This window comes from Nicotiana sylvestris, chromosome 12, assembly GCF_000393655.2.
Source record: "Nicotiana sylvestris chromosome 12, ASM39365v2, whole genome shotgun sequence".
Taxonomy (NCBI): domain Eukaryota; kingdom Viridiplantae; phylum Streptophyta; class Magnoliopsida; order Solanales; family Solanaceae; genus Nicotiana; species Nicotiana sylvestris.
The window spans coordinates 15340708-15412796 of record NC_091068.1 but is presented as its reverse complement, the minus strand read 5'-3'; the positions used below and the strand labels follow the sequence as shown (position 1 = coordinate 15412796).

Genomic DNA, 72089 nt, shown 5'->3' with positions numbered 1-72089 from the left:
CCCAGGGCCGGGTTTGAGTAATTTCGGGATTTTTGATGTAAATTGGATATTTTCGAGTGGGCTTTGTCCCCTTAGCATATTTTAATGGTTATGTACTGATTAAGACTAGATTTGGAGCATCCGGAGGTCGACTCTTAAGGGCAAAGGCATTGAGGGCTAGACTTTGGACCGGATCGAGGTAAGTAATGATTGTAAATACTGTTCTGAGGGTTTGAAACCCCGAATTTCACATCGTTGTGCTACTTTGAGGTGACGCACACGCTAGATGACAGGCGTGGAGTTGTACACCGTTGGGGATTGTGACTTGGTCCATCCCGTACGACTGTTAAGTCGCGTATTTGATTTGAAATCTTATGATATTCCATATTTTAGAGATCTATATTATATTTTGGGCTGTATGCCATGGTTGGGGCTTTATGCCGACCTCTTGGGACCCTTAGGGGCATTTTTACTATTTTTTTTCTCACTCTATTTGTTTTGAAAACATATCCTTAGTCATGTTTTACCTGTTTATTGTTTAAATCTGGTTTTATCACTTTACTTCTTAAAATATGAAACTGTTTGGGCTGAGTTCCCTATGGTACTGATGGTCCGAGTGATTGTGAGGTTGATGACTGAGATAGACCGAGGGTCTGATTGTGAGGTTAATGACTGAGATAGACCGATGGTCTCATTGTGAGGTTAATAACTGTGAGAGGCCGAGGTCCTGATTATGAGGATTATATATTTATGGATCGGGCTGCATGCCGCAGCAATATACATACATATATATATATATATATATATATATATATATATATATGGATCGGGCTGCACGCCGCAGCGATATGTGGATCGAGCTGCACACCGCAGCGATATAGCGCTTGGGCTATAGGAGCCCCTTCGGAGTATGCACACACCCAGTGAGCACAGTCGACTATATATATAGATCGGGCTGCACGCCGCAGCGATATGTGGATCAGGCTGCACGCCGCAACGGTTACTATATGGTACCTATTGAGTGTGAGTGCTGAGTGTGAGCGCTGATTGGTAAGAGTTGAGTCACGAGTGACTGAGAGGCTTACCCGAGGGGCTATATATATACATGTACACGAGTGATGCTTGCCTGAGGGGCCTCGTTATGAACTTAGTGTTTTTCACTCCTCCTTAAAGTGAGTTTCTATCGAATATGTTGATTTAACTATTGCTTTCACTCATCATTATACCGAGCCTCTATTGAAAATGTTGAACAAATGCTTTAAATAACTTTCATTTAAACTGAAGTTTTTAAGTTATGAAATGGTTATGAATTTCTGTTTTGCCGAGGGGCTGTATACGAACTATGCTTTGTCCAGGGGCCGATTATGATTTTCATCACTTTCACTATGTATATATTTCATTAAAACTATATTGAAAAGGTTAGAAAGATATTCTTTAAAGGATTTTACTGAAGTTGGGAGTTTAACGAAATGATTTGAATGATATCCTGATTTGGGAACCTGTTGTAATCACTGTGGTGGTATGACATGGCTGACGTATTTTCTTACTGCTCAGTCTTCATTTACTCTTATTACTTACTGGGTTGGAGTACTCACATTACTTCCTACACCTCGTGTGTAGATTCAAGTATTTCGAAATCCGGTAGCGGGTGTTGATTGCTCAGAGGCAGAGTCATCAGAGTTAGCAAGGTGGTTGCACGACGTTCACAACACTGTTTTCCTTCCTCTCATTTTCATTACTGTATTTAGTATATTTTTTGACTTTTGTTGTATTCAGACCTTGGTAGATGCTCATGACTAGTGACACCCCGATGTCAAGCTTGTGTAATTATTCCGCACTTTTCTTTTAAGTTTCATTATGAGATTATTGGTTTATAAATGGTATAAAAATAACTTTTTATTGGAAAATGGTTGATTCTGGAGTTGTGTCGGCTGGCCTAGTTCCATGATAGGCGTCATCACGACCGGGTCGATTTTTGGATTGTGACAGCCCTAGTCTAGCTATAAGATTTCAAGAGTTAAATGTTTATCCTTAGCTTGTATATAGTTAGATTTGGTGTTACGTAGTTCTGAGGACACTAAGTTTGGGGCTGCATGTCCAAGACCTAAGTGGATAGTTGATAGGGTTTTTACTATACTTGTAAATATTTTCCCTGGTAATAATAAAATTAATTACCTAAAAAATGATTGCTACAATATTTTAATTAGGACTCTTTAGAGATACTGCGGGGAAAATATGTATGTGATTTGGCATTAAAATTTCAACAGTTACCTTTTTCTTCCTTCTGTTAAAGAGTTTAATTTATATATATTGGTAATCTAAAGAATTTACGCTATCAAATAATCCCTACAATTCACAGTCGGTAGGAATTAACTTGACACTATTATCAGATTTACACGAATAAATATCAGAAATTTTATCTATCAAATTGGTAGGAATTAGGCATACATGACCTTCTTCTAGAAAAACTATCACAATTTCATATTGGTATGAATACTAAAAGTTATTCAACAAGAATTATCCTTAATAGCCGCACAATTATATACTATGTGTATAATTGTAAGCAGTGAATCAGACCGTCTATTTGTGTAAAATCTTAAAAATCAATTAATGATTTTTTTAATTAATCTCAATTTATTTCTAGAAAAATAATCCCATGCAAAATAACATTGATACCAACATTTGCTTGCAGAAAAAAAGTTGCCATCATTATCTTTTGATACCGTGATCCCAAATAAATTAACTTTTTCATGTGTACTTAGAAAAATAATGCTATCGATTATCATGTGTTCGCAGACCAAAAAAATAGAAAAATAGTAGTAATAGTTTTTATCCAATTTTTCCCATCAAAATTACAAATGTGAAGAAAAATGTGAATACACAAACTTAAGCAGGCGAACAGTTTAGCCGCCACTAAAGTCAAGTACCTTGAAAGGAAACAGATGGAATATTGTACAGTAAAATTGGTACTAAATCATTGTTGAAGAATTGACGAGAGAAAAAAAACATAAGTAATAATGGTAAAACAAATCAAGCTTTGCTTGATTATTTTCCAATTTAGACTGGAGGTAAAGTGTAATTGACTTGGAGTAGTAGTGGAACAGAATTTGCTAGAGTGCCCATGAGAGTAGACGGATTGACGAGAGGGAGTCAAAAAGAAGAACTATGGTTTGTAGATTAGCAAACTGAAAGTGCGCAAATGACGTCTTAGACTAATCATGACCATATCGGAATAAGAGAGAAAAATAAAGAGCTAGTTAGCGGTAATACAAATTTACGGGGAAAATTTAAAAATAATCAGATTTACAAGTGGTCATTCAAAAATAGCCATAATTTCAAAAGTAATCGAAATTTAGCCACTTTTCATGTAAAAATAAATCTGAACGAAAACACTGTTCAAAATCCGGAAAAATACTCCAGCATAATATACTGAAATTCCAGTATAATATACTGGCCTAGCATAATATACTGGAGTTTGGAGCACCTGTGCTCCAGTCTCCAGTATATTATACTGGAGCCAGCAAAGTATACCGGTCCAGCATAATATGCTGCAAGTTCATACACAGGTGCATCGAACTTCAGTATATTATGCTGGATCGGTCTCTGTTGCAGCAAAATAGTGGCTATTTTTCAATGACTTGGCAAACGCTGACTATTTTTGAACAAATTTACATGGCATGCACGTTTTTTTGGCTCGGTGATAGTGTAGCCCCAGAGACAAATCTATAATTGTAATTTGTTGGACCAAAAAGTGGACAATACGTGTAATATGCTTAAGCTGTAACATCTTCCATAAAAAAATATTAAGGGAATTTTTTTCCATATATGATATAATCTATCTATATCTATATTATATTAAAAACATGAAAGTCGCGAAATGTCATTCGCCATTTTTACCCTCTATAAATATACTTTACAATGGATAAAATTATAAATACAAATAAATTACTATTTAAAGATAAAAAGATATAGCCGTAGAACAAAATGAATTAATAATTAAGAAGAAGAGTAGAAGTAGGAACCTTCTTCCTTAGTTAGTATCCCTAATAATCTAACAAAGATTGTAAAGTCAAAAAATTCGTAGGTAAAAAAGGAAAAACAATAAGACAGCAATTAGGAGACCAATTAATTTCGTAGGTTAAATATGGAAAAAAGAATAAGATAACAAGTAGGAGACCCATTATTATTATTATTATAAAGAGATCGAGTTGTTTGTAGTTAAAAAATGAAAAAGAGTTTTTGAGATAAACTTCCTAACTTTTAGATTGTTTTGATAGTTTTGTGACAATAAACGTCTTCAAAATTTTTGTAGTGCCAATTTTTTTTGTGATTTTCTACGTAACTATCAAGTCAAGTCCTAATTATCAATTGAATAATGTTCTTGTAGTATTTTATAAGCTATAATATAAACGTATTTGTATACTACATGAGAAATATTCGTGTTTAGCATATCTATTATTTTTGTAAATATGTAATTTGTCATTTTGAGAAAAAATTACATAAATTTCATGAGATAATTTTTTTAATACAAATTATAGATATAACAAGTACAATTAATAAGAAGTAATTTATGAGACAAATTTCATGAGGCAATCTATTTTACGAAAAAGTAATCAAATTTCATATAGAAAAGATATAACAAAGTACAATTAATAGTGTGTTTGGCTATAAATTATATAGAAGGTGAAATTGGCCTCATAATATGAGGCTCATATAGTAATCAAATTTTGTCTGCACTTTAATGCTATATAATGACTTTTCCATCTGAATACAAGACTTATTCTCATTGATAGGCACCCTCGTCTCTCCAACGTAGAGCTTGTTTGGCCAAATTCTCAAAATTTATTTATTTTTTCTTTAGTTGTTTTACAATTTTATAGTACTTATTACTGGTTAAAAAATAAAATAATTTTCATTTTGCTTGCAAGAAAAAAAAAAGATCTGTTGTCAGTTAAAAGATATTGTGTATGTGTTCTAGAATAAACTTAAAAATATATACTTTTCAAAAGTTTTTAGAAAAAACTATTAAATTTTCAAGAATTTATGTGTGCTTGATAAGAGTAAAAGAAAGTACGACAACTTATAAAATTGTAGTGATGAAATTATAAATATTAAGTTGAAATTATTGATGTGAGGACTTACTATTATTGTTTCTTCATTTAATAAGTTGCTAAATAGGATCAACAATCATCATTTTCAAGAACTCACACTTTTTTCTTCAACTTATTTTATAACTCAAATGTAATTGTTAATAAATATTTAGCTAATTTTTAAAAAATATGTATTTATTGAGACGGATACACGCACATATTAAAAGCACGAAGTCTCTATTGAAATGTCGTTCACCTTTTTATGTATTAAAATATATTTCAAATTGGATAAAAGTGTAACTATAATTTAATTATGTAACTAATATTTAGGAATGTCAATCAACTAAAATATCAATTAATAAATTTTTCTTATTTGAAATATTAAAAATTCCTAATATTTAGGAATTGAAATCACCTAAAGACTTTATATAGTTAAAATTTATCCTAATTAAATAGACTATCCAAGAGTAGACGTTAGCTTTATGCATATAATTAAATTAACTTTTTACGCTTCATTAATATAATTCTTATTGGATAATATTATAACTGCATTTAAACCAATGACGAACCTGAATCAACAAAAAATAAATTACTTCTTTTAATACTGAGAACAAATAATTAAGTCTTTGAATTAAATAATTAGCAAAATAATTCAATTTAATAATATTTTTAAATTCATATATGTAAAATGATTTTTAAGCTGACAAATCTCTTAGGATACATAATTTGCTTTGATAAGAAAAGCATTAATGATGAAACAAATCAGAAAATATAGCAAAATTGACTACAGTATAGTACGTATTAAGGCCCAACCTGGTAAAACTTTAAACTTGAAGCAATACGAAAGAAATAGTGCAATACAAATATATTATAAAAATGTTATTATTATTATTATTATTATTATTATTATTATTATTATTATTATTATTATTATTATTATTATTATTATTATTATTCTGCTATGTATAATAAATGATAATATATATATATATATATATATATATATATATATATATATATTTTACATTATAGTTTATTAAGTTAATATTAGTCATTTACATTGTTCCTTATCAATAATGCCAATCTCTTCATTCATAAACAGAGAAATTTAAATTACTCAATTTTTTTATATGTTAAATCTTTGTTAATACAAGTATTTTTTATTTTTATTTATTTTCAGTTAAGGACTTTTACAAGGAAGAGTTCCTTTTTTTTTTTCAGGAACTTATGTATTTTTTCATTAATTTTTATTTTATAAGTCAAACACATTATTTTATATATCTATGTGATTTTTTAGAATAGTGTATTTATTAAGATAGAATACTCGCGCAAAACGCATACTCTAAAATTAGTATTTTAAAAGGGTGCAAGTAACAGTCACGTTTTTTTTTCATGCTTCGTGATTCATGAAAGATACAAAAATTGCTTTGAATTCAGCAGTCAAAGCCTCTTTGAAAGGAATGAATATTGTCGATTTCTCTTTTTTCCATACGAATATAGCATTGCGTTAAATTGTCGTCTTGATAGTGCATTAATGTACAAATAACTAATGCATTAATGTACAAATAATTCAATGCAAATACAATTAGTGTCAAGACTTCTACAATTGTATATATATATATACTAGTAAATAAACCGGAATAATATTTTTTATAAATATTGAGATGTAAGAAATACAAATATATATATATATATATATATATATATATATATATATATATATATATATATATATCACGAAATATTAATTCTCCTAAAAAATGAAGAAAGAATCAGAAAGGAGCATGCCTACTTGCTTGGACATTCTTAATCCATACATTTAAAGAGAAATGTAACTTTTTCTTTCTTAAAAAGAGGATACATTGCAGAATTCTTGGCGTATTTGTTTTCAAGCATCCAACAAGATTTCATTAACAATACAAAATTTTAACGTACCTTTTAGTACTACAAAAATTCAACACAACTTTAAGTTTTTGTATTTTTTTAAAATCACAAACATATATCCGCTTCATTTACCAGAGACAGCCATTGAAAAGTAAATTTTAGCCGACTTTGGAAATACATTCAATAGTAATTTCTAATCTTCAAGCATGAATCAACTAATGTGGCTAATTCATTAATACACAATAAAATAGTAAATAAAGAAACTATTTTTCAAGAAGGTTCTTTTTTCTTATTTTTATAAATGTGTTCTACGTGGTCTTGTTGTTTTGCGCAAATTTTTTACTCCATTAGGTAGTTAAATTTTGCTTCGCCAAATACTCTTTATGTGAACTTTTAAATTAGAAGAAATTCGAAAGAAAATAACAAATGAAGAAACGCATGGCACCAGCAAGTTGCTACTCCTGCCGCTATTTTCCTTATCTTCATAGGTATATATATTTATTTTCATCAGCGATGTCCTTCAATTTCTCCCTCTCCCTACCCGTTACTTCATAAAATCGGAAACTTTTACCCCTTCTTAATGTTTAACACTATTAATCTCTTTACTCTTAATCTTCTATAAATTTCATATAATCAGATCTTTTAATATAGATCCTCACAATCCCAAAACTCCACCATTATCCACCATAAATTTTAAGAGACCACCAAATGAAAAATAAAGAGTTGAAAATAACAATCAAAAGGGTACATATTCTAAAAAAAGAGAACTTGCAGAGCTGACTAATTCTTGATAGCTAGCTATTATACTAAATTTTAACGCTTCGGTAAATGCTCTTTTGGTGGTGTCACTGGTTGCACAAGTATAGCATAACAATCTCTGATCTTTGTCACATTTTTGTTCACTCTAAATTTCTCCCTACTAATGATTTAGGTACAAATCGATATCTGCAAATATATAAGGAATATATATGTTGATCTGTTTGTAGCTATAAGAGTTAGAAGTCGAAGAACCATTAAAATATATGTTGATTCCATGATTTTCTTCAATATCTCAAGTAAGCAAATGTTAATGTAACCATATTAAGAAGCTACGCCTAATTTGGTTATCTTTGTTGTGATGCCGTCATTTGATATTTGTCGTACCTGCACATTCACTCATTAGTCGATAATCTAAAAGTGGTGAACAATTACTTATTAGCAGACTGATGTACGTTCCAGCACGTTTGCGACAAAGATAAAAGAGAAAAAATGCAGAAAAACTCCAAAAAAAATTCAAGAAGCCAAGCTTAATTTGGTACCGTTAATTGTGAGTGCACGTTTCAAAGAATCCGACCAAACCTCCACGTTGAAATGCACAACTAATGTGCAACAGTGCATGCTAATTTCTTTGAGTCTATAATAAACCAATTTGTGAGTGCATGCTGATTGTTGTAGCTAATGAATTTATATAGACATGTATGATGAATACAAAAGGTATCATAAAGTAACACATTAAATAATATTTGGAAGTTATGAACATAATTAATAGAGGATTTATAGGGGAGGGGAAAAGTTTGAAAGAGACAATAATTAGCTATTGAGATATGTAATAAAGAAAGGTTGTATGTATTCTTATATAGATTTTTGGGCTATTAAAAATAAGATAAATGCAAAAATGAGGGGAAAAACTCAAAAAAATAAGAAAAAAGATAAGTGAGTTTCTTGGCCAAAGAGAGGTACCACCTCACACTTTTATTTCCCACAATTATATATATATATATATATATATATATATATATATATATATATATATATATATATATACGCATATACAAATATCGTGTTTCATTAAGGAAATCATGACAATAAATCGTGTATCATATTCATATCATAACACAGGGTTTATATTCAAAATGAAATAGGGTAATTTACTATCTATAGATTGTTCGAAAATTTGAAGAGAATATCCGATTATAAAAAAGAGGAATTTTCAGAAACCCACTTTTGTTTAGTGGCTATTAATTTAACTTTCTATAGCTACCATATACATAATTACTTCTTGTAGCTACTACTTAGTTGTTATGGTAGTGTATTCGCTTTATTCGCGCTGTTGTATTCATGAATACAACAGCAAAAGCCGCCTAAAAATCAGGGCAGTCCAGCTGTACATGCATATATTCACATGTATTCGCGCTGCTGTATTCATGAATATAATAGTAAAAAGCGCCTAAAATCAGGTCAGTCCAGCTGTACGCGCATGTATTCACATGTATTCGCGTCATGTATTCATGAATACAGCAGCAAAAAGCGCCTAAAATTAGGGCAGTCTAGTTGTATGCGCATGTATTCACATATATTCGCGTTGTTGTATTCATGAATAAATCAGTAAAAAGCACCTAAAATCACGACAGTCCAGCTGTATGCGCTTGTATTCACATTTATTCGCGCCATGTATTCATGAATACAATAACGACAATTACCTTAAAAATAGGTATGTTCAGCTATCTCAGAGAGATGAAAAACATAAATAGCGTATTTCATGTCTCGATGGTAGTATATACCATAAATACTTATTTTGCTATAAAATATAAAATGTAGTTATAGAAAATAATATTTTAAAATGATTTTGATTTATAATAAATAAGGTGTATATCTTTGCTATAGGAGGTAAAATTTTCTATAAAAACTCCTAGGGAGTCAAGGAAATTGGAGTAGGTTCAAAATTTGCGAGGTTGAAATAAAAACATCATTGTGTCATTTCTAATTCCTTTATGCTTTTACATTTATAATTGTTTTTTTGAATATTCATCTCCATCTTCAAAATAATAAATATTGTGGACGCGAGTGTTTTTAAAAGGCAAAATACATAGTTTACTCATCCACCTTGCACTCAAATCTCTGTTACATACATGTTGACCGCGAGTATAACTTTACACACCAAATCTTTCAAATGTTTGTCAATTACACACTACTTTTGACCAGCCCCATTAATATTCAATGTTGTGTATACACGCGCTTATTTAAATTAAAAAACAAACGATTCTTTAATTAAAATGGACAACCCGACCCTATCTTTAATCCCGACCCAAAAAAGATCCGACCCTGTCGATTAAAAACAACTCCGCGACCAGATTAACAAACATAATTCCATTGTCACCAAAATGTTCTTCAACCCTAACCTTTGAAGCGAATCCGACAAGAACACATCTGCTCTTTGTTGTTGTTACTTTCGTCATTTTCAGGTTAGTATTCTCATTTTGGGTTGTTCAACCGTTTTGATTTAGATGGGTGAGTTGAAATAGTTAGGGTTTATTTGGGTATTTCGTCAGGAGTATTTTTAGGGTTTAAGACATCTTTATGGGGAATCTCTTATCATTGTCTACTGAAATCGTTGGCTTTTGAGCTTGTGTTGTCTTTTTCTTTCTGTATTCTGTTATATCTTTCTTTATTGTCCATTTTGATTTCTTTATTCTTTGTTTGCATGTGAAATTGAAACCTGTTGTCTGCTTCTTTCAGGGACAATGCCTTTTAAAATTGTTACTTTAAAGTGGTATCATGGGGATTAGTTAATTATTGGTCTTTTTAGTAGATATGTGGGGGGCAGTCAAACCTTGACTTTAGACGTGGATGTAGATAGGATTTTCTTCTTTGAGCTTATGGATTACACTAGGGAGATGAGCCTAACTTACGTGGTTGAGCTGTATATATGCCCGATGGATAGGATTGACAAGCTGGTAAATGTATTAATTGATAAGGATATTTTAGACATTTGCAATCACTTAGAGGATGGGGAGACACTAGAAATATATGTGGCTCATGCTGTCTCTTTATCAGTACATGACCCTGTTGAAAAGGGGGGAAAATGTGAGTTGTAGTAAGGCTTCTAGAAAAAGGTCTATAGCGGTCTAAGAGGTAGATGAAAATTCTGATGACAAATACTGGACTTCAGACAGTTCTGCTGCTTCTGATGGAAATGCTTCTGATGATGGAAGTGCTTCTAATGATGCTGCTTCTAACTCTTCTACTTATGATGATACTGCTTCCAACTCTTCTACTTCTGATGATGCTACTTTTGATGCTACTGGGAATGAAGGAGAAGTAGACATAGACTGGACTTCTGATAGTTCAGATGATGTTGACTTAAATATTCCTGATGATAATGACTTCCAATCTGATATCCATGAGGAGTTGGGTGAAGGTAGAGAGAAGGTGAAGAGAAGCAGGAGAAAAAAAAGTTAAAAGCCTAAAGGGATGGGTGATATAAACATAGATAAAACAAGTGTAGACATTGGGTTTGATGAGCTGTGTACAGGTAGTAAGCAAAATAGGTATGAAGGTCTAGTTAGGACCGATGAGCCATACTTTGGTTCTTTAGATGTTGAAAGCTTTGCATCAGATGTGGAAGGTGAAGATGATGAAGAACATAAGAGGAAAATGGAGGAAAAAAAGAAAAAGAAGAGATTGATCTTTGATCCTACTGCCAAGAAAATAACTTGGGAGTTAGGATTGATATTTGAAAATGTTGATAAGTTTAGAGAAGCAGTCACCAAATATGCAATTCAAAAAAGGTGCAGATTGAGAAGTACATAAATGAGCCACATAGGGTGAGGGTTAAATGTATGGTACCTAAATGTGGATGGCTTCTAACAGCTAGTGAAGATGGAAAATCCAATAATTTTAAGGTGAAAAGATATAATCCAGTGCACAAGTATTATACAATCAACAAGAACAAGTTGTGTAATTCAAGATATCTTGCAAAAGGATACAAGAGCAGAATTATATCACAATCAGGTATGAAGGTTTGGGAGTTGTAAAAATTGATAAAGCAAGAACTGGACCTCTAGGTAGGGAGATCAACTGCCCATAGGGCTAGAGCTAAGATATTGAAAAAAATCATTGGTGATGTGCATTAAGAGTTCAAAAGACTCTATGACTATATAGATATGATTTTGCAGAACACTCCTAGGAGTACATGTGTGATTAAAGCAGAAGATCAAGGTGATGGAAAACTGGTATTTTCTAAAATCTATGTTTGTTTACATGCCATGAAAAGGGGCTGGCTGGAAGGATGCAGAAGAATTATTGACCTTGATGGATGTTTCTTGAAAGGAGTTTGCAAGGGACAACTTCTTGTAGTTGTCTCCAAAGATGGAAACAACCAGATATTTCCAATTGCATGGGCAGTTGTAGAGGTGGAGAACACATTCAACTGGACTTGGTTTCTGAAAAGTTTGAGTGAAGATTTGGGGTTGGAAGATGGAAGAGACCTTACAATGATGTCTGATATGCAGAAAGAAACTATTTTCCTTCAGTTTTTGTTCTCCTTCATTAACTATTGTTCTGTTCTGCCTCAGTAACTATTGTTCTGTTCTGCTTTAGTAAATATTGTTCTATTTTTATGAATGCTGCAGGGTTTAATTAATGTTGTAAGAGACTTGTTGCCTGAGTGTGAACATAGGATGTGTGCTAGGCACATCCTTGCAAATTGGTCAAAAGAATGGAGAGGATTGGAGATGAGAAATACTTTCTGGAGATGTACAAGGGCTTCTAGTATTGCAGAATTGAATGACCAACTTGATATACTAGACAAGCTTGGGGATGGCATATGTGAAAGTTTACTCCACTATAGAAAATAAACCTGGTGCAGAGCTTATTTCAATTGTGATAGGAAGTTTGATATAATTGACAACAATATGTGTGAGACTTTCAATTACTGGATTTTGGCTAAAAGACACAAGACAATCATCACAATGTTAGAGAAAATTAGAATTAAGCTGATGATTAGGATAGGTAAGATGAGAGAGTTCTGTGAGACATGGATATGTGATATCTCTCCAATAGCAATGAAGGTTTATCAGGATAATGTAGCTAAGTCTATGAAGTGTACTCCAAGATGGAATGGTGAAACATGCTATGAGATTGAAGATCCTAAATACAAGCATATGGTATCCTTAATGAATATGACATGTAGTTGCAGAGCTTGGCAGTTAAAAGGTATCCCCTGTTGTCATGCAATTGCTAGCGTGCATTTCAAGGACATGGAACCTATTCACCACATTGCACATTGATATCGTAAGTCCACTTACTTGAAGGCTTATTCAACCTTTATCCAGCCTGTGCCAAGTATGAAATAATGGTCATCTTCAGGCCACCCCTATTGAACCTCCCCCTATTAGAAAAATGCCTGGCAGACCAAAAAAAAGGAAAAGAGAGGAAATTGAACATCCAAAATCTGGGAAGCTTTCAAGGAGAGGTATGAAGATGACTTGTTCCCTTTGTGATGTATGTGGACACAACAAGAGGGGATGCCCCAGTAAAACGTCTGTTGCTGGAAATGATGCTGCTGGGAATGCTACTGTTGGAAATGCTGTTGCTAGAAATGCTGCTGCTGGAAATGCTACTGCTGGAAATGGTATAGGAAGAGGAGGAAGAAGAGGGACTAGTACTACTACAACATCTAGTTCACAATCAGCAAGAGGTAAAGGTGTTTCTGCAACATGTAGATGGGTTGGAAGAGGTAGAGGCAGTGGAATTGGGTTGTTTCAAGCAAGGAATGGGTTCACTTCGTTTACTATAAGTAAACTAACTTAAAGTATAATTAGTGTATCTCCCTTCTATTTAATGTAATGTTGCAACTAAGTATATTGTACTTTGGCAGAGTGGAGGACAAAATCCAAGGGTAATTAGCACCGTAACTAAGACTAAGAGATCTACAGCTTCAACAAAGGAATGTGCTTACCAACCAAGAAGTGTCGGCTTGAGTGGATGGGCAAAAAAGCCATAAGCACAAGACAACTTCAAAGAAATGCAGCATTGCAACACAATCTTAGTCAAGCTAGTTCATCATCTCAACCAACGAAGAAGCAGAAAAAGAAATGAAGACTTTAGTTGTTGCTTAAGCTTTATATTTTGTTAAGTATTGCTATGGATAACAATGTGTTATGTTCTGTAAAGTGTTGCTATGGACAACCAAGTAAAGTGCTATGTTTTGTTAAGTGTTGCTATGGACAACAATGTAGTATGTTTTGTAACGTATTTTTTATGGACAACCAAGTAAAGTGCTATGTTTTGTAAAGTGTTGCTATGGTCAACCAAGTGCTATATTTTGTAAAGTGTTGCCAATCAGTTTTGGTGTCTAAAAATGAACACCTATTTTGTGGAATGAAGTATATTTAGGTCTTCTTTTTATACTGCTTTCCTTTGGTTATACAAAAGTTGCATTAGCCATGTTTGGTTGTTGTAAGCTAAATAAGAACATAACATAAGACAAGACTAACAAACTTCAATGACCTAAATAGGAACATAACACAAGAGCTTGAATACATCTCTAATAAAATAGGGGGTAACCCTCATAGACAACAACTTCAACGAGCCAAATACATGAAGACCCAATACATGAGAATGTCATTACACTATATAGCAGTGCTGAGAGCTACCAAATACAATGGCCTTAATGAAGATTAATCCTAAAATCAGAAAAAAAATTCTCCTCCAGTTCCTTTGTTTTCTGGATTCCTGCAAATGCCCTTCAAACTGATTCTTCTTCTTAAGCAGACCCAAAATCGCCGGCTTCAAGTGTTCATGAGTCGGGGGGTCAAACCATGCGAAATACTTACAACCAGTTTTCTTATATTTCTGCAAATCCATAAACAATTTGAGATGAAGCTTATAAAATCTTGAAATAACGATTATAACAATCTAAGGTTACCTCGTAATTTTTACAGTCGTAGAATCGACGACCAGGATTGTCTGTGCTCAATGAAATTACTAGTACAACTGCATCTCCACATCGACAAAATGGACCCGAATTCTCCATTCAATATGAACCCTAATACGAGAATTGACAGAAGAATAATAATGTATTGCACTTTAATTGAACAAATATAACCACCTTCAAAATATTAGATGTGGAAGGTGAAGATGAGGGTTGGATTTTTCTTAAATTGGTTCCTTTTAATATGAAGAAGATGAAAATGGTTGCTTTTAATAAGAAGGAGATGAAGAATTGGGCGTTAGGGTTAAGAAAATGGGCCCAATTCCAGTAATTAGCCGTTGTAATTTGTCAGGTAAGGCAGAAAATAATTTTTCACGCACCGCATTAGTCGCGTTTCACATGTCCCAGAGGCTGGTCAAAAGTAATGTGTAATTGACACACATTTGAAAGGTTTGGTGTGTAAAGTTATACCCGTGGTCAACAGGTGTGTAACATAAATTTGAGTGAAAGGTAGATGGGTAAACTATGTATTTTGCCTTTTTAAAAAGATTTCCTACAATTAACACTGGAAAAGATATTAATAAAAATCTTAATGAGTTTATGATCTATCATAAGACATGTTTTATTTGACTTAAAGTCAATTTTTCCAAAAGATCATTTGAATACTTTAAATGGAATAAGTTGCAATTCACATCCCATCACCCTACCCCCACCCCTCGGAGGTTAATTAATGGTTATGGTTATGTAGTGATAATTGATAGAGTTGTAATAAAAAGTGATTCATACAAAAATATTTTAGTGAATAACAACAACAACAACCCAGCAAAATCCCATCAATGGGATCTGGGGAGGGTAGTGTGTACGCAGACCTTACCCTTACCCCGAAGGGGTAGAGAGGCTGTTTTCGAAAGACCCTCGGCTCAAGAAAGCAAAAAGACAAAAAGCAGACAATGTTAGTATCAACAAAGAAATCATATGAAAACAGGAACAACATAAACTTTAGAAGAAAGATGCAAAGCAAAAGCGATAGCTAATAAATAGTTCCTACGCTGAAAAGTGAAAATGTAAGACACAACATTGCCACTAACTATCCTAGACAAAAATCCTACCAGACTGGTACCTAACCTACTACCCTAATACTCGATCTCCACATCTCCCTATCCAGTGTCATGCCCTCGGAAATCTGAAGCCTCACCATATCCTGCCTGATCACCTCTCTCCAATACTTTTTAGGTCGCCCTCTACCTCTTCTCGTGCCCTCCACAACCAACTGCTCACATCTTCTAACTGGCGCATCTGGGCTTCTCCTCTGAACATGCCCGAACCATCTGAGTCTCACTTCCCGCATCTTGTCATCAATGGGAACCACATGCACCTTCTCCCGAATATCATCATTCCTAATCTTATCCTGTCACGACCCGAATTTTACACCCTCGAGAATCGTGATGGCACCTACTAGTGAAAGCTAGGCAAGCCAACCAATTAAACTATCTACCTTATTTCCATTTTTAATCCGATAACGGTTAAGAGCCAACATTAAATAACAACAGAAATGAATAAGCGGAGGACTGCATTGTAAAGATATAATAATACTGCTAATACCAATCCATAACAAATCTACCCAAGATTGGTGTCACAACTTCACAAACTATCTAGGAGTACTACAAATAAAGATCTGAAAGAAATAAATACAACACTGTCTCTGGAAATACATGAAAGAAATAGGAATAGTTGATAGAAGGAGACGCCAAGGCCTGCGGACGCCTGCAGGACTACCTCGGATCACCTGATGAACAAGAAACATCAATCTCACTGCGATCGGAAGTCTACCGCACTGGGATCTGTACACAAAAATATACAGAAGTGTAGTATCAGCACAACCGACCCCATATGATGGTAAATGCCTAGCCTAACCTCGGCGAAGTAGTGACGAGGCCAGGATCAAACTATCAAATAAACCTGTGCAAGATAGCGTACAAAAATAATAGGAAGCAGATAATAATGATGGAAACAATGATCAACCAGGGATATAAATAACAGGCGACAAGAACACAATAAATGTTTCTCAACAAATAATAAATAAAAGTGCAATCAATTAAACAAGTCCTTCAAATATAAATCTTTCGCCTATAAATCCTTCAAGTAATAATCTTTAAGATAAAATATTTTTCAATAAATAAATTTCGGATATATTTCCTTCAAATGAATATCTTTCAAATAAGCATCTTTCGAATATAATTCTTTCGAGTAATGGTCACCTTGTGACACCTCATTTCATAATCATAAATAATATATGTCTCAGCCCACTTTCATATTTTCACGGCACCTCATACCCATATTTATATCACAACTGCACAGACAACTAACGTGCCATTAAAAAAACCATAATATTTTCCCCGGCACCTCGTGCCTATATCATAAGCTGTCATTAATAAAAATCATCATATTTTTTCCCGGCACCTTGTGCCCACATGTTTCTGTCTCACATTTCGCAACAACATTCTCATGTTACTCAATTCATAGGGTCCATAACCCAATACAATTAAGAATGTTCCAAGAGACTCATTTACTTAATATACAGTAGAGTACAACTTCCACCCAATTAGGAAATCAACAAGAAATGATGAAGTTATTTTTTTGAAATCATTTGAAAAAAGAAAATACCCCTTTTAATTAAAGTACAATTATTGAAAATTTAAGTATTGAAAGCTTTATATAAATGCGACGAGGTATTGAAAACAATATGGCTTACAACACAAGGGATCACAACACAGTAAAAGGATCTAAACAGTTAATACACTTGAAATGTTAATAACAAATAAACACAACAAACAGAAAGTTCACAACATTACCTTTCGTGCTTTTACTCTCATCCTCACCATGCACGGCATCACCCTTCGTGCTTTACACTCTTCCTCACCCAAGCAACATTCACAAAGCAACTCGGGCAAGGAAGTCAATAATATCAGGTATTAACAGGAAACCAATAAAGGAATATAAGGAAAGCCATAATTCAATTATCAACAAGAATCAGGAAAATCAAGGACAAGTGCACGACATCACCCTTCGCGCTTTTACTCTCGTCCTCACCATAAGAATTAATATAAACTGCACAGCATCACCCTTCGTGGTTTTACTCTCATCCTCACCATAAAATCAATATAAACTGCACTGAATTGTACATCGTGCGGCACGACATCACCCTTCGTGCTTTATCATTTTTTCATCACCACATGAATAATGTAAATGTGTACGACATCACCCTTCGTGCTTTATCACTCTTCCTCACCCAAGCAACAATCACAAAGCAATTTAGGTAAGGGAAAAATCAAGAATATCACAATAAAACCCCGGCAAGGGAAACAATATCATGAATAATAATGTTCCAGCAAGGGAGAGAATATCAAAGCAACATCATCCTGGCAAGGGAGATAATATCATCAACCTCTTTCTTTTTCACATTTACTTCACAACTCGATTCACAATTTGAGCCAATGCTCTATAATGTTCAACAATTCAATTCTTAACTTGAGTCAATGCTCTATATTGTTCAACAATTCTATTCTTAACTAGAGCCAACACTCTACCATGTTCAATTAACAATTCAATTCTCAACTTGAGTCAATGCTCTATAATGTTCAACAATTCTATTTTTAACTAGAACCAATGCTCTACAATGTTCAATAATAAAATCCTGGCAAGGGAACAATAGTACAACAATCAAATCCCAGCAAGGGAAACAACATCAAAACAATAATATCCCGGCAAGGGAAACAATATCAAAACAATAATACTTCCACAAGTCATATTCCTCAATAGAAATGATCATAAAGAGCATATACACTATGAAACGGAGCCAGATTAATCAAAGTATAAGACTCGCGGGCATGCTTGACACCAACGTATAGATACTCTTCACCATACCTATACGTCGTACTCAACAAATAGCACATAACAGATAGGACACAACTCCTAATCCATCAAGCTAAGGTTAGACCAAACACTTATCTCGCTTTGCAACCAATTCAAAATTACAACAAGCCTTTGCCTCGCAAATTCGTGCCCGAAATTCTCAAATCTAGTCATAAACAATCCGATTCAGTCAATAAAAATTATAGGAATTAATTCCATATGAAATTCTACATTTTCCATTAAAAATTCGAAACTGCACTAAAAATTCACCTGTGGGGCCCATGTCTCAGAACCCGAAAAAAATTACGGAATATGAAACCTCATCCAACCACGAGTTCAACCATACCAATTTTACTAAAATCCGACATCAACTCGACCCTCAAATCTTCAAATTAAACCAAGAGGGTTTTCAAGATTTTTCCAACTAAAATCACCAATTAAATGCCAAAACTAATAATAGATTCGGGTAATCTAACCAAAATTAAGATAAGAACACTTACCCCATTGTTTTCTCTGAAAATCTCTCGAAAATCGCCTTTCCCCGAGCTTCAATTTGGTAAAAAATTTCAGAACTCAACATTTTGTCCAGATTTTCCGTGGTTACTGTTCACGCGTTTACTGTTCATGGGTACTGTATACAGGTGATACTGTTTCTATATATTGTACACGTGTACTGTACACGGATACTGTTCATTTTTACTGTACATGGTACTATACATGGATACTGTTCACGCAGGTGCGGTTACTGTTCACACTTGCGAAAAAGGCAGAAACTACCCAAGAAATTTTAGCAGCCTTTTATATCCGTTAACCTTTCGAAAGCCACCCGAGGCACTCGGGACCTCAACAAAAATGCATCAACCAGTCCTAAAACATCATACGAACTTAGTCGAAACCTCAAATCACATCAAATAACGCTAAAACCGTGAATCACACCCCAATTCAAGCATAATGAAACTAAAAACGTCCAACTTCTATATTCGATGCAAAAACCTATCAAATCAAGTCCGATTGATTTCAAATTTTGCACACAAGTCATAAATGACATAACGAAACTATGAAAATTTTCAGAACTAGATTCCGACCCCGATATCAAAAAGTCAACTCTCCGGTCAAACCTAAGAAATCTTTAGCCTTAGATTTCTAGATTCCGTTAAATGGCGATAATTTGATCTAGGGACCTCCAAATTCGTTTTTGGGCATATGACCAAGTCCCAATTCATGATACGGAACTACCGGAATGGTCAAAACTTTTATCCGGGTTCGTTTGCTCAAAATGTTGACTGAAGTCAACTCAATTGAGTTTTAAAGCTCTAGTTCACAATTTAATCCATTTTTCACATAAAAATCTTCCGGAAAATTATATGGATTGCGCACGCAAGTTGAGGAATTATTAATACCGCTTTTCAACATCTTAAAAATACTAAGATGATTATTTAATTTAAAGATGACATTTTGGGTCATCACATTCTCCACCTCTAAAACAAACGTTCGTCCTCGAACGTACTAAGAATTATTCTCAAGTTACCAAATTGATGATTTTACTTTTACACAATTATTCGCGGTTGATCCCACATTATCGCATTCGGCATAAGTTTGACAATACCATTTCAATTGAGATTATTTCCTTTATCCATATTTGTAAACTTGAAGATCAAATTTCTTACACTCCAATCATTTTCAGAAAAGTCTGATTTTTACGTCAACACACGATATTAGTCTCGACTCTCGACTGGCTATAGCAACTCGTGCCTATGTACCCATCAAATACGGGATATTATATTCTTCCCGACTTCGGGTCATTCATCCTCAAATGAGAAGTAGAGTCTGTCCTCCAACACATAATGTAACTTATCTCTTTTTTTGCACATTTCAATATCCCAAATTTTTCTAACTCCCAAATTTTGCAGAAATTTCGGCAGAGTCTCCACTGTAATTGGGCCTATCCACCTGTCAGAATAACACCAAAACAACTCCTAACAACATGTCCACAACCCAACAACTCACCACAAAGTATATATCAATAGCACTAATCTCTGCATTACAAGCACGACATTATCACAATGATATCTTGACATAAAACACATAATATGTATGACCATAACCACATCTCTGGTCTTAATGGTTGTTCATAGTCGATTACAACATCGCCAATTAACCTCATATTAACAAAATTTCGTTTCAAACCTCCAGTTTACTAACAACAAGGCATGAAGATCTTATAATTACTTACCCGAATTAACAAGTCACAATTTAACGCCACTTGGGCGCTCACCTTGTAGGCTAAAACTCAATAGTTACAATACAATTTTGGCAAATTATGCACATAGATATTCATACAAGAATTTTCAAATAAGCCTATTTGGGAAGACTCCCTACAAGGGCTATATCACAAATTTTAATTTCACAAAAGGAGAATTAAAAAACATAAAATTTTCACCACCAGGACCTCGTCCTTATATAACATCCACCTCAGCTTGTAGACTGGTTTAAATATTTCATATCATATAAAAATGTGAGGATCTCATCCTCAACTCTGAATCACAAGTATTTTGTACATTGTGCCAACTACAATTTTCCATTTCCTTTCTTCCTTCTTTCAAATAATATTGGTTAAAGAAAATCACAACATACAATGATCTCTCATACCGGTAGGGCATATAATTTACAACTAAAATCAATTATTTAAAAATTACATCAAACTCATCAAATTGATTCACAAAAGTTACTTTTAGCCTCACAACTATTTTTAGTGACCAACACATAATGATAGACATGGCTATCTCTATATAATCTCCCAACAAAAGTATTCACATATGTAGATTTAAGAATTACGAAGCTCACTCATAAGTGAAGCACAATAGGAGAACTTTCCTCGATACCCAAAACCGAATCAAATTAAGGAAATTTTGACTTTATAATAATTCGAGACCGTACCTATAATGATACCATCTAGTGTAGCAATCTCAACTATACCATAGAAAATATATCAACAGACTAGGTCTCCACCTCTAGGAGTCTCACCTCCACCTCTAACATCCTGACCCCTACCTATGGTTGGTCATGTAAGTGGAGTAGTAACTGCAATGGGGCACGTAGCCTGAGTGCTTTGACAAAATATGTCTCTCCCAAGTCTAGGATAATTTCTCAGGATGTTCCTAGTATCACCATTTTCATAACAACCTATCCGCAGTTCGACTGCTCATACTAAGTCTATACCGGATAACTTAAATAACCATTACAGGAAATTCCATGCCACTGGTACATTAAAAGATGACTGCCCCACGCTAGTGTTGTGATTAACTTAAGCACTATGAGTATACTGAATATGTTTTCATGACCCCGCTGATACTGAAATATAGAATTATTAAGGACACGGGAATATCTCAAGTCTCACCATCATCCCATTCAAATCTCAGCTCTTGATCATATACAAGTTTTGGAAACCCTTTCAATACCACATAAATACATCTCAGGCCAAAATTGGTATAATACATGACCCCACAATTTGATCGTTGATAGTGGACTCCCCTCACTTGGCACGAAATCATAGGTCACAACATCCAATAATCCACAATATTTGACCTTCACAACTCAAATAAATCAACCAGGTGTTAAGGTACGTTGAACCCCAACATGATTTATTAGGTGATCTCTTGATACGTCTACACCTTCCGTCGGAGCCACAACTGGTCTAGTAAATACATTATCTTTCCACTACCTCTACTTGTCATCTGAAACACAACAAAATCAATCTCATCGCTTTCGACTATTCTCACATTCTGCAATACTTCATAGCAGCGGTCAAGATAATCCCAAAGGTCCTCAAAAGATACACCGCTGAAAGTGGTAGCGAAGAGCTTGGTGAAACCTATCCAACCTCCGCAAAGCCTCCGAAGACGCAGTTGATCTATCCGGTCTGTGTTGTTGTTCAGTTGAAGAAGCGGTACGTGACTTTGCCATTCATGAAAGGACAAGAGTAGAGGTTTCAATTTAGCAATGATAGAATAAAATCGCACGACAGAGAATAATGGGAGTGAAACTTTTCCTAACTTTGTATCCTCTGGGGGATAAATACCGACGTCTCCGTACCGATCCCTCAGACTCTACTAAGTTTATCTGTGAATTTTGAGACCTATATAACCTAGAGCTCTGATACCAACTTGTCACGACCCGGATTTTCCACCATCGAGAATCGTGATGGCGCCTACTAGTGAAAGCTAGGCAAGCTAACCAATTAAACTATCTACCTTATTTCCATTTTTAATCCGATAACGGTTAAGAGCCAACAATTAGATAATAACAGAATTGAATAATCGGAGGACTGCATTTAAAGATTTAATAATACTGATAATATCAATCCATAAAAAATCTACGCAAGACTTGTGTCACAACTTCACAGACTATCTAGGAGTACTACAAATAAAGGTCTGAAAGAAATAAATACAACACTGTCTCTGAGAATACATGAAATAAACATGAATAGTAGATAGAAGGAGATGCCAAGGCCTGCGGACGCCTACAGGACTACCTCGGATCGCCTGATAAACAAGAAACAACAATCTCACTGCGGTCCGAATTCTACCGCACTGGGATCTGTACACAAAAATGTATAGAAGTGTAGTATCAGCACAACCGACCCCATGTGCTGGTAAGTTCCTAGCCTAACCTTGGCGAAGTAGTGACGAGGCTAGGACCAGACTACCAAATAAACCTGTGCAAGATAGCGTACAAAAATAATAGGAAGCAAATAACAATGATGGCAACAATGATCAACCAGGGATATAAATAGCAGGCGACAAGAACACCATAAATGCTTCTCAACAAATAATAAATACAAGTGCAATCAATTAAACAAGTCCTTCAAATATAAATCTTCGCCTATAAATCCTTCAAGTAATAATCTTTAAGATAAAATATTTTTCAATAAATAAATTTCGAATATATTTCCTTCAAATGAATATCTTTCAAATAAGCATCTTTCGAATATAATTCTTTCGAGTAATGGTCACTTTGTGACGCCTCATTTCATAATTGTAAGCACGTGATTTTTGCCCTATGAAAGAATTACTGCCAAAAATTCAAAATAAAATAATTTTCCTTTGTGTGCAATTTTTGTTATTTTTGTGGTATTTTTGTATAATTATTTGTATTTTTATGAGTGCATGTTTATTTGTTTTAATTAATAAAAATATAAAATATATCACATTTTCATTTAGTATTTAATTAAGTTTGTTTTACAAAAATAAAAATCACAAAAAAATAGGAATTTTTTGCATTGTTAGCATTTAATGTCAAATTATGCAATTTTTGTTTTAATTGGTGTTTAAATTGTGTATGATAATTGTTGTTAGGAGTTTAATTAGTATTTTTGGAGTTAATTTAGTTTGTAACTCAATTTAGAATTTTAGTTTTATCAAAAAAAAAAATAATAATAATAAGAAGAAGAACAAACTCGGATTGGGCCAATTTTCGGAATTAAAAATAGGCCCAAAACACTTCTACCCAACCCAAATACCCAAACCATACACTTATGTATCAGCCGTATCTTTTTTCAAGAAAGCTTCACATATCTTCTTCTTCTTCTTCTTCAAGAAGAAGAAACCCTAGAAAGAAAAAAAAACCAAATCTTCTCCAGCCATCATCCTCGTCTTCAAGTCGCCAAACGACTTCTTCTCCTCCATAAACGTTGTTTCTTTTCCTTCACGAAACAGCCATGGCAGCTGCTCCTTCTCCTTTCTCGAAATAGCCATGGACGACCAAACAAGCTCAGCTGCTCGCCTACGACGAGCAGCAGCCATGGCAGCTTCACGTCGACCTAACGACCACTGCCGTTGCTGTTCCCCGTCGACCACCCCGCTTCTACTCCTCACCACCAAACCCCACTGCCCCGTCGACCGCTGCTACCCCTCACCACCAAACCCCACTGCCCGTCGACCGCTGCTGCTCCCCACCAAACCCCACTCCTCACGTCGACCATGGCAGCAGCGAATCCAGCTGCTGCCGCTGCTGCTCCTCGACGTCTCACCACCCTCATCCCTCTATGCTAATACACCACAGTCCAAATGAACAGCTTCTGCTTCGTCTTTTTTCAACGCTCACAAACAGTCCGTTCGACCTCCAATAGTTCAAATCTGAGTTTCGACTTGGGTTCGTTCAAGTTTCGGATTTTTCTTTCAAGATTATTTAGTTCATTTGATCTATTTTCTGTTATGGTTTTTGGTTTTAATTGTTGTTTGTAATCTTGTCTTGTTCATTCTATTTTTCGGATTATTGATTCTTTGTTTAAAGTATTATTTTGTAATCTTGTCTTGTTCATTAGCTCTCCTTCTTCTTCTTCTTCAAGACCTTTTTATTTGGTCAAAGTTTTTCTTCTATTTGTTTGAGTGTGCGTTATAATCTACATTCGATTTGAACAACTTCGTCGAAATGTTAGTTTATGACTGCTTTGTTTGGACGAATACAACCTGAATCACTTCGTTGGTTTGTTTTGATACTTGAATCATTTGTGTGAATTTGACTTAAGGATTGTTTGTAACTGTGTAGTGATTTGGTGTAGTTGTAAATCAGAGAGGTTTAAATACAGATTGTTAAGAGTGAGGGCAAGACAATAATAATAGGGGTTTTTCAGGGGTATTTTTGGGTGTTAAAAGATTTAAAATGTTTAGTGTTAGTAGTCTGCCAGTTGAATATTCAGTGTACAATTAAATTAATGAATTATTTAATGAAAAGGGAATTAGTAGTGCAGAATACACCCTGTCTGGTATCTTTAAGGGTGGGAAATTAGAAAATAAGCATGGGATTAATGATAAAAGTGTATAGATGCACATGGGAGGGAATATACAGGCTGAAAGTGAAAAACTTTGAATAAATAATGTTTAGTTCTAGCCTATAAATAGGAGGAGTTGATATAGAAATAAGGAGTGAAAATTTAGAGAAGAAAAATTTTCAGAACTTAAAAAGGAGAAATAGGCTAATTTTTCAGAACTAAAAATCAGTCTTTGAGATCTAAAAACTGAAAGTGAGGTCCTTTTCTTTACTACTGAAATCAGAACTTTGTTACTGCCTCTGTGGATTGCGTTTAGTGCTACTGATTTTCAGTCAGGCTTTTCGGGGTTTTTCAGTTTGGTTCTGACCATTGTTACACTGGTTATTGCTGGTTTTTGTTGCTGTTATTTGCTGTGGGATTCTGTTGCTGTGCTACTGCTGTACATTGTTGCTCCTGACCTCTTTTCTCTCTATTTGTAATTCGAATTCCAGGTACACATTCGAATCTTGTAGTGATAAAGCTTTGAAGTTGAAATGCAACAATAAAATCCAACCGCTTCAATAAAGTAGATAGTAGACAATCTGGTCTATTTAGTTTTTCTTTGTGAACTGTTTTAATTTTTTTTTTGTATAATTGGACTGAAAATAGAAGGAATTGTATAAATGGTCATGCGCTGATATAACATGAACCTTTCAATTTTGTTAGATTAATGGGGTAAATCATGATAAGTAGCATATCTCTAGTTAGTTGTTTATTTTCATGCATATATTCAAGTAGTCCACAAACGAGATAGAGTACTTAGTCAAAACCCGATTAGTATTTCATTTAGATGGTTAAAACTAATTTCCATTAATCCTCTTAAGTGATTATACTCTCATCAGTATTGGCATTAATTCATGTTACAAATAATCTCACATAGAGAGATTGTGGACTTGATAAAAATGTAAAATGTAAGGTGGTCAGGTAGTGTCAACATTATAGTTCCAATAATAATAATAAAAATAAATAAATAAATAAATAAAGGCCGTAGTCGATAATTTTATGTATTAATAATTAAGTATACTTACACTAATGTAGAGTAGTTTCAATAAGCATTTAGTATAGTTAAATTGCGAATCCATTAGGGTTAATGAATTAGTCTATAGCTTTGATCATTTAGTTAACCTCACCACAGTTAAAAATGGCTAATTGTAGTAACGTTAGTCAATCTTGTACGTTTTTTATATACATAATTCCATTTTTAGTAATATTAGCTTATGGAATAAGGCGCGAAACAATTTTCCATTTTTACAAGTTCAAGTACAATTTTCGTTAGCATCTGTTGTAATCTATTAATTAAATAAGTTACGGTTTTTTTAGCATGTAATTAACCAGGATTTTTCTTTATTTAGAGACAAATAAAAATAGAAATGTAGTTACTTTTTTTTAAAAAAATAAATAAATAAATGAATGAGACGAGCTTCGTCAAAATAATAATAATAATAATAATAAAAAATTGCAGGACCCTCAGTAAAGGTTTAAGAATTTTGTTTAGAAGTCGGGAAGGGCCGTTTAGTGAATTTCACGGCCCTCCCAAAAGATAATAACGCGCTAGAATCTTTAGGCGCGACTTTAGTAAATTACATTCCTAAATATGGGTGGGCATTTCATGCGGCCCGAATCCAAATCCTAAAACGTTGAATAGAGTGTGCCTAAGATTGCGGGTTCTTCTGATGCGGCGCAATCCGAAAACATACTTTAAACGGCGTTCACTCTCTCGAATAAATATGTATATGTAAAAGCAGTAAAAAATAGAATCAGCACATAGGTTATTCATGTAAAAATCAGATAATAGCTAAATGCAACAGTTGAGAGACCGTGCTAGAACCACGGAACTCGGGAATGCCTAACCCCTTCTCCCCGGTTAACAGAATTCCTTATCCGAATTTCTGGTTCGCGGACTGTTAAACAGAGTCATTCTTTTCCTTGATTCAGGATTAAATTGGTGACTTGGGACACCCTAAATCTCCCAAGTGGCGACTCTGAAATAAATAAACAAATCCTGTTTCGATTGTCCTTTAATTGGAAAAACTCCTTCACCCCTGGCGGGGGGCAGAAAAAGGAGGTGTGACAATAATCATAAATAATATAGGTCTCAGCCCACTTTCATATTTTTACGGCACCTCGTACCCATATTTATATCACAACTGCACGGACAACTCACGTGCCATTAAATAAAACTATAATATTTTCCCCGGCACCCCGTACCTATATCATAATCTGTCATTAATAAAAATCATCATATTTTTTCCCGGCACCTTGTGCCCATATGTTTCTGTCTCACATTTCACAACAACATTCTCATGTTACTCAATTCATAGGATCCATAACCCAATACAATTAAGAATATTCCAAGAGCCTCATTTACTTAATATATAGTATAGTACAACTTCCACCCAATTAGGAAATCAACAAGAAATGATAAAGTTATTTTTTTGAAATCATTTGAATAAAGAAAATACCCTTTTTAATTAAAGTACAATTATTGAAAATTTAAGTATTGAAAGCTTTATATAAATGCGGCGAGGTATTGAAAACAATATGGCTTACAACACAAGGGATCACAACACAGTAAAGGGATCTAAACAGTTGATACACTTGAAATGTTAATAACAAATAAACACAACAAACAGAAAGTGCATGACATCACCCTTCGTGCTTTTACTCTCGTCATCACCATGCATGGCATCACCCTTCGTGCTTTACACTCTTCCTCACCATGCACGGCATCATCCTTCGTGTTTTACACTCTTCCTCACCCCAGCAACATTCACAAAGGAATTCAAGCAAGGAAGTCAATAATATCAGGTATTAATAGGAAACCAATAAAAGAATATAAGGAAAGCCATAATTCAATTATCAACAAGAATTAGGAAAATCAAGGACAAGTGCACGTCATCACCCTTCGCGCTTTTACTATCGTCCTCACCATAAGAATTAATATAAACTGCACGGCATCACCCTTCGTGCTTTTACTCTCATCCTCACCATAAAATCAATATAAACTGCACGGGATTGTACATTGTGCGGTACGACATCACCCTTCGTGCCTTATCGCTTTTTCATCACCATATGAATAATGTAAATGTGCACGACATCACCCTTCGTGCTTTATCAATCTTCATCACCCAAGCAACAATCACAAAGCAATTTGGGTAAGGGAAAAATCAAGAATATCACAATAAAATCCCGGCAAGGAAAACAATATCATGAATAATAACGTCCCGGCAAGAGAGAGAATATCAAAGCAACAACATCCCGGCAAGGGAGATAATATAATCAACCTCTTCTCTTTTTCACATTTACTTCACAACTCGATTCACAATTTGAGTCAATGCTCTATAATGTTCAACAATTCAATTCTTACCTTGAGCCAATGCTCTATAATGTTCAACAATTCTATTCTTAACAAGAACCAACACTATACCATGTTCAATTAACAATTCAATTCTCAACTTGAGCCAATGCTCTATAATGTTCAACAATTCTATTCTTAACTAGAACCAATGCTCTACAATGTTCAATAATAAAATCCCGGCAAGGGAACAATAGTACAACAATGAAATCCCGGCAAGGGAAACAACATCAAAACAGTAACATCCCGGCAAGGGAAACAACATCAAAACAATAATACTTCCACAAGTCATATTCCTCAATAGAAATGATCATATAGAGCATATACACTACGAAACGAAGCCAGATTAATCAAAGTATAAGACTCACAGGCATGCTTGACACCAACGTATAGATACTCGTCACCATACTTATAAGTCGTACTCAACAAATAACACATAACAGATAGGACACAACTCCTAATCCCTCAAGTTAAGGTTAGACCAAACACTTATCTCGCTTTGCAATCAATTCAAAATTCCAACAAGCCTTTGCCTCGCGAATTCGTGCCCGAAATTCTCAAATCTAGTCATAAACAATCTGATTCAGTCAATAAAAATTATAGGAATTAATCCCATATGAAATTCTACATTTTCCATTAAAAACCCGAAATTGCACTAAAAATTCGCCCGTGGGGCCCAGGTCTCGGAACCCGACAAAAATTACGGAATATGAAACCTCATCCAACCACGAGTCCAACCATACCAATTTTACTAAAATCCGACATCAACTCGACCCTCAAATCTTCAAATTAAACCAAGAGGGTTTTCAAGATTTTCCCAACTAAAATCACCAATTAAATGTCAAAACTGGTAATAGATTCGGGTAATCTAACCAAAATTAAGTTAAGAACACTTACCTCGTTGTTTTCTCTAAAAATCTCCCAAAAATTGCCTCTCCCCGAGCTCCAATTTGGTAAAAAATTTTAGAACTCAACATTCTGTCCAGAATTTCCGTGGTTACTGTTCACGCGTTTTACTGTTCATGGGTACTTTTCACGGTACTGTTCATGGGTACTGTATATAGGGGTACTGTTTATATATACTGTACACGGGGTATTGTACACGGATATTGTTCATTTTTACTGTATATGGTACTGTACACGGATACTGTTCACGCAGGTGCGGTTACTATTCACACTTGCGAAAAAGGCAGAAACTGCCCAGAAAATTTCAGCAGCCTTTTATATCCGTTAACCTTCCGAAAGCCACCCGAGGCACTCGGGACCTCGACAAAAATGCATCAACCAGTCCTAAAACATCATACAAACTTAGTCGAAACCTCAAATCACATCAAATAACGGTTAAACCGTGAATCACACCCCAATTCAAGCATAATGAAACTAAGAACGTCCAACTTCTATATTCGATGCAAAAACCTATCAAATCAAGTCCGATTGACTTCAAATTTTGCACACAAGTCATAAATGACATAACGAAGCTATGAAAATTTTCAAAACTAGATACCGACCCCGATATCAAAACTCAACTCTCCGGTCAAACCTAAGAAATCTTTAGCCTTAGATTTCTAGATTCCGTTAAATGGCGATAATTTGATCTAGAGACCTCCAAATTCATTTTCGGGCATATGATCAAGTCCCAATTCACGATACGGAACTACCAAAATGGTCAAAACTTTTATCCGGGTTTGTTTGCTCAAAATGTTGACCGAAGTCAACTCAATTGAGTTTTAAAGCTCTAGTTCACAATTTAATCTATTTTTCACATAAACACCTTCTGGAAAATTATATGGACTATGCACGCAAGTCGAGGAATGATTAATACCGCTTTTCAAGGTCTTAAAAATACCGAGATGATTATTTAATTTAAAGATGATATTTTGGATCATCACATATCCATTCTAGTGTACCTGCACATCCACCTTAGCATCCTCATTTCCTCTACTTTCATCTTCTGGATATGTGCATTCTTTACAGGCCAACACTCAGCCCCATACATCATGGCCAGTCTAACAACCGCTTTATAGAACTTACCTTTGAGTAACGATGACACTCTCTTATCACACAAGACTCCATATGCTAACCTCCACTTCATCCATCCTACACCAATACGATGTACAACATCCTCATCGATCTCCCCTCCCCCCTGGATAACCGACCCAAGGTACTTGGAGCTACCCCTACTTGGGATGACATGTGATTCAAGCCTCACATCCAAGTCTACTTCCTCCGGCTCAGAGCTAAACTTACATTCCAGGTATTCCGTCTTCGTCCTACTCAGATTGAAACCCTTAGACTCAAGAGTGTGTCACCAAACCTCTAGCCTATCGTTAACACCGGCTCGTGACTCATCAAATAGAACTATGTCATCGGCAAATAACATGTACCATGGCACCTCTCTTTGAATATGGTGTGTTAACGCGTCCAGCACCAGGGCGAACAAAAATGGACTAAGGGCAGAACCTTGGTGTAATCCCATTTCCACCGAAAAATGGTCAGAATCGCCTCATACTGTCCTAACTCGAGTCTTTGCCCCAACATACATGTCCTTAATCACCATAATTTAAGGGACCAACAAACCTTTTGCCTCCAAGCATCTCCATAGAACTTCTCTAGGAACCTTGTCATACGCTTTCTCTAGGTCAATAAACAACATGTGCAAATCCTTCTTTCTCTCTCTGTACAGTTCCACCAACCGCCTAACAAGGTGTATCGTTTCCGTGGTTGAACGACCCAGCATGAACCCGAACTGGTTATCGGAAACAGACACTATCATCCTCACCCTCTCTTCAACCACCTTCTCCCACACTTTCATGGTATGACTCAGTAACTTGATACCCCTATATTATTACAACTCTGGATATTACCTTTGTTTTTATACAATGGAACTATCGTACTCCACCTCCACTCATCTGGCATCTTCTTCTCCTTAAAAATAACATTAAATAACCTAGCCAACCACTTCAAACCTGCTCTCCCCGCACACTTCCAAAATTCTAGAGGAATCTCGTTTTGCCTGGTCGCTCTGCCCCTACTCATCTTAGGCATAGCTCCTACGGCCTCCTAAACCATGATACGCCTGCAGTACCTAGAGTCACAGTGACTCTCGGAATGCTCAAAATCGCCTAGCGCAATAACCTGATCCCCTTCTTCGTTCAGGAGTTTCTGAAAGTAAGTCAGCCATCTCCTCTTAATCTGGGCATCTTCCATCAATACTCTACCATCTTCGTCCTTGATGCATCTCACTTGGTCCAAATCCCGAGCCTTTCTCTCCCTCAATTTAGCCAACCAGAATAACTTCTTCTCCCCGCCTTTTTCCCCCAGTTCCTCATACATACGACCATACCCCGCGATCTTAGTCTCCATGACCGCCAGCTTAGCTTCCTTCCTAGCTACTTTATACCTCTCCATGCACGATCGCCTCCCCTCCTCACCTATGCTCCCCACTAACTTCATGTGCGCCGCCTTCTTAGCTTCCACCTTACCTTGGACCATTTCATTCCTCCACCAATCTCCTTTGTGCCCACCAGAGATGCCCGTCGCGACCCCTAACACCTCTCTCGCAGCCTCCCTTATACAGTCTGCTGTCACGGACCACCTAGAGCTCGCGCCGCCACTGCTCCTCCAGGCTCCCATAGCCGACAACCGCCCCTCCAGCACTTGGGCTTTATCCTCAGTTAAGGCTCCCTACCTAATTCTTGGTCTTCCTCGAGCAGACCTTTTCCTCCTCTTTAACATAATACCCACGTCTATCACCAAGAGCATATGCTGCGTCGCGAGTAACTTGCTCGGAATCACCTTGCAATCCTTATACAGCCCTCTGTCATACCTCATGAGGAGGAGATAATCAATCTGAGTCTTTGCCATTGCATTCTGAAAAGTAACCAAATGCGCCCTCTTCGGAAAGCTAGAGTTCGCAATTACCAACCCAAATGCCTTAGCGAAGTCCAAAAGCGAGGTGCCTCCCCTGTTCCTCTTTCCAAAGCCAAAGCCTCCAAGCACTTCGCCATAACCACCAGAGATCGACCCAATATGACCATTGAAATCCCCTTCTATGAATAGCTTCTCAGCAGGCGGAACCTGGCGCACAATCTCATCTAATCCCTCCCAGAAGCACCGTTTAACCTCCTCATCTAGGCCCGCATGCGGCGCATAGGCGCTAACGACATTTAGGGTGTACTCACAAACCACCAACTCAATATTCATCAATCTATCATTCACTCGTCTAACCTCAACTACAGAATCTCTAAGTTCCCTATCCACCAAGATACCCACTCCATTCTTACCTCTCTAGACTCTTGAGTACCAAAGTTTATACCCGTCTGCGTCCTTCGCCCTCGACCCTACCCACCTTGTCTCCTGAACACAAGCTATATTGACCCTCCTCTTCTGGAGGATCTTCGCCAACTCTATAGACTTACCCGTCAATGTACCTACGTTCCATGACCCAATTCTAAAATTTGAGTATTTGAACAACATTTAAGTATTTAAGTTTTTTTACGAGATTTGAATGAAATCTATTTGTTCGTAGACTAAAAATTCTCACAATTTTTATATTGGTGGTAAAGACTAAAGTTTCAACTCTTGATTTGTTCGTAGTCCCATTTTTTCTCTCTAAAATATGTTCCCATGCAAAATAATAGTGATGCCAATATTTGCATGCTGCATAAAAGTCACCATCATTATCGTTGGACCCTTCCTCGTCCAATAATTTTTTCAAATTATTAAAAAAATAGTTTCGATTGGACAACTTTGTCCGACAACATTGCCCAAAAGACACTTTACTTTAACTAGAATAATATATTATAATTTGTCAGCAGATAAAAAACTAGGAAAAAACAATAACAGTAATCCATGTTTTTTTCGACTGAAAATTGAATATAAGGAAGAAAAATGTGAAAATTCAAATAAAGGCGAACAGTTTAGCCGCCACTAAAGTCAAATATAAAAATAGATGGAAGATACGGTAAAAATGGAACAAAATTATTTTAAAGAACTGATCTGTCAATGATAATGAGTGACTTTCAGTATATAAACTACAACAACAACAACCCAATGTAATCCCACAAGTGGGGTCTGGGGAGGGTAATATGTACGCAGACCTTACCTCTACCCAAGGGGCAGAGAGGCTGTTTCCAGGAGACCCTCGGCTCAAAGAGGCAACAAGAGAGGCAACAAGAGACACTATATTAGTACTATCAATAGACTCTTAATAAAACAACATAAAATACCATAAAATCCATAACATAACATAAATACCATAAAAAACAAAGTAACAGCAATATAAGAGATATAGGAAATACGAGAAAGATGTAAGGTATTAATACACAACAGATAAAGCCCATCATCAGTAGTTGATCAATAGCATCCTAAGACTAACTCCTAACTGGCTAGTCTCACTCTAGTGCGCTGTAAAAAAGACATCACAATTTCCCCTAACCTACAACCTTAATGCTCGATCTCCACAATTCCCTGTTTAGGGCCATGTCCTCAGTAACCCTAAGTCGCGCCATATCCTGCCTGATCACCTCTCCCCAATACTTCTTAGGTCTCCCTCTACCTCTCCTCGTACCCACCACCGCCAGTCGTTCACACCTTCTCACCGGTGCATCAGTGTTCCTCCTCTGAATGTGCCCGAACCATCTGAGTCTTGCTTCCCGCATCTTGTCCTCCATGGGGGCCACACCCACCTTCTCTCGAATATCTTCATTTCTAATCTTATCCTTCCTTGTATGCCCGCACATCCACCTCAACATCCTCATCTCTGCAACTTTCATCCTCTGGATGTGTGAGATCTTCACCGGCCAACACTCGGTCCCATACAACATAGCAGGCCTAACCACTGCCCTATAAAATTTACCTTTCAGTAACAGTGGCACTTTCTTGTCACACAGGACTCCCGTCGCTAACCTCCATTTCATCCACCCCACCCCTATACGGTGTGTGACATCCTCGTCGATCTCCCCGGACCCCTGAATAAACGACCCCAGGTACTTGAAACTACCCCTCTTAGGGATGACTTGAGAATCAAGCCTCACTTCCACTCCCGCTTCCGTCGGCTCTGCCCCAAATTTGCACTCAAGGTATTCCGTCTTCGTCCTGCTCAACCTGAAACCTTTGGACTCAAGGGTATGTCTCCAAACCTCTAACCTCTCGCTGACGCCGCGTCGTGTCTCGTCGATTAGGACTATGTCATCAGCAAATAGCATGCACCATGGCACCTCCCCTTGAATATGATGCGTTATAGCATCCATCACCAGGGCAAATAGGAAAGGGCTGAACGCAGACCCTTGGTGCAACCCCGTAATAATTGAAAAATAACCGGAATCGCCTCCTGCTGTCCTAACCCGAGTCTTAGCTCCATCATACATGTCCTTAATCGCCCTAATGTAGGCAACCGGGACCCCTTTAGCCTCTAAGCATCTCCATAAGACCTCCCTAGGAACCCTGTCGTACGCTTTCTCTAGATCGATAAACACCATGTGGAGATCCTTCTTCTTATCCCTGTATTGTTCCACCATCCTCCTAATAAGGTGGATAGCTTCTGTGGTAGATCGCCCCGGCATGAACCCGAACTGGTTGTCTGAAATAGACACCGTCCTTCGCACTCTCATTTCTACCACTCTCTCCCAAACTTTCATGGTATGACTTAGTAATTTAATACCCCTATAGTTGTTACAGATCTGGATATCGCCTTTGTTCTTATACAACGGGACCATTGTACTCCACCTCCACTCTTCGGGCATCCTATTAGTCTTGGATATAACATTAAGCAACTTAGTAAGCCATTCCAAACCTGCTCTACCCACACACCTCCAAAGCTCAACCGGAATTTCATCTTGTCCGGTAACTCTGCCCCTTCTCATCTTACGCATTGCCTCCATGACCTCATCGACCTCAATGTTTATAAACTTACTTTTATATTTATTGGGATCTCGCAAGTCATGTCATTAGAGTAAAATATGGAATTAAATAACTTTCAAATAATGAAATGGTATTAATTTTTGCATAAACTAATAAGAAAAAAAATGTCAAATAAAATAAAAGAAAGAAAATATTACGCTTACACCATTTTCCCAAACCCAAGTCAATTCTAAAATGTAAAACTAAGCTAAACCCTTTTGAGATGAAGGTACGATAATAGTATCTAATATAAGAGTTTTAACTTATACTACTATTTTACAATATCATACTATCATTTTTGCCTGCTGCATTTTATTTCTAATTTCAAGATTACAAATTTCATTTTCTTGTGGATAGTTACCTATAAATATTTTTTGGGTGATCTAATCGTATAATTTTTTTTTACAATATTATGTCAATTTTACTCACATAATAACTTGCCTTATTTTCAAAATTATAATTTTATTTTTATGAAGAGTTACCTATAAAAAAAAATTTAACTTGATAATATCATAAAATTTGATAGTTACTTATAAATATTTTTTTTGACTGATCTGATCATGTAATTTTTTTTACAATAATATTACAATTTTTTTAAAGATTTACCTATAAATATCTTTTGAGTGACTTAATTTCATAAAATTTATTCGCGCGATCAGGGTAAATAAGTTAACTCTAATAACAATACAAGTAAAAAACGACCATAGAGGTGACCAATTCCTCAAAATTTATTTACTGAATAAATATGCATGTCTCATTAGAACCTCAAACAGGGGCGGATGCAACATAGAATCATCTTTCGATGTGAAACATAAATTTATATATAAAAAATTATTAAAAATATAATAAATAGTAGATATGAACCTATAACTTTAAATGATAAACCCATAAAACTAAAATCCTAAATCAGAATGTGCATAATCTTGAAAATGACATGAATTTTCAGAAACAAGCTGAAAATACTCTTCATAGAACTCCATCAACAGCATTTGGCTTTCACTATTGAACTCTCTGCATTCAGTTGGTAGAAGACAATTATCATTCAGGAGTAATTCATCAATAACCTGAAGCTTCTCATAAATTTCATTATCATTTTCTTCAAGATTTTGAGCAGAAGAAGAACAATGGACATTATTGCAATTAGTTTCCTTCTCACTAGTAGAGCCAGCACTACTTGAAGAACCTGAAAAAGAAGCATGCGTGTGCGATGTCATCAGATAACGCTTCGTAATATTTTTCTTTTTATACGTGTAGATAATATCTCTTAAGAATTATATATAGTCAAGCCAATCTATAAAATCCTTGTTTATTTTTAGACACTTTTTGGCTGCTACAGCGAGCGAAGTGCCGTTATACAGAATATATATTATAATATATCATGAATATTATAACATGAAAAAGAACCATGCATGTGCTCAGCAAAGCGTGTCATCTGATAAATAATATTTTTCTTTATATACGTGTGTAAATAATATCTCTTTAGAATTATATACAGTCAAATCACTTTATAAGAACCTCGTTTATTTCTAGGCACCTTTTGGATGCTACAGTAAAGTGTAGTTATAGAGAATATACAATACAATATAACATGAAAACTGACTTTAAATAAACCTCGATCGTTACAATGAAGTATTGTTATAATATTATAGAGAAGTTTAACTGCATGCTACTTGAAAATAATATAAAAGTAAATTCTAATTTAAGAGTATAAAAGTAGTTTCTAATTTAGTATAGAAAGTAAAACTTTAAAATCGCATACACTTACAAGTGATATCGTGATTATTAGCTGACATCACTCGCACAGAATCCTGATTACGACACTGCTCCTCTGTCTTCTTAGCTACTTGTTCTTTGTCTTCAATATTGTTACAATTTTCTTCAATCTTGCCCTTTTTATTCCTCTTCTTATTTTCCTTGTAACCTTTTTGGTTAATTTGGGAAGAAACATTTGCTTTCTCCTTTTGTCTTTTAGTGTGTTTTGCAAGAGATTTGTGTATTTTTGGCTCAACTCCTTCAGATTTGAGTTTCTTGAGAAGATGTGTGTTCCAATAATTCTTTATTTCATTGTCAGTTCGACCAGGTATTCTTCCAGCAATGAGAGACCAACGACTTCCTAGAAGATTATAAAGTCTGACAATAAGATCTTCTTCTTCAGTTGTAAAATTACCTCTCTTGATTCCTGGCTTAAGATAATTCACCCATCTTAATCTACAACTCTTGCCACATCTGAGTAGGCCTGAATATACAAACAACATTAATTACTAAATGAATTTTAAAAAATTAGAAGAATTACACTAAATAGTCGCACATAGAACCATTTAAATTAAAATAGCCAGCAAATATATAATATATATGTATAATCAATGTATGATATGTGTATAACTGTGTATAATCAGTTCATTATTTATTTATGCCGGCTAAGAAAAGTAATAGTGAATCCAGCTGGCTATTTGTGTAAATATTCCTTTAAATTATGAGGACTATTATATATTTTTACATTATCAGGTAAAAAACTGAGCGTTTATAAGGCTAATTATACCAAACAAGTTTGATTTAGCAAACTTGCAAATAAAATAATAACCTTTTATGACCGGTTAATATTTTACTAATGGTGTAAAAAAATTAAACTGGTGTTAGTGTTTGCTCCTGCAACTTAAATCTTTACCTCAATCAATTGGTCAATAGAAACAAATGCTTCAGGCATAGAGTAATTATTAAACATAAAATATAGACAATCATATTATCAATATCGTACACTTTGAAGGAAAAAAAAACAGATCATCGTGCACAATAATGTTGCATAGGGAGCATATATATATATATATATAGAGTCCATTACTCAAATGGTCACTCAACTATCCCAAATTAATCTGATACCATCATAAGGCGAGATATGTCCTTGTTTCTACTAATGAACATTACCGTCAGAAACTTGAGATTTCTGGCAGAAAGCCATCGGAAATAGCTCCCAAAGAGCACATTCAGATGGATTATTTGTGAGATCCGTCAGAAAAAATAGAGTGTTTCTACTAGTGATCTTTCCAAGAATCAAGAAACTAAAAAGTGATTACCAGCTTTTACAGGAAGAGATCTCCATCCAACTTCTCCATGTTCTTTAATATAATCAGTAAGTAGCTTATCTTCTTTTGCAGTCCATGTACCTTTTCTCAGACCTTCTTTAGAACAACATGGTTTTCTTCCCATTCCTATTCTTATTCACCAAATGAAAAGTTGATTTTCAGAGACAATGAGGGTTTAATTTGGTAATATTTTAAAGCTGATTTCAGAGACAATGAGGGATTTTTGTGTTAATGGTCAAGCACAAGAAAGAGAGACAATCTTAAATCCAAGCTACTTGTGTGTATGTATATATATTAGTAGTAGTATACATTTAAGTACAATGAAGAAGATGAACTAGGTCTAGAAGTTATTAAACTATTTCCCACATGTAATGTGTATTTTTTTAAGTCTATTTAAAAAATATATTTTTATATTTAGTAGTAGAATTTTGTTCCCGATATTATTATTCTATCCTTAATGACACTCTCGTATAGGAATGACGATATATTAAAATCACAAGAGTTAAAAGAACATTATTAATAATGTGTTATCGACACTTTTAATTTAAAATCACAAAATTTTAAAAGAAAATTACATTCCTATACTTCATATTCAATCAAATTAAGATACGTGAAATAAACCAAAAGAAAAAAAAGGAATTATACACACTTTGTTTTGAGATGACAAAGATGACCCTTTATGTTTAAGGTAACTTTAAAATGGTCTCTTAAATATATTTTGAGCAATTTCGCTCCTTTATGTTTGGCAAAAGTAAGCACTTTCGGTTTTTATCAAATATTTAACAAACTCTGCCGGTTAAATTTAGCGAAATTATGGGGGAAAAAAAATCTAACTAGAAAAACTAGGGAAGTCCTGTCAAATCAAAAAATACCGCAACACGAAAAACTGCACCAAAAACTAGTTGTATGAGGTAATTTTTTTGTCTCACAGTTTTGTTGATCCAGATTTCTGTGGACCCAGAAGTGTAATATTGGGGTCCACAATTGTGAGACAAAAAGGAGTCTCATACCAATAGTGTAAGTTGTATGAGACACAAAATAAAACTTCTCCAAATAGACATAGACACAAAAAAAATACACTAGACACAAAAAACAGACAAAAATAATATCTTTATTTTTCAGAGTTTCCATTGAATCTAACAACCAGCATTTGTTAACTCTTTTATTGACGCCAAAAATGCGTATTTTTGATAAAGTTAACGGATCAAACTGTTCAAGGGTATTTCTAAGGGATCATTTTAAATCTACCTTTGGAGAAAAAGACAAAAATATCCTCTCTCTTACAGAAATTATGATTTGTTTAAGCATATATTGAATCATTTGCTCTAATTAAAAAAAAAAAAAAAGTTGCAGCTCCTTTTTTTCCAATTCCTCTTCAAAGGAGCGGCCCTTTTCCTGTAGAAGGAATGATTAAATAATGAAAAATAAATTACCAGCTCAGTTAAAAGTTAAAATAGAGAAATTTTATATAAACAAAATGCCACCTAGAATTTCTGCAGTATTAATCCCATGGCCCATATACACACACCCCAAAAATACAAAGACAGCATTATTTTCTCCTCCTTTTTTCCCTATGAGTGGTGGGGGCCAATGGGAGAAATTAAGAGATGAGGGCGCTTTAAACGTTTTAAATACAACTAACAACGTAATATAATTCTACTAGTGGGGTCTGGGGAGGGTAGTGTGTACGCAGACCTTACTCCTACCATGGGTAGAGAGACTGTTTCCAAATAGATCATCGGCATCATTCCCTCCAAAAACTCCCACCTTGTTCTTGGGGTGACTCGAACTCACAACATCTTAGTTGGAAGTGGAGGTTGCTTAAATGATTAAACAAAAGGCAATAACAATGTTACGTACTAAGTCCAAATTATTACATACTTATATATCGCATTTACTCGAGGAAAAATTAAAATAGAAAACTTATAACTAAAATCAAACCTAATAAGAGGCAGGTTTAAACTAATTTCACATATAGTTTCTTTTGAAATTATTTTTCTAGTTTTTTAAAATGCAAAATCTTTTATTTAATATTTGATAATTTATTTCTTCTAAAAAGGCAATCAATTTAATAATCTTAATATATTACTGATCTTAGATTAAAAAAATTTAAATTTCAAATTTCAGAAACTTCTTAGACTACAGGCTTGGAGCATTCATTAGTATATACTATATCGGGCATATACTATTTTGGGGGAATTCCTTGCGCCCGCATTAGCAATTCTTATTGTTATTTTTCAATGGCCCGTAGTATGTGCTATGCGGTTCGGATTTAGGCAGAGTTTATCTTGTTGAATTGAAAGTGAATTTTTGTTGTGATAGGGATTGCGATCGTGCATATTTTGGCATTGGAGAGACAAATAAATCGATCGACAATCAAAATTTGTGGTTCATAGACTTGTAGAGAAAATTAGTCAACTTGAATCTAAATTAAAAAATGGAACGAAGGATAGTGCGACTCCGTTGGCTGAAGAATGTAATATAGAGGCTACGGGTAAAATCGGGGACAATGCTACCCCCGATTCCCTAGTAAAGAGACGAGAAGAAAGAACGGTCCAACGCAACTTCAAGTGAAGCCGAAGGGCTCCTCGTGTTAGAACTCGGAAGAGATGAACGATGTATCTGGGATCGGGCACGGTTAAACAACGAATGTTGGGATTTTTTTAACCTTATTTAGACTTGTACTAGGATATAAATTTTTCTACTATATAAAAAGGGAGAATTTCTTCATTCCAACACTCTGTAGACACATAACAAAGCAATAAAAGTTCATTTTTGTCTTCTAGCTATTATTCAAACTGTTCTTCAGTTATTCTCTTTTTTAATATCAACCGAGCCCATATTGAGGGTTCGATCGAGGCTGGATTTCAGTGTTCAACTTAAAACCATGCTTGATTTTTTCATTGCGATTGGTTTGATCATTCATTCTGTATACGGTGAAATCGGAGGGTCCAATTCCTCATCATCCAGACACCTCGGCTGATCATCTCGAAGGCTCGAGGATGCGAGGCTATGATTGGGTTTCCTCCCTCGAGGTTCGTCGACGCTCGACCTAAGGACAATGTTGACCACGGTTGTGATAGAGATGGGGAGTTCCCAAGGTACACGGCTAGGACTGACTGAGCCTAGTGGTACTCTAGCCCTGAATCAGGGTGTCATATAGCTGCCACATCCCTTTATCTTTGTAATTAATATATTTTGTACTATGTTAGGATTCCCCTCATATATATAAAGGGGATCCTTATCACTTTGTAACTCTATGTTGCTTCAATTGCTCCACACGAAATATATAAGTACATTTTATTTGCTCTCTAACATACTCTCTTGATATTATTGCTTTCGTTTATTATCTTCGTTATTGTTATTTATTTATTGCTTATCATTGGCCATAAAGAACCTTTATTGATTCTGTCATAACTGTTAGCGATACTTCGACCATCCCCGATAGCTCCCAACTGAGCTTCGGAATCGACCTCGAGGCCCCGAATCGACAAGGTCGAGGCCCCTATAATTGACCTATTGGTTTGGTTATCACTTCGCTCCTTGCTCTTATCTCGTTTCTAAACTTCACACATAGCATCAACTGCTTAACAAATTAGCATAAAAATAGATCACGTATTTTTAGAATCCCATAATCAAATTTAATTGTTATTACCATTTTCACGGTAAACAGTTTGGCGCCCACCGTGGGGCTAAAAGTAATAGTGATTATTTTCTTGTTGCTTTTACTACATAACACAAGTTATCTTTCACACTTTTTCTTGTCCAAGATCTTCGATTTCAGGTCAAAATATCTAACTCGGTAAATGGAGGTGAAAACAACAATTGAGGACCACAAAGAAAACAGTGTGGTTGTTCCTGATGTTGGTGTGCCACCACAAAACCCTGGGAATACACAAGAGCTTGTCCCTGTGGATGCGATCTCACGTGACGCCCAACACATCGACAGGAGCGTGCACCAAGAGGATCAACAAGAAGCTCAGAAAATCTTAACTAGGGAAGAACGGGAGGTTAGCCTTCATGTTATTTTTGAAATGTTGCAGGCATAACAGCTAGCTATTGCTCAACTGCAAAGTCACCAGAAAACTCCTAGCACGGTAGCACCGGGGGTAGCGCCCTCAGCCGAACAGGTACCGGAGAGATCGAGCAGTAACAGGTCGATGACCGATCCCATCATCGTAAAACTGCTCGAGGACCTCACCAAAAGGATCGAATCAGGCGAGAAAATGATAGAAGCCAACGACAAGAAGGTTGAGATCTACAACTCCACGGTCGACCAAATTCCGAGCGCACCCCCGTCCTGAAAGGCGTGGATTCGAAGAAGTTCATACAAAGGCCATTCCCAGAAGAAGCGGCCCTGAAACCCATTCCAAAGAAGTTCAGAATGCCAGAACTCTAAAAATACAATGGGACCTCAGACCCCAATGAGCACGTTACTGCTTACACTTGCGTAGTGAAGGGCAACGATGTAAAGGACGACGAGATCGAGTCCGTCTTACTAAAAATGTTCGGGGAAACACACTCGAAGAGGGCCATGATGTGGTATCACAATCTAGCTCCTGACTCCATAGACTTATTTGCCTTGCTGGCAGACTCCTTCATAAGGGCACATGCTAGTGCCATCAAAGTAGCAACAAGGAAATCTGATGTATTCAAGATCAAGGAGAGGGAGAGCGAAATGCTGCGAGTGTTCGTGTCTCGATTTCAAACGGAACAAATGGAACTACCACCGGTCTCTGAAGACTGGGCGGTGCATGCCTTCACTCAAGGTCTGAATGAACGAAGCTCGGTGGCTTCAAAGCAGCTGAAAGAGAACCTGGTCAAATATCTCGTCGTGACCTGGTCGAACGTCCACAACCGATATCAGTCAAAAATTAGGGTCGAGGATGAACAGCTGGGAGCCCCCGGGGCTCAGTATACCCAATAAGGCTCTTGGAGAAGGAGCCAAATCCAAACAAAGAAAGATATCAACCATACACCGAAGATAGAAGGAACGCCTCGAGGCGCAACCCACCTCGCAACGATCGAAGGATAGACCGAGGACAGAATCATGGGGACTCATCAACAGAGCTGGATTCGATAGGAATGCAGGGCCAGCGGAGGAACCTCGCTTATCATAGTACAACTTCAACGTAGATATATCAAACATCGTGTTCGCCATCAGCAAAATCAGATACGCCAGGTGGCCCAGGCCTATGCAATCAAATCCCTCGTAGAGAAACCATACCTTAATGTGTGAATTTCACAACACAAACGGCCACATGACCAAGGATTGCCACTAACTCCGAGAAGAGGTAGCCCGACTACTTAACAAAGGTCATCTCGGGGTGTTCCTTAGCGACCGAGCCAAAAATCAGTTCCAGAAAAAAGAGGCAGCCAAGAAGAACGAAACCAATGAGCCATAAGACGTCATCCACATGATCTTAGGAGGCATCGATGCCCCACAGGAGCCCGTAATGAGAAGGACGAAGATATCCATTACTAGAGAAAAGTGAACCCGATGGTACATACCCGAGGATTCCCCCACATTCAGCGAAGAGGACACCGAAACCTTGTCTCAACCTCATAATAACGCACTGGTAATCTTTTTCCTCGTAAATACATTTCAAATAAAACGTGTACTCGTGGATCCAGGTAGCTCGGCCAACATTATTAGGTCGAGGGTAATAGAGCAGCTCAGACTGCTTGATCAAATCGTTCCCGCCACTCGAGTCCTCAATGGATTCAACATGGCAAGTGAAACAACGAAATGAGAAATCACCATCCCAGTCAATGTGGCCGGTGCAACCCAGAATGCCAAATTCCATGTCATCGATGGAGACATGAGGTACAACGCCTTGCTCGGAAGACCGTGGATATATTGCATGAGAGCAGTACCATCCACCCTCTATTAAATGATGAAATTCCCTACAAAGGATGGGATAAAAATCGTCTACGGGGAACAACATGTGGTTAAGGAAATGTTTGCGGTGCATGACATAGTGCCGATGCCAATACCTCCACCACCGAAGGAGCCAAAGGATAAGCAAATGATAAAATAGCGATAACAAGCAACATTCTCGGATACGCCTGACTTAACGAAACGAAAGACTGTACCGAGTTCTCGTAATAAATGATTGAGTCACACCGAGATCCGAAGCGCCATTTGCACTAAGGTATGACCATCTCCCTTTTTCAGTTGCATTTTATACTAACCGGAATGCAGGTATCCGGTCGAAACAACCAAAGCTCTTCCCAGCCCGAAGGCCTTAGGTTTCAAAAGCATGCGTTGTACTCTTTTCCTTTGGCCGGGTTTTCATTCCAAGAAGGGTTTTACCGGCAAGGTTTTTAACAAGGCAACGTCTATATGCTACCTAAGGAAGATCAAACAGGTATTCAAGGCTTCTTTTGCAATCAACCTCGAACACTGGGGGGCATCCCCCCGGGAGGCCATCCACTCGAAAAAGCCAAGAAACTCCAAATGGGGTCATAATAGGAAAATGATGTACCTGGCCAAACGGTCCAACAAACCGTGTCTGTATAGTCGGGCCCCCGATGGCGAAAACATGTATACTTGTACCAAATAATTGAAGAATATCTTTTATCAAAGCATCTCACACTCCAAAAGAAGCTCGGCACCTCGGCAAAAATGACTTCTCCACTAAAAATGTCCCGAACACTTGGGGACTGGCGTCAATAATTCATCACCTGAACGACCTCCGGGTCGGGACTCCAAGCTCATAAGCCCTCAATGAGACAAAATGAAAATCACTAAAAATCTCCAAAGCCGAAAGGGCCCCGAATACTCGAGGGCTGGCGTCAAAATCCCAAAAAACGTACGACCTCAGGGTCAGGATCTCCGAATTTTTAAGCCCTCAATGAGGCAATACAAAATTTACAAGTAACGACTCCCGAGATAAGGTACCCTCGATGACTCGGGGACTGTCGTCAAGTGCTACCTCCAACGACTTATCAAAACCCGAGGCCATAAGACCCCGAGCGGGCAAACTCGGTCTCGTAAGACCTACATAAGGCAACAACTATATCTGTAAGACCTTAAACAAGGCATGAACCACGCTTATACCAAGTGACAATATCGGTAAGATCTCAAGCAAGCATGAACAATACTTGTACCAAGTATGCAAAACTGTAAGACCTCAAGCAAGGCATGAACCACACTTGTACCAAGTGACAATATCTGTAAGACCTCAAGCATGGCATGAACAAACTTGTACCAAGTATCCAAAACTGTAAGACCTCAAAGGCATGCAAAACTATAAGACCTCAAAGGCATGCAAAACTGTATGACCTCAAAGCCATGTAAAACTTGTAAGACCTTATTAAAGGCATAAACCCGATCTTAAAGTTTCCGCTATATATCGAAATTTTAAGACCCCTAAAAAGGCATACCCTCGATATAGATGCCGAAACTACTTCACTTAGGATTTAAAGGCTCCGTCCGAACACAAATGACTCCGATCACATGGCTGTACCAGCCGAACTAACGCGACTCGGGGACGCTCGACCGTCGCTACAAAATCATAGGCCTTCAATTACTTCGAATCTACTTCGAAAAGAATCGGTTAAATAGGCTACCCTCGATATAGGCAAAAGAGCTTCGACCATGTCAGCTCCTAAACATCAGCTTCGAGATACTCAGCCTCCAAGCTAAACCTCCCAAGGTGTTCGATCATCGCCATATAACGACTCACAATCATGGTTTTTTATTAAGCCGTCGAAGAGTCAAGCAAACACTATTTCAAAAATCTTTATCGAGGGAAAAATAAAGCCTACATAAAAAGTCGCTTCGACCCAAAACGTAAGAGCCATTGTCTCCAACTTAATGAGCCTCAGGGCCACACACATAAAAGGTCGCTTCAACCCAAGGCGTAAGAACCATTGTTACCAGCCCGCACTAAAAAAGGTCGCATCAGCCCAAGGCGTAAGAGCCATTATCGCCAGCCCGCACTAAAAAAAAGGCCGCATCAGCCCAAGGAGTAAGAGTCATTGTCGCCAGCCCACACAATAGGTCACATCGACCAAATGTGTAAGAGCCTATGGGCCAGCCTAATGAGCCCCAGGGCCATATCACGACTCTAAGGATTCATACCAACTCAAAGACCAGTTCACCTGGCCAAATTAAAGACAGAAAGGATACAAAAGAAATAAAGCCGCAAGGTTTTCTTTTATACACATATGCGAAGAAAACACAATCTCCATCTACAAACATGCTTTGAAAATGCTACATACAAATGGCGAAATCTACGTCTACTAAGGGCTACGGCCTGCCGGCTTTATCTTCGTTTTCTTCGGGGTCGGACAGAAGTAACCGAGCATCACGCTCGTCCGCTATCACTCGCGCCAACTCTTTCGAGAGAACAAAATCCCTGGCACAGATCTCCTCGAGAGTTTTTCTCCGAGACTTGCAACGAGCATATTCTCCAACCCTCTCTTTGCGGTCAAGAATCCTTCTCAACTCAGCTTGGGCATTGGCATCATCCTTTGAATAGATCTCCATCTCCTGATCAGCCCTAGTTCGGTGCATTACAGCTTCAGCCCGGGCATCAACGATCTCAGCTCTAACCTTCAAAAGCTCAAACTCGAGCTTCGTTATCATTTCTGTCTGAACTGAAATGTTATTACAAGCTAAGCTAAGTTGAGCCTCAAAAGCGAGAACTTTAGGCAGAGCATCCTTCCCCTCTAAAGCCTGAGCCTCCGACCGACCTTTTAGCTCATCATGCTCATGCCTGGCCTGACCAACTTCATCCCGAAGGTGCTCCAAGGCCTCCATCTTTTTCTACAACTGAAATAAACAAAGCATTAGCCTCAAAATCCAGAAGGCGAAATACATGCTCACTCGGGATAGAAAATCACCTGCTCCTTCAAATGGTTCTCATAATTTAAGCTACAGCCCACATCATACCGCAAGTATACCAACTCGACTTCCTTTCATCAAAAAGGAGCCTAAGGGATCTCTCCTCGTCCAGAACTTTCTGCAGCCTGGCTTCACAACAAAACAACCCGGACTTAAGCTTGTCGAATGCCTACAAAAGAAAACCTAATAAGGAAGGGAAGGCGAGAAGCTCGTAAGACCTGTGCCAAAACTCACCACAAAGTGAAACCGTTGGGCTTCTTCGAAGGTCGAACACACATCTACCAACCCAGTTCTCCCAGCTCTACAAGGGTCGACTCCAGTCGAGGCACAGTCGCTCGGTGTATGCGGCCCTGGATTTCTAGTAGACCTCGAAGTATTGTCGACGAAAAAATAAGGCGATGGCAATGGAGAAACAACCTTTCCGGAATCAGGAACCACAAACACGGTAGGCTCGGACGATGCTTCCACTCCGAAGCCTCGGTCCCGTTTCGCCTTGCTTTGAGTACCATCGCCCTGTAAAAGCATCTCTCGCTTATTGTTGTTGTTCTTTAGCCCGGAAGCCGGCAACCTTTTCCCCTCTCCAGAGGAGCGCGGCACCGCCTCGGCAGGCTCTCTGATGCCTACAACAACAAGATTAATATTCATAAAGGGAAAATGCCTCTCCAGATAAGGGAAGGGAAAGGAAAAAATAACACAACACGCACCATGGTGTTTTGCTTCCCATCTGCCCCAGGACAAAGCTCGCCATTTGCGCTCGTCACAGGTCGAGCGGGTTACCAACTTCTGAACCCAATCTGGCAAATCAAGAATATCGCCTGATGCCCATGAAACCACTGCAGTAAAAGATAAATAAGGTCCATTTTCAGTGAATGGCATGAACTCCACAAGGATAATGTCAGTGGTCCGCACTCAGACGAAGCGACTCATCCACTCCCGATCTCCATCTTCCTCATCATCAACAACGAAGGGCGTGGTCGATCGACATCGTAAGGTTAGCACACCTCAATTGTGAAAGGGCCGGTACAGCCTAACCAGATGACTGAGCGTAAGTTCCAGCCCCGCCTTCTCTGCGGAAAATCTCATCATAAACACTGTTCTCCAAAACGATGGATGGATCTGTGCCAAGGTAACTCGATACTTTAAACAAAAATCGAGCACAACCCTATCAAGGGGGCCCAATGTGAAAGGATATGTGTATACATTCAAAAATCCATCGGCACGATTTGTGATGCCTTCATCCGGGGAAAATATCTGTAACACTACTTTCTCCCCCCATCTGCAGTCTTTTCTCACTAACTCAAGGTGCTCTTCTCCTATCGAAAAAGCAGTCTTCAAGGTATACTGTCGTTGGTCCCGAATGTCAGAGGCAGAGCTCTCCCCTCTCTGCCAGGCAGACCCCGATGCAGCAGTCATGGCTATGGCAAGATTGGACAACTAAAGCAGGAATCTGTGCAAGTACGTTAGTACTAAAATAATGAAAGGTTTGACGTGGGAAGAGAAGGGAAACTGCTTAAAATGAAGGGATCTCCAAAAAAGCAACAACATCCTTATATATATGAGGAAACAACGACGATGATCCGTCTGCCTCAAAGCCGATTAAAAGCACCATCGCTTGTCTCGAGGTGGTACCCAAGCTCGAGGACCTCCACCAAAGAAACGTTAGGCTCTAAAGATCTAACGACATCATCAATCCCAAGGTGGTACCCGACTTCGAGGACCTCCATCAAAAAGAAGTTAGGCTCTAAGAAGCCGATAATACCTTCGCCAGTCCCGAGGTGGTACCTGACCTCGAGGACCTCCCTCCGAAAGTAATTAGGCTCTAAAAGGCCAATAACACCTCTGCTAGTCCCGAGGAGGTACCCGACCTCAAGGACCTCCCTCAAAAAGGAGTCATGCTCTAAGAAAATAAACATTTAAACTACACCCGTATGGGCTTGGCCCCGGGGCACCATCTGAGCTCAGACAAACACTTTCCTAGGATCTATCTACAGTGCCTTAAGGCTATCTACACTAAGTTCAAAACAAGTTTCGAGGTGATCCAGATTTGAACGAACCTCCACTCGAGGACTGACCTCGAAAGTTCAAAGGAAGTCCCTGTCCAGGGGTCTCCGAGCGAATTTCTCGTCAAAAGTTACCGCGGAGCCTAAGTGATAAATCACGGTTTCAAGGCTCAAAGCGTTACTTTCATTCGACTTGAAGTAAGGGGCACGATGACCCGAGCTTATCGGTCCAATCCAGGCTCGATCCAAGGAACGACGAAGGGTTCCGCGGGAGGTTGTATTAGCCAATCAAAGGTCAGGAAAAACACTAGCATTTGGGTTCGACATTGGCGGTAGCTCATAGAATCACACATTCAGAGTCTCCATAAGTGCAAATAAAAGGGAATACAGGAAGCATCAAAGGCAAAATTGAAGAAACTTCTTTGTATTTATAAAAAACTTTCAATTACAAAGACCCACATGGGGGCCCTTACATATGATTACAAAAGCGCAAGAAGGGTCCTTACACAGAAACAAAGAAGCGAAAAGGTACACATATAGTAAAAGCCTAAAGCCTAGCCTACTCTCAAAGGCATTTCCTCGGCAGCAGCATCTTCGAGCATCACCTCCTCGGGAGTCTTATCTCGATCCCCCAGAATGGCATCTTCAAAAGGGGAGACAACGAAGAGGAAAGCGATGGAGAAGAGCAAAGTGACACAGAAGAGGCAGAAACGAACAAAGAAGTGGCTGGGTGAAAAATCTAGCTAGTATAAATTTCGCCAGGCTACTATTGTCAAGCCACTTCTTGAGACGTTGCCCCTGTGCGGGATGCAACAGTTAGTAGATAGTACCACCTCACTCCACGGAAAGAAAAGGGAGTGAGGCGTCGTACTGGGTAATAGGGGGAGGTGAGCAGCGGTGTATAGTTCGAGCTCCCTCTTGAGCAGCGGTGTATAGTCCGAGCTCCCTCTTGAGCAGCGGTGTAGAGTCCAAATATTTCCATGGGCCAGGAGAAATCGGCCCCTACTTCGTCATCCCGGTCCAACGACGACAACAACAACAACAACAACAAAAAAACGGCATAATCTCTCTCGACATGAGAGAGTCCTGGAGATAGGTCATGGCATAGCTGATAGAAATGTCGCCATACAATCTTGAGGCCATGGGCCCCAAACATGGTGAACGACAATGAATAAGGATCATAAGAAGAGATGAATGGATAAATGCGGGAAGATACTTGGATGAAAGGTTGATCCCAGGAAGCTCCCATTTATAGAAAGGGAGGCAGCATAACCGATGATGCAATTATCGCCCTCGAAAGACGTAACGGGAGGCACATTTAATGTGTCCTTGAGGGCTGAACCAGTGGTGACATTATGGCTACAAAAAATGAGAAACCGTAATGCTTTGAATGATCCTAGATAAGTGGAACGATGGGATGTTTCGGTGATTATGGAGGCTTGCGTCATCGGTATGACGTCATTGCGAGAAGCTCGAAGAATTGGATGTCAAAATCGTTTCTTATCGCTCTTCTCTAAGAAACGTGGGGACTATCTATATACGGTGAAATCGGAGGGCCCAATTCCTCATCATCTAGACACCTTAGCTGATCATCTCGAAGGCTCGATAGTGCGAGGCTATGATCGAGTTTCCTCCCTCGAGGTTCTTCGATGCTCGACCTAAGGACAATGTTGACCACGACTATGATAGAGATGGGGAGTTCCCAAGGTACACGGCTAGGACTGACGTAGCCTAGTGATACCCTAGCTCTGAATCAGAGTGTCATATAACTGTCCCATCCCTTTATCTTTGTAATTAATATATTTTATACTATGTTAGGATTCCCCTCATATATAAAGTGGATCCTTATCACTTTGTAACTCTCTGTTGCTTCAGTTGCTCCACACGAAATATACAAGAACATTCTATTTGCTCTCTAACATACTCTCTTGATATTATTGCTTTCATTTATTATCTTTATTATTGTTCTTCATTTATTTCTTATCATTGGCCATAAAGAGCCTTTATTGATTCTATCATAACTGTTAGCCATACTTCGACCACCCCGATAGCTCCCAGTTGAGCTCTGGAATCGACCTCGAGGACCCTATAATTGACCTATCGATTTGGTTATCACTTCGCTCCTTGCTCTTATCTCATTTCTAAACTTCACACATAGCATCAACTGCTTAACAAACTTGCATAAAAATAGATCACGTATTTTTAGAATTCCATAATCAAATTTAATTGTTATTACGATTTTCATGGTAAATACATTCTCTCTTTAATTCAATTGCTTGTTGTTCTCAGATTATTCGTATTGAATTAAATCACGTATTGTTTGAACCGCATATAAATTTAATTGTTACTCGTTTTCAAGGGTAAACTATTTGGCTCCCACCATGGGAGTGAGGATAATAGTGGTGATTTGATATGAATCTTCATAACACACCATATTTTTACACTTGTTCTTTGAAGTTTGATTTCAGGTTAACCTAAGGATATCAAATTCTCAGTCTACTCACTTGAACTTGATTCCGAGTCAGACCACCACGACAAAAATAATAACATGGATCGTAGAAATGATGTGTCCCCTGGTGATCCCAATGGTGCCCCATTTGTCGAACCAATCGACTTTAACTCACAGGTTGCCATCAACATCAATCTGCTAATGGACCCCGGAGATAGCATTCGTGGGGCACCCCGGCCATCGGCTCGAGGAGCACCCAAAGGTGAATGTGATAGGGTTAGTTTGTGGTTGATTTTTGAAATGTTGCAAGCTCAGCAAATAGCAATAGCACAGTTGCATAACCATATTCACATCCCTAACAGGATTGAGCCCGAGCAGATATGGGAAAACACTCGAAGATGATGAACTAGTTGTCGTGGAACCGGATGAATTCAGGCCTAGGGAAACTTTCGAGGAGATGAAGATGCTCGAAGCATTAACAAAGAGGGTCAAGTCTGGCGATTAAATGATAGAGACTAATGATAAGAAGGCGCAGACTTATAACTCCACGGTCAATTAGATCACGGAAGAACCCCCGATATTGAAGGGATCAGACTCCAAAAAATTTATTCAGAAGACTTTCCCCCCGAGCGCAACACTGAAGTTGATACTGAAGAGGTTTCAAATGCTCGACACCCCCAAATATAATGGGACCATAGATCCAAATGAGCATGTAACCTCCTATACATACACAATCAAGGTACATGTCCTGGAAGATCACGAGATCGAGTCGGTGTTGTTGAAATTTTTTTGGGAAAACCTTGTCCAAGGGAGCAATGATATGATATCACAACTTGCCTCCGAATTCTATTGATTTGTTTGCTATGCTTGTAGATACTTGCGTAAAGGCCCATGTCGATGCCATCAAGGTCGAGACGAGGAAGTCAGACGTTTCAAAGTCAAGCAAAGGGATAACGAGATTCTTAGGAAATTTGTATCGAGGTTCTAGATGGAACGGATGGACCTGGCTCAGGTCGTTAATAATTGAGTTGTTCAGGCATTTACTCAAGGGCTCAACCCTAAAGTTCCATAGTATCTCAATAATTAAAGAACAACTCAGTGTAATACTCGGTGGTCACCTAAGCCGACTTCCATAATAGGTATCAATCGAAGATCAGAATCGAGGACGACCAACTAGGGGTCCTCTCGGGGTCTGTTTACCCCAATAGAGTAAATGACAGATCTAAGAGAATCATCATCCAGGAGCCAAGGCCGGTCCGAAATTGATACCAGCCGTATAGTATGGATTGGAGGGGAAACGGATTCGGGCCCTACCCGATAAGGAATGAAAAGAGAAATGATCAAGGATGAAGCAACCGAGACCTGATGACAAAAAGCAGTTTTGACAGGTCACTCGGAGATAGAGAAACGTCGAGATTATCAGAGTACAATTTCAACGTAGTTGCTGTAGGTATAATATTGTCCATAGGATGCATCAAAGAAACCAAGTGACACATACCACTTCAGTCCGATCCCGACCAGAGGGATCACAACTTGGTGTGTAAATACCACAGTACTCGCGGTCATAGGACCGAAGATTGTCGACAGCTAAGGGAAGAAGTCGCTCGATTATTCAACAATGGGCACTTCAAGAATTCCTTAGCGAACGGGCCAAAAATCATTTCAGAAACAGGGATACCAAAAAACAGGTTGAACAAGAAGAGCCCCATCACGTGATCAACATGATCATTTGGGGAGTAGATGTCCCCCAAGGGCCCATGATAAAATGCACCAAAGTTTCTGTCACAAGGGAAAAATGCACACGATTCTATGTCCCGTAATGGGACATCGCGTTCAGCGACGAAGAAATCGAGTGCATCATCCAGCCTCACAACGATGCAGGATAGATGTTGCATGTATAGTGTCGTCCATAGGATGCACCAAAGAAACCAAGTGGCCTAGACCACTTCAGTCGGATCTCGACCAGAGGGATCACAACATGAAGTGTAAGTACCACAGTATTCATATTCATAGGATCGAAGATTGTTGACAGCTAAGGGAAGAAGTAGCGTCATTATTCAATAATGGGAACCTTCGAGAATTCTTGCGCGAATGGGCCAAAAATCATTTCAGAAATAGGGACGCCAACAAACAGGTCAAACTAGAAGAGCCCCAACACATGATCAACATGATCATAGGGGAAGTGGATGTCCCCCAAGGTCCGATGATAAAACATACCAAAGTATCACAAGGGAAAAACGCACCTGAGATTATGCCCTACAAAGGGCCATCTCGTTGTGCGATGAAGACGACAAAGACATCATCCAGCCTCACAATGATGCAGTGGTAATATTCGTACTTATCAATAAATCTTGAGTTAATCGTGTATTAGTTGATCCAGGTAGATCGGCCAGCATCATCTGATTGAGGGTCATAGAACAACTAGGATTATTGGACCAGATCATATCGGTGATCCGGGTGTTTATCGGATTCAACATGGCTTGCGAAACAACGAATAATGGGATAACTTTACCAGTAAACACTGTCGAGACTACCCAGGAAATAAGTTCTATGTGATCGAGGTAGACATGAGGTACAATGCCTTGTTCAGAAGGCTATGGGTTAACGGTACGAGAGCGGTGCCTTTAACCTTACATCAGGCGTTGAAATTTCCCACTCGAGGAGGAATCAAAACAAGTTACAGGGAATAGTCAGTCGCAAAGGAAATATTCGATGTGGATGAAGTAATCCCAGGGCCTGCAGTTTCGGCACAAAAATCAGGGAACTGACTAAAGAAAAGGAAACCAAATAGCAATCAACGCTCCCCACCTCAATCGGGCCAGAAAAATAGGAGGAGCACGTAGTGGACAAAAAAGGATGATTATGGAGTTCTGATATCTTTCATAACACTTGATGACATAGATGGCACTAGATCGATGATCGAGGAATTGGAAATGGTTGTAATGATCGAGCACCTACCAGATCAAAAGGTATACCTGGGCATGGGACTAAATCCCGAGCTTAGGAAAAAACTTACTGAGTTTCTTAAAGCTAATATTGATTGTTTCGCCTAGTCCCATTTAGATATGACAGGGATTCTATCAGAGGTAACAACTCACAAGTTGAGCCTGGATCCGAAGTTCCATCCGGTCAAGCAAAAGAGAAGGCTGATGTTCGAGATCAAGCACGCGTTCATCAAAGACAAGGTATCTAAACTTTTGAAAATAGGTTATATCCGGGAAGTTAAATATCCGGATTGGTTAGCTAACATAGGAGTTGTCTAAAAATGAAACAAAATTAGAATGTGTGTAGATTATAAGGATCTAAAAGGCATGCCCAAAGGATTCGATTCCTTTGCTAAATATTGATCGAATGATCGACGTGACGGTCATACACGAGATACTGAGTTTTCTCGACACTTATTCTAGGTACAACCAAATTCGTATGGACTCGACGATCAAGAAAATACTTCTTTCATAACCAAACTCGGCACCTACTGTTATAATGTGATGTCGTTTTGGCTAAAAAATAATGGTGCCATGTACCAACGCCTAGTTAACTGGATGTTCGAAGAATAAATAAGGAAATCAATGGAGGTTTATATTGACAATATGTTGGTTAAGTACCTACGAGCAGAGGTCCATTGGAAATATTTGCAAGAAACCTTCGACATATTAAGGAAGTATCACATTAAGCTAAACCTGGAGAAGTGTGCCTTCGGGTTCAGCTCGGGCAAGTTCCTCGGATTCATGGTATTTAACCGTGGAATAGAGATCAACGCGGAAAAAATAAACGCAATACAAGATATTATTGTGGTTGACAATGTTAAGGCAATACAACGACTGATCGGGTGGATAACTGCTTTGGGCTGGTTTATTTCGACATCTTCGGATAAGAGCCACCGGTTTTTCTCATTATTGAAAAAGGAGAATGACTTCTCTTGGACTGAGGAATGCCAACGAGCTTTAAAAGAACTCAAGAGATACCTATTGATCCTTATTTGGCTGCAACATTTCGAAGGCAGATGAACAACTATACCTCTACTTGGCGGTTTTCGAGGTAGCGGTAAGTGGTGTCCTGGTCCAGGAAGAACAAGGTACGTAATTTTCTATTTATTATGTTAGTAGAACCCTAGGCGATGCTGAGATAAGATGTCCACCCGTAGAAAAATTAGCGCTCGCCCGTATTAAGCGTTTCTAGGAAATTAAAACCATACTTTCAATGTCACCCCACATGTGTCGTGACCTCGTATCCGCTGAGGAATGTTATGCACAAACTCGAGATCTCGGGCCGGTCGGCCAAATGGGCCATAGAGATTAGCGAGTACGACATCAAGTACAAACTTTGGACAAAAATAAAATCTCAAATTTTGGCGGACTTCGTGGCCGATTTTATGCTGGCCTTGATCCCCGAGGTTAAGAAGGAATTGTTGCTCACTTCAGGGACTAGCTCGGGGATCTGAACCCTATTCATAGATGGTGCATACAACGCGAAGGGGTTCGGGTTTGGCATCGATGAGTGTAAAACATAATACAAAATTGATGCTCGCTAGCCAAAGATAGTTTAGTAAAATATCATCTCCACAGGGATTGTATTTAAACAATGTTCGAGTAATTTTTGGTTTAATTGCTATTTAGGAGGATCAAAAAATGAGTTAAATGATTAGGAACTATATTTAACACTAAAAGAAAGCAATTGACAATTGACGACATGAAATTAGAGATTCACATAGTTGGTTTCTTATCAATATGAGGAATAAAGGTCGTGACACGATAAGTGCAAGATAGCTATTTGGGATTTAACTCTAGTTTAATTCACTCTAATGTTCTAATGATTCTCACGAATTCACTTGAACATGCAGTCAAGACTCCCTCTTGATTAAATCTTAACTCTACAAGGTGAACTAATATACGCACTGTGAAAGTATGCAAGTGTTATCAAGTCCGAAACTTAAATAGTGCCCTTTTGGGCAAAAAATACCTTTCTACTATTAAAAAGGAAGTTACATAAATACATAAAACGCAGTATAATACTGCATTTTACTTTAATGGAAAGTTAGCCGTTAATGTTAAATGCAGTACTATACTGCGATTTATTAAAAAATAATATTTTTTTTAAAGGAAAATACAGTACAATACTACGTTTCCCTTAAACGCAGTATTGTACTGCGTTTCCCTATTAAAATTGGGCCCACCTTATAACTCTGCCATAAATGCCTATATTTAATTAAAGGAAAACGCAGTATTAAGGGAAATGCAGTATTGTACTGCGTTTTCCTTTAATAAAATATAGGTCCCCTTCTTCTTCCCCAAGACAATGACTCCATTAAAAAAACTCCCCCTCCTCACTGCTGGTCCCCCCCCCCCCTCAAGTTAAAAAAAAAATAGGGCCCCACATGTCACCCAAAAAGCAAAGAGTGTAGGTCCCGCACACAACACAAGCTTTGGATTCCTTTTTTCGGGTTCAAAAATTCGATTTGAATCTATTTCAAAAAACTTAAATCGAGGTATTTCGATTTTGTTTATGTCGAAACTAGTATAGTACATGCATATTTGTATTGTTGAATGTGTTTTCATATTAATTTGTGTTATGTTTGTGTTTAAATTTGTATCTTATTTATATCCGGATTGATTTATTAGCTTTGGGACAAAAAATAGTTAAAACTTAATAAATAATTTTTATTGTTAATGTTATGTTTTTATTTGCTTAAATAATAAATAAATATTATTTATTTAGTTTGTTGTTCATATGTATGTTATGTTTGTTGTTTTTATATGTAATAGTGGCCTTTTATCGGGGAAATACATGCCCTTTGTCAGAACCGCTGGTCTAGACTCATCCCACATCGTTGACCGAATTTCATCATCATCCCTTGTGAGGGCATCCACGTTCGGCATACTTATCAAGGTAGGGAATATTCCGCTCATGAAATGGCACGTGGGACTCGTACACTCTTTGTCTAGCGGGAAGTGGAGGAACATGCTCCCTCATCAGCTCAGGTTCAACATTCACTTCCTCCTCCTCATCACCCTCATCAGGGAAGGGTGTGCCATCTCCAGACTCATCCGCATTGTTGTCATAATCACTATCATCTTCCTGACTCTGCGCATCTGCCAAATCACGAGTCAATACGTCATCTATGGGCAACTGTGTGAGGTCAGGAACATCAAGAAGCTCGTTTTCACTGCACAAAAAGAACAAAATGATAAGTTACCCAACTAGATAAATACTTTACATATAGCTATATCACTTTACTTACAAGTCGTATTGTCTTGACATTTTATGATGGATATTTTCTTGTTGGTGACGACTCCCAGATGGACCACCGTGATCCAATACGCCAGAACTACGCATATTCAAACTAGGGGCGGGGTCATAACTTGTAAAATTCATATCCGGACAGTACCCCCTATAAAAAATATGAGTGTTAATGCAAATCCAATTAAAACATAAAATAAACAATGCTAAAGTGTAGAAAAATTGAAGTTTACCAGTTGTCTTATGGATTATATAAAGTCAAAAAATTATTTTGTAGCTGCTCATTCGCCGGTGGTGACAAGTTTAAATCAAGGCAAGCTCTTTCATCAGCAATCCGTTTGGCAAAAACTGCTCCAGAATAATCACCCGATGACTAGGGGTTATCCCTACTATGCACGCCTTCATTATTGGGAACGTCTTCAATCTTGACGTATATTTCCAATAATTTTTTTACAATAAATTCCCTGTATTCATCCGGAATCCGCAAAAATCTCTAAGAGTTTCATCATCTTCGATGTTAAACTCAGAATAATAAGCAAACCCCTGCGGAGTCACTGAATACGGAAATCTACCGGTTATTTTAAGGTTAACCGAACACTTCCTCACACTCATATTTTTACGTAACAACGATACCAATTTTTTCATACTCCATTGTAAGCGGCAATTTAACATGACACTATGGAGGTGAGCTATACCTCACAGAGCTATTCTCTAGCGCAACCTTCCCCCCCCCCCCCAATATAATGAAACCCTTATTTTTGGCTCTTCAGACATTATAAAAAATGATTGATAAGAAGAAGAGAGAAGTATGAACGGAAGTTTGAAGAAAATATTGAATGGATTTTCATAAATTGAAACGCCTTTAAATAAGGCAAGTCCGAGCCTGGGGTGCAATTTTTTTTTATGTAAAACGCAGTACAATACCACGTTTTATGTATTTGAATTATTGTTATGTCAGTTATCTGCAGAACACTTATTGGTGGGCCCAAAAATTAGAGTAAAACGCAGTATAATAATACATTTCAGGTAAAATGCAGTGTAATACTGCATTTTACACTAAAAATTAATTCTGTGCAGTCCTGCAGAAGTGGGCCCAAATATTATAGGGAAACGCAGTACAATACTGCGTTTAAGTTAAATGCAGTATTGTACTGTGTTTTCCTAAAAAATTTTTTTTTAATAAAACGCAGTATAGTACTGCTTTTAACTTTAATGGCTAACTTTTCGTTAAAGTAAAACGCAGTATTATACTATGTTTTATGTATTTATGTAACTTTGTTTTAACAGTAGAAACGTATTTTGTGCCAATTTTGGCACTATTTAATTTTCGGACTCGCGCTAATGGATTAATCTTTAGAAAAATGTCTCTCGAATATTCTCCTCACTTGATTTAATAAACAATTCAATAAGCTCTTTCAATCACTTAGGAGAATCATTGCGTTAACCAAACAAAATAATGCAAATATAATCACCAAAATATTTTTCTTTCGATTAAATAAACTGGTGAATAAAGTTGCAACGATTCAAACCTCCATAAATGAATTCAAGCAAGAACCAGACTTAAAATCTACAATTATTTATCAAAACACCATATCCGCCAAACCCCAGGGGAAATTACGGAAGTTATCAAACATATAATTAAAGAGTAAGAGAGCATCAATCTAACGTTACAATCCAAACTACCGTATTGAATTGATGGAAAGATGATGAAATCGTGTGTCTTATAGCCTCCAATGCTCTCCCAAAGCTTCCAAGGTCAAAATCCCTTCAAAAAGTGTTTCTAGTATATTTATACCAAGTAGGAATGAACCCGGATGAAACTACCCTCTTTGAGCCAAAGTGGGAAAATCTACAAACCTTTTACACTTCATGCGTCACACAGTGATATGTAGGGTGCGTCGCATTAGTGAAATTTTCTCGGTTATAAACTATCTGAACTTAACTTGTCTGAAAAAACTTGTTCTATCACGAACCAAATTTCCCTCCGTAGGATGTCGTGATAGCACCTAGTCTTAGGGACTAGGTAAACCTAACATTTACTGAAATAATAGCCATATTTAAATAACAACTGACAAATGTGAAATAGAAATCTCTATACAAGACTTACAATCCCAAAACTGGTAGTCCAAGTCAAAATCTCTATTGAGTTTGCTAGAAAAACCTCTAAATACAACTGTCTCGAAATAGAGATAAAAAGTACAAGTACATTATTATAAGGTGACTCTGAAGCCTGCAAACGTAGCAGCAGGTTTACCTTGAGTCTCCACAGCAAGATCCGTACAGCTAGCTAGCGATCGACTGACTCCAAAATACCTAGATATGCACAAAAATATGCAAAAGCATAGTATGAGTACACCACAGCGGTACCGGGTAAGTATCAAGACTAATCCAGTGCAGAGTGACGAGGGACAGTCAAGACACCCACTGGACTAAATAACCTGGACTAGGGCTAGGCATTTATTGGGTAAAACCGATAACACGAACTGTTAATTGTTTATTGGGTTTTCAGTATCGAGTTATTGGGTTAACGGTTCAGTAATGGTCTAGAATATTTTCACTATTGAGTTATCGGTTCGAGCCTCGATTTGCTAATTTTGTTAATGGGTTAACCGATAACCCAATAAGAATTAATAAAATTACAATTTTACTCTTATGCATATACATATGTTAGGGCTTCAGTGTCACGACCCGGTTCGCCCTCCGTGAACCATCGTGACGGCACCTAGTCTCTACGACTAGATAAGCCTAAATTGCGGAAGATAAACCAAAGTGCGGAATAAAACAATTTAAAATAGAAATAGAGTAACAAAACAACATTTAAAAGTGCTGCTCGGCATACACAATATTAACTCTTAAAACCAATACACTTTCCCAAAACCCGGAAACCCATGAATCACAAGCTAAAAGATACATAAGAAGTTCTAACTCCAGAAATGTCTAACAAAAGGGGAATATTGAAGGGCTATACTATCACAGGAAGATAGAAAGGGACTCCTCAATCTGCAGATGCGGCAGATATACCTCGAAATCTCTACCAAAGCGCCTCGCCTCAAGGATGATAAGAAATAGTGAAAGTACCTGGATCTGCACATGAGAAACATGCGCAGAAAGGGCATGAGTACACCACAGCAGTACTCAGTAAGTGCCAAGCCTAACCTCAGTCGGATAGTGATGAGGAAGTTCAGGGCCCTACTGAGGTAAAATAAAAAAATATAAGGTATGATAGTATAAGATAAGCAGTACAGTTGAAAGCTAACAATACGAATTTAATACAGGAAAACAAGGAATTCAATAACTAAAACAGAGGCAAAACAATCACAAGGAAATAACCGGGGATCTCTCAGTATCCTGAGGATCTCTTAGTACCCTCAATATATGCCAGGAATCTCTTGGTATCCCGAGGATTTGTCGATATCCTCAATATATGCTAGGGATCTCTTGGTATCCCGAGGATCTCTTGGTATCCTCAATGTATGATAGGGATCTCTTGGTATCCCGAGGATCTCTCGATATCCTCAATATATGCTAGGGATCTCTTGGTATCCCGAGGATCTCTTGGTATCTTTAATGTATGATAGGGATATCTTGGTATCCCGAGGATCTCTTGGTATCCTCAATTGATGATAGGGATCTCATGGTATCCCGAAGATCTCTTGGTATCCTCAATATATGCTAGGGATCTCTTGGTATCCCGAGGATCTCTTGGTATCCTCAATATACGTGCTGGGATATCTCGGTATCCCGCATTCAGCTCAAATCGTAAATGCGGACAAGGAATCTCCCAGGATGTCGTCCCGTAGTCCCAAAGTAAAACACACAACAATGGCACAAGGAATACTCAAATAAACTCAACTTCATAATAAGGTAATAGAGACAATTCTAACCTAGCAAGCTTCACTTAATACAAATAAAACAGTTAAAGCAAATAAAGAAATTAAGTAAATTAGACGTGCTTCTCTCACTAACACCAGGTTTAAAAGTGCAAGTAGAATAAATAGAAAGGGAAAATACAATTAAAGTTACTTAATGAAAACCGGATTTCCAACAATTAGCACAAGTACGCACTCGTCACCTCACGTACAAGGCATTTCAATTATCGCAATGCCAATCCTAAGGGGAAAGTCTCCCCCAACCCCCACAAGGTTAGACAAGCCACTTACCTCGAACCGGCTTAATAATCAACCTGAAACCACGCTCTTGCCACAAGTACTCGACACCAAATGACCCAAATCTATTCAATTCAATTGCATAATGTAAATAACACTTCTTTTTTTTTGGTTGACCGCTAGGCAAGCACCTAGGGCTAGTTTTTATATATATAATTCAAAAATCCAAATTTAAATACAAAGTAGGGAGGTCTTAGACAATGAAAGAAATAAATATTGTTGATTACATAGATCCTATTACCAAAATTGAGCAATGAACTCAAAATTGATATTACATTATGCATACTAAACTTTGTAATTATTAAAAGTAGCTCAAGTGCGTCCATGTCCACGTTGTATCTCCAGTCCATAACGTCCCATCCATGTCCATGTTGCATGTCCAAATTTCTTTAGCCCAATTCCAGTACATAAATTGTTTGCATGCATATCGGACATCCAGCTTTCCAAATGTAACCCCATTTCCTTGTTCATTCCCGTCTATTAAACATACCAAAACTAGGTCATGATGTCTCCAAACGGCCATGACCATACTTCTGTGTATGTTTTGAACCAGGTGTGCATTAAACAAGGATAATTTAATTCCCATTGTTTCATTTACCAAGGAGAATGCTTGGAATTTAAAAATCTTCCTTGGATAGACAATCACGTGAGCTTTCTTTGCCAATTTTAAAAGCATTAGCTCCTCCTTCCAATGTCCATTGGTATAGTCGATGCAGTACACTTTCTTTATTGTAACCATGGCTTTTTCAATTTGTCCAACTTTCATGACTACACCATTATTAAATTGTTGGCATTTACACCCACGCTTTATCCTTGAGTTCTGCAGATAAACACACAAAAGAGTGAATTTAAAATTCAATACCAGTTGTGTCTTGAACTCGGCAGATTTAAAGTGCATTAGGCGTACGTTTGAGAAGCGTGCCACATTGAATCTATGTGTGAATCCAGCTTTTTGTTGTATTAAATATTGCCTCCAGTGGTCCATTCCTATTGAACTGTGCTCCCCCAATACAATATTTAATACCACAAAATTGTTATGTACCATCCCACGCGTCATTTTTCCGTACATGTGTGACAACTTTAAACCTTTGCCCATTTCTCCCATGTTTTCCGTGCATGTGTGTTTCTTTGGGCATTGCATTAACACCTTATGTTGTCGAGCTATAGGTCTCCATATGTTTGTCTTGAATTTCCCATCTTCAGTCCACACCTTGTCTTGCATGATTATGATAATGATACCAACTGTGAGCACATGATTTTTGTTTTACGCGACAATCACTCCAAAAGAAATAAATGGTCCTGCTGTACAATTTTTGGATTTTTACGTGACATTTTTGTTAATTATTTGTGATCTTGTCCATTTTTATTTTATATCAAACACAAAAATGTGTGTCGTGTGTAGTTGAACCATAATCCGGTTATTAAAAGAAAAAATCACAAAATATGCATCTTTTGCCCTATTTGTTTGCCTTGGTGTGATTTTACCTATTTTTAATATTTTAATATGTGTGTAATAATTGTTTTAAGTGTTAATTAATGAGGTTTAATTTTGTTTAATTAGGTTTTGTGTTTTAAAAAAAATCAGAAATAAAAGAAAAGGGTGCAATTTGTTTTAAATAGATTTGGGCTGGTTCCCTACTTTAAAATCTGAGGCCCAAAAAAGCAGCCTAAGCAACCGGTCCAGCAGACCCATCTCCAGGCCTCCAAACGACGTAGTTTGACACCAAAACTATGTCGTTTCAGGGGGCAACTCATCTCAGCCGTTCAAGCCACCCTGATCTAACGGCCCTCATCATATCCCCCGTACCCACATACAAACCCGACCCGTTCTACCCGAACCAACCCTGACCCTGATACTAAGCAAAACGACACCGTTCGTTTAAACCTTCAGATCCAGGCCGTTGATATCGATTGATCTAACAGCCGAGATCAAGCCATCCACCCCATATATAAGCTTTCCTATCATACCCCGCCCCCATCCAAACACCCCTCCTTCGTCCTCATCCCCTTCACAGACCCAAAACCCAGGAACCCTAGAGCCGCCCCCCTTTACCCTCACCAAAAACCCGGCGGCATGGACGCCGATGACCCCCACCTTAACACCATAGGACCGCCTCATCACCCTGAGCATAGATTTGTTATCCTTTTGCCTCGAATCAAATCCTAGGTTCTCGAATCTTCATTTGAAGATTCGAGCAAAACTTGATCTACACCGATCTACCCTAGATTCATACCAGACACTCCCCTAACCTCCCTCGTGACCAAACCATGTTTGGTTTGGTCCGAATCTAACCAGGGAAACACAAATCCCAAATCTGCCCCTTAGGAACCCTAGGAACCCTGAGCCCGATCGGTGTCCGTTTGAACTAAATGATTAGGGTCTAATGGACCTTAATCGAAGTGTTCTCAGTGGAGAACACTTCGATTAAAGTCTGTTCAACCCCAAGAAAGGTCGATTCAAATCCGAGCTAAGGCTTTCTGATTTTTCAAGGCTTTAAGGTAATTTTTGTTTTCTTTTTCTTTATCAGTTCATCTTGTCTGTTGTAATTGAATGTCTGTTCATATGTCCAAATGTTTTGTTTAATTTGTGTTTTGAGTTTTTGTCGACTGTGTTGTCCACCTTGCCCGGGCCTCTGTATTTAGTCAAGTTCCCCTTCATTTATTGATCGTGTGTATATGTGTAAGCTGTACAATCAATTGAATTTAAATTTGATTGATTAATTAGTCCCCAGTACAACTTTGTTTAGTTAGTACAATTTGAATCATATGTTGATACTGTTGGATTTCTGATCATTGATTGTATGTGTTACAATTAGTATAGTCGAGTCGATATACGTCGTAAATTAGTTCACCTTGGAATAGTGATAATCTGATCCCTGTCATTGGTTTGTCTGATGAAATTTTGTTTGAACTCAATTAGGAACTGAGTATGTTGTCTGTGTTTTGTTCGATTTGAATCAGAAACATTTTTAGTTTAGTTTGTGGTTTCAGTTCAGCTTGAGTTCTGAATTGATAGCATGTGCACTATAGTGCTTTAATAATTAGAGCAAATGGGACAGCATGGGCTGTCAGACCATCTTCAAGCTGCCCATACCTTTGTTTAGTTTAATAAGGTGATAAAAGGGTTGTCAGGGAATCTCATGGGAAGGGTTCTACTTTTAAAAGATGAGTGAAAAACAGCAGAAAAGGGGGGGGGGGTTCTGATGTGTTTAACAGACTGTAAAGGGCTAATGCTAGGCTATAAAAGAGGCAGAACTTCCATTAGTTAGAGGGGGGATTGAAAAAAGATATACAGACACATACATAGAGAGAGACCACAAAAAACAGGCATATACAGATATACATTGAGAGAGGATATATACAGGAGAGAGATAGAGAGCAAGAGATAGGAAACACACAGACAAAATTAGAAACTATCTTTCCATTGTTGTTTTGATTTCACTTGTTTCGACCTGTCTATTCAACACTGATTTTTCCGAGTTCCAACTGAGTTTACTGGTTGTTTATTTCGTTGGTTTGTTCCTGGATTTGGTCTATCTGGGATTTTGATTCTACTCCAATTGTTCTGTTGTTATTTGTTGCTACTACTGCTGCTCGTTGCTTTATTTGTGATCACTGCTGTCATCTGAGTTTGTTGCTGACTTGCTGCTTCTATTTTCTTCTTTGCATTTCAGCATCCAGGTACACATTTTCGAATCTCATATTGATGTAACAATAGCAATGATCTGAAATGAAAGACGCGAAGAATTTTAGTCCTTTGGTACTGCACCCATAGTCTTATAAAGTGTTAGTAAATTCGCGCAAATCTTCAGATTGTAACTCGATAGGAAGACAAAGTAGGTAGTTTTGTATTCAAAACTGGGTCTGTTTAATTATCTTAATTTACAATGGTTTACCTTGTTTAATTGTGTGTATGATGTGATTACGTAATGCGTGGAATGTACGAGTAATTGGTACACCAAAAACTAGACTTCATTCTTAGTTATGTTCTGCACGTATAAGATGGATTGCTGTTAACCTGGACAGATGCAAAAAATTAGTTTTAAACTATTCAACTTAATTCCTTCACATCCGAATTCCACTAGGCAGTTTGAATCTAATTAATAGCAGTTTTCTAATAAATAGTCGATTCCATTAATCAAGCCCAAATAAGTTAGTTTAAATTCAAACTTGAAGGCCGTTTAGTGTATGTTTAGTTTAAATTCAAACTTGAAGTAAGGCATGAGGCGATTCCCACCTCATAAACAACCAATCAGATAATTAAACAAGAATCCGGAATCGGCCAAGCATGCAATTTACTTAGAACGTAATTTCTTTCTCCATTTATTAGAGACGAACATAATAAAGATGTAATCATCGTAGGCTTACCTGCTTCACCAAAATGAGATGAGCCTCGCCAAATGAGAGACACAAACTGCGGGGCCCTCATAAGTGTATATATATTGAATACCTAGGATTTGGGATGGACTGTTTAGCGAATTTCACTGCCTTCCCCAAAGATAATAACGCGTTAGACTCTTTAGGCACGATTTAATTAAATTACATTCTTAAAATCGGGTGCGCATTTATGTGACCCAAACTCAAATCTCAACGGAGTCGAAATGTGTTAACAACTACGGGTGCATTGATTGTGATGTGGTTCGAGATGCATTTTCACGACGTTGCAATTCTATAAAAATAAATGATAATAATAAAAGCGCATAAGTCACAACATGTATTTAAATCAGATACTTAGCCATTATAACGATTTAAGCGACCGTGCTAGAACCACGGGATTCGAGGGTGCCTAACACCTTCCCTCGGGTCAACAGAATTCCTTACTTAGAATTTCTGGTTCGCACACTTCATTTGGAAAGTCGAAAATTTCCTCGATTTGGGATTCAAGATAAACCGGTGACTTGGGACACCAAAAGCCAAACCTTTCCCAAGTGGCGACTCTGAATTAAATAAATTATCTCATTTCGAATATTGTCACTTAAATCCGGAAAAAACTCCCCTCGCGCATTTAACCCTTCGGGGCGGGCGTGCAAAAAGGAGGTGTGACAGCTCTGGCGACTCTGCTAGGGACAAAGTGAACCCAGAACCTCCGGTTCAGGGTTCAGAATTCGAGCTTAGAATAATTGTTATATTTGGCTTTATTATCTGATATTTATTACATGTTCTGGCATAACGTGCTAAATGCTGTTTTTACCGCTTTGATATTATCTGAACTGTATATAAACTGTGCCGAAACCCTTCTCTTCTTACCTCCGGGGAGAAGCTCGCTGGTCGAGACTCCCTATTCTGTTAGTGTCAATACCTGAAATAAGAAAGAGGTCGGACAAGTTACAAAGCCGGACGATCTCGCGGGTCCCCGGTACATAGCCCCCTCCTCGACTCGAGTTGTCCGCTCGGGTACACAGTCTAGAACATATACCCAGGTTATAAACCTAGTATAACGAAACCTCATGCCGGATCCCTAGTAGGAACACTTATTTGCATCATGTTGCATTTGACATAGGGGACTCAACACAGGGGTTGGGTCCGTCTAGGACAGACAACCTGAAATGAAAAGACCATTCTGCTGTATCCCGTTTATTTTGCGCACTTATTTGCTTCAGATCTGCATGCTGACCGGTTTCTAAAAAAAAAACTTAAAAAAAAGAAAAAAAGAAAATGACAGCGTAGGAAGAGAATTACTTATTTTGGAAAATAAAACCAATGTCCAAGTAGTATCAAAACCTCGCCAAAAAAAAAATTTTGTTTTTTATTTTGATTTATTAAAAATCCAAAAAATGCTATTTAGCAGTCCTTAAGAATATTTTCTTTATCTCTTTTTTTTTAAAAAAAAGGGGGGGGGGGGCTTAATTGATTTACTCTATTCACACGCACCGAACTACGCCGGTTTGATTCTCACCGGATGTGAGATACGTAGGCAACCTCCATCGGGTTCAACCCCACCTTTTGCTAAGATAGCCAAAACCAATAAACAAAAATGTGTGTCAAAATAAGTCAGGTGATGCTGTTTTGTCATAAATAGCCGAATGTTCCCAAAAAGAGACGCCGGAAGGCTGACTTTGCATAAACAGCCACCTTTTGGGTCATATTTAGGATTTTGTCCAATTGACCCACACAACCTTAAATCTTCATCCCCGAAGTGCTGAAAGGTCGTGTTCGAAAATTCGATCTTTTTTTTTTAAAAGTAGTCAAAATATTATTTAAAAAGTCACTTTAATAAATGTGCAGGATGAGCACGATGCAAAATGAACACTTTTCAATAATGACTAAAATCCCTGTCAAGTTACGGATATGGTGGAACGATCTAAGTGCTGAAGGACAAGATGAGGTCAAGAAATGTCTGAAAGGTCTCGTAGGTTTATTGGAAATCCAACCTCGGGGAGATATCATAAGAGCTTTGGTCACCTACTGGGACCCGACACACAATGTTTTTCACTTCTCCGATTTTGAACTCACCCCGACTCTGGAAGAAATGGCTGGGTACATCGGAAATGCTGAACTTCCATTAAGGCAAAAATACCTGGTCGCCCCAAGAGCTGTCATGGTACATCGATTCCTGGACTCACTAAAAATACCCAGGACGGTCCGCAACCCAGATTTGGCCGCCGGTTTTTGTAATCCATGCTTCATATACGACAGGTATGGCCATGTAGGAGGATTCAACAATCCGATTAACAAGCTAAGCAGCAAAAGTAGTCGTCAGAAGTGGGACAAGCACAGACGGGTGGCTTTCATGATAACATTTTTGGGCCTTTTAGTATTTCCAAGGAAAGATGGGAATATTGATCTAAAAATATCCGGGGTAGTCAGTACTTTGCTCACCCAGAACGATAGCACTCTCGCGCCTATGGTGGTATCTGATATCTTTTGAGCTCTCACAACTTGCAAAGCCGGGGGGAATTTCTTCGAAGGTTGTAACTTGCTGCTACAAATATGGATGACTGAACATCTCTGCCATCGTTCCGAGCTCTTGGGCCATGGTTCCTAGGAGAAAACTTGCATAGAAGAATTTTACACGAGAACCAAAGAGATCAGTCTGCCCAAAGGAGTTATGGCATGGACCTCACTCTTTCAAGCTCTTACTGCCAGCCAAATACAGTGGACACTGGGATGGCTGCCTATTGATGAGGTCATGTATATGCCAGCAACTAAAACTCATTTCCTACTGATGGGGATTAAGAGCATTCAACCTTACACGCCATGCCGAGTCTTGAGACAGCTCGGAAGATATCAGGTAGTACCACACGAGGAGGATCTTAGTGCTCAAACAATTGAGATAAGTCCTGACGGACAATTTCCTGAAGCGAGAATCCGCCAGATCTGGAATGAATGTCAATATTTGAAAGCAGATACTTGCGTTCGGGATCGGGCCAAAAGCGAGATGGCACCAGGCTACCTTGCATGGTACAGAAGAGAACTCGAACATGAAAGGCCAGCTAAAAGGCCCCACATCCTGAATTTCGCCGAGTCATCACAAAGGCAGTGGGATTTGTTGATGAAAGAAAGAAGCTATTGTACCGAAATCAGCAGGTTGAAGCAGCGAGTGGAAAGCCTGAAATATGAGCACAACGTGCAAGTTGCTACCGATCTGGGGGAACAGAACAGGGTGACTCAGGAAAACGAGATGCTCAAGGCCCAGATCAAACAGATGAGGATGGATGCTGATAAACAACCAAGGAGTCGATCAGACGAGCAATTGATAAAAGGGCTGAAAAGCGAAGTCAGAGAATGGCGAGGTGGTTCAGAAGAGTCTGAAAATGTCATGGCAGAACTCAAAGCATAGTGGAGTACAAGAGCAGATAAGCATCGACGATACTTGAACCAATTGAAACACGACCACGAGAAAACTGTTGCCAAAATGAAGAGAGATATGGCTAGACTTGAGGTCAAGGTAGTTAAGCAGACCGAGGATTTCCAATTGGAGAGCAGATACTGTTACGACTTGTTGGCCCAAATGAAGACAGAAGTGCGGCAGCTGAAGAATCAGCATATACAAGACTCTCAGGTTTTAAAAACGTGCAGTGATCAGATAAAACGCCTGCTCATAGAGAAGAAACAAACCAGAGATAGGATCAGGACCATTGCCCATGCCATCATCAGACGATGTCTACGGTGTGAGAACATGACCAGCGTTATCGTTCTCTCGGCAGTGATGGGTTATGTCAAGCAGACCATGCATGAGCTGGAGCAACTTGAGAGGGATCTCACACCTAGGACCGCGGCAAGGCCGAACGATGCCCCGCGGGCACTAATTTTCGAAGCCTTAATGTATTCATAGGCCGAGTCTGTATCATGGCATATTCTGTCCGTCTTCTCGCATCAGGGTGCATTAGTCTGTTTGAGTCTATGTTTATTTTCAAGTTTTGTTTTTCAAAATGTTGCTTGTAATAGATCGTTTCAGTAATAAAATGTGTGTTTCTTTTACATTTATCTGTTTTGAACTACGTAATGATCTTATTCGCGTGGCATCGTGATACGTAGGCAATCCTCATCGGATCCGGTCGCATTTTAACCACAAAAATTGAAAACAGTAACAAAGGGGAAAGAAATAAAAATAAAATAATAATAATAATAATAATAATAATAAAAGGCCTAAAAAGGAAGTCGGAAGGACGCATGCTTTCGTCGCAAACATGTAGGAATTCACTTAACTGTATAGGTGCATCATGCCCCAACGTGAGATTGCCTATCTGTTATTTGTTTCGGACTAACCGTTCATTTGTCGTTGAGTCTCTCCAGGTTTTTGGAAAAGGTGGTTGGTTTGGTGAAAGTTTGGCCTCGCACTCATATTTCACGAGGTCGAAAGGGAGTGTTCGATTACCTGTTGCTAAGTCAGGAGGCGGTGTTCACACTTACTTCACAAGTTTAAAAGGAAGTATAGAAATGTCTTCGGAAATTCCGTTGCCAACAATCCCTGTTTCCGAGGAGAGTTCTATCTTGGCCGTCCTCACACCCGAATCCGCAACTGCGGAGGAAAATAGAATCTTGCGGCTCCGCATGCTAGAAATGCTGGATGACTGGAATAACGGAAAAGAGCCACCAAGTGTCATCCCTGGATTCCCTTAGTTGTTCTCCAGGACGAGCGGGACTTCTAACGTCCCCATAAGCTATCCGGCTGCCCCATTCGGATACCCAGTCATTTCGGCCTTCTCTGCTGGATCGCCCTCTGATTCTTATCCCCGAGTGCCAACAACGGATGTAAACACAAACATCTTTACTGCACCACCCTGTCCGATCACGGCACAACCTGCTGCATACAAGCCAAATTTTGACTCGTCCTCGTTTACATTCCAAGCACCATCCTTCTCAATGGAACCAACTCGGTTCGTCACTAGCACTCATCCTCCACAGCCTCAGTGCGAGTTTACACCTATGCAAGATCAGAACCCCAAAATGGCTGAACAAGAAGAGATGACCAAAAGAATGAGAAGCCTTGAGCAGAGTTTGAAGAACATGCAAGGTCTGAGCGGACAGAAGAGCGTCTCTTACACCGATCTATGCATGTTCCCTCACGTGCACCTACCAGTGAGTTTCAAGACCCCAAAGTTTGAGAAATACGACGGGCACGGTGACCCCATTGCTCATCTCAAGAAATATTGCAACCAATTGCGGGGAGCCGGCGAAAAAGAGGAGTTGCTAATGGCATATTTCGGGGAAAGTCTGGTGGGAATAGCCTCGGAATGGT

At 38.0% G+C, this 72089-nt stretch overlaps 3 protein-coding genes across 3 annotated transcripts; all 3 read right to left on the bottom strand.

Annotated features, from left to right (window-relative positions):
- Positions 1–31781: 31781 nt before the first annotated feature.
- Positions 31782–32354, bottom strand: LOC138882713 (uncharacterized). The gene has a single exon (XM_070163332.1). The coding sequence runs from the start codon at positions 32352–32354 to the stop codon at positions 31782–31784; it is 573 nt and encodes a 190-aa protein (XP_070019433.1).
- A 51-nt stretch (positions 32355–32405) lies between these two features.
- On the bottom strand, positions 32406–32924 carry LOC104216626 (uncharacterized). Its single transcript, XM_009766721.1, has one exon. The coding sequence runs from the start codon at positions 32922–32924 to the stop codon at positions 32406–32408; it is 519 nt and encodes a 172-aa protein (XP_009765023.1).
- A 3456-nt stretch (positions 32925–36380) lies between these two features.
- LOC104216625 (transcription factor MYB8-like) lies at positions 36381–38969 on the bottom strand. The gene is made up of 3 exons (XM_009766720.2): positions 38693–38969; positions 37387–37857; positions 36381–36804 (listed from the first exon to the last, which is right to left on the bottom strand). The coding sequence occupies exons 1-3, from the start codon at positions 38823–38825 to the stop codon at positions 36515–36517; spliced, it is 894 nt and encodes a 297-aa protein (XP_009765022.1). The 5' UTR covers positions 38826–38969; the 3' UTR covers positions 36381–36514.
- Positions 38970–72089: the final 33120 nt, after the last annotated feature.

What these genes read in the sequence shown, in the direction of transcription:
- LOC104216626 (XM_009766721.1), bottom strand. Translation starts at nt 32,924, where the DNA reads ATGAATATTGAGTTGGTGGTTTGTGAGTACACCCTAAATGTCGTTAGC.
- LOC138882713 (XM_070163332.1), bottom strand. Translation starts at nt 32,354, where the DNA reads ATGGGAGCCTGGAGGAGCAGTGGCGGCGCGAGCTCTAGGTGGTCCGTG.
- LOC104216625 (XM_009766720.2), bottom strand. Translation starts at nt 38,825, where the DNA reads ATGGGAAGAAAACCATGTTGTTCTAAAGAAGGTCTGAGAAAAGGTACA. An exon ending in ATCTCTTCCTGTAAAAGCTG is followed by an intron (nt 37,858 to 38,692) that starts GTAATCACTTTT and finishes TTGTATATTCAG; the next exon opens with GCCTACTCAGATGTGGCAAG. An exon ending in TAATAATCACGATATCACTT is followed by an intron (nt 36,805 to 37,386) that starts GTAAGTGTATGC and finishes CTTCTTTTTCAG; the next exon opens with GTTCTTCAAGTAGTGCTGGC.